The sequence below is a fragment of the Helicoverpa zea genome, chromosome 8, assembly GCF_022581195.2.
Source record: "Helicoverpa zea isolate HzStark_Cry1AcR chromosome 8, ilHelZeax1.1, whole genome shotgun sequence".
NCBI classification, from domain to species: Eukaryota; Metazoa; Arthropoda; class Insecta; order Lepidoptera; family Noctuidae; genus Helicoverpa; species Helicoverpa zea.
Genome location: NC_061459.1, coordinates 7,720,900 through 7,784,831, shown reverse-complemented (window position 1 = coordinate 7,784,831; position 63,932 = coordinate 7,720,900). Strand labels below are relative to the sequence as shown.

The window sequence follows — 63,932 nt, the reverse complement described above, 5'->3', positions numbered from 1 at the left end:
GATAAATTACATTGAATGAAATATTATAGTATTGTTGGTATAGTCGTGACATCTATGTACTCGTAATAAAGAGGAGTATTGGTTTCCGTTTGTACCCTAAATACTGCGAAACTACTCAACCTATTGGAAAAAGTATTTCAGTGTTTGAAAACTAAGTACATACACTATGCCCGAGTAAAATAGCTATATTTATCCAGGTACTTACAGGATGAAGTTCCGTGTGAAACCACGGCAAAACTGCTGGTTTGGTTAACTATTGCTGGGACAGTATTTAGTATGAGTCGCAGACAAATCTCAGCTCTAATTACAGTAGGTACGTACACCATATTTAAAGGTGATTTTTCCTGATCTTTCTGTGTGAGTAAAGTAGTAAGATAAAGTCCGTTCAATCCTTCTCCAATAAAAACATATATTTTTTTCCTTTAACTCATTCAAAAAAGTAAATTAGAATATAAAAATATTCGCATTCGCGAAAATCAATTGTTTACCGGCAATCCCAAGAATTTTAGTCACTATATTGCTGGTAAAAATACGTAATCCATATATGTTTGCCTTCTGAAGAGGAAAATTATTTTCAAAGAAGTCCTGAAAGTCGTGTACTGAAAGTGGCAGAAACTGTTTGCGATTTGGCGCCAAACTTATCTTCGTACAAAGTGTGTTTGCAAATTGTGACTTCAGAGATAGAATACAGGTATGAACTTGTAGCATTTATGATAGTTTTCTTATTTCTGTAAAAATAGAGTATTCTGTAATATTAGAGATAAGATCATGATATAAAAGAAATCGATATCTGCTTTGGGTTTTTGATTTGGATCGGTTTTAACTAGATTGTTCGCGAAAAATCGCTTAGCGTACCTGAAGTTAGTTGAATCCATTCTCATTTGTTTCTACAGATTTTTTAACTACACACATCAAAAGTGTCTAGGGATCAAGCATTTTTATGCGGATTTCTTGAGATTGAGATGTGGCTTTGTAATAAATTTATGATTTTATAAATTTATATGGATCCTTTTTGGTGCATTTCATAATTTGAATCAGGAACTGTGAATCAAATTCGAGTAAAAGATGAAAATCAGCTGTCAATATTTTCCCTATAAACACATACAACGCATTGAAGACATTATTAGTGCTACTGTTTCCCTACTACTGATTAAAACCAACGTTATTATGGAGCGGCGACGTCATTTAAGCAGGGAAGAAATGCTCAGAGCCGTGGGAATGATAGAAGCTGGTTCCCGGCAACGTACTGTGGCTTTAGCTCTGAATACAAGTCAGAGTGTTATCAGTCGACTTTGGACACGTTACCGAAGCACTGGTACCGTAGCTGAGCGCCATGGAGGACGGTATCGCTGCACCACACGGAGACAAGACCGATACATTCAAATCTTAACTCGAAGAGCTCCAACAATAACCGCCATGATGTTAGCCGTGAGGCTTCATCACTCTTCAGGGAACTTAATTAGCGACCAAACAGTCAGAAACCGCTTGCATGAAGTGAACCTTCATTCCCGAAGACCGCTACGGGTACCACCTATAGCAATGCACAATCGTAGGATTCGATATCAATGGGCTCTTGAACACAGAAATTGGGCAGAAGAACAATGGCGTTTCGTGTGCTTTTCTGATGAGTCTCGTTTTGGTATGAGACCGGATACAAGACGTATACGACACTGGAGAACCCCTGGACGCCAACAGCGATTAAAATCCTGCCAGGAAGTCCATCCTTATAGTGGTGGAACCATCATGGTATGGGCGGGTATTTGGATCGGCGGAAGAACTGAGTTGATTTGGATCAGAAGCAACCTCAACGCTCAAATTTATGCTGAGACGATTGTATCAGACGTCATCGTTCCTCTACAAGTGCAAATCGGTCCCTTATTTCAGTTAATGCATGATAATGCACGACCGCACACCGCAAGAGTTGTAAGACAGACTCTCGCGGCAGCTAACATCAATGTCCTGCCCTGGCCTGCTCAGTCGCCAGACTTGAACCCGATTGAGCATGCATGGGATATGCTACAGAGAAGAGCTCTGCCGAATATGGAGGGTATCCAGTCGCAAGAAGACCTTTTTTTGTTGTTGCAACGAACATGGGCGGCCATTCCACATCGTGATTTGGATGAACTCATTTTGAGTATGCCAAACCGATGTTCTTGTGTTGTTAGTGTTCGCGGTAGAAACACGGATTATTAATTGTTTAAGTTACCCAATAAACTTTTAAAGAAAACTGTTATTTCAGTCTTTTTTTTCGAACTTTTGTGTTAGTGTTTCAAATGTCAAAAATCCCTTTATTAGGAAAATGGCAAATTTCTTTATTAGTGCAAAGGTGACTTGGTTTATCGTTACTGTGACAAACGAAAACACTTTATTTGATGAATCCTTAAAGAAAATTTTAATTAATATCAATCAGGAGAAAAGTTATTGCAAAAATATATGTTGATCCCTAGACACTTTTGATGTGTGTAGTTTCGGTATTTCCATTGATCATTTCTCCTTTTTTATTTTTTTTTCTTTTTAGCCTTTTGACATCTACAATCCCGTTAGATAGTAGCCAAATATCACCAACGACCGGTCTTGGTTTTAAATTAGCAACGCCGACTGGAACCTAGAAGTATTAAATGTTTTTCTATTTAAGATAAAATTAAACGTTTCAGGTATAATCTACGTCAAAGGTTTTATCAACAAAATAAGGTCATTGACGTCACCAGTTCTCGTAAGTGCGACGTCATGACTGTCCGCTACTCATTAGCAGAACCGGATCAACGATGACTCATGGACCGTAACTTTCACTTAAATAAGAAAATACCAGAATGTTGCACCGACCAAAGTGCAGCTAAGTTATACAAGATTTAGAAATATTTCAAATCTTTTCAAGTACTATTATATCGGCAGGCTATATCAATTTATTTGAATTTTATCAAGATTCTGAAATTGTATACTCGATGATGCAATTTTTCACAGAATAAAGTTATCAAACACTGCTGTATGAAAGTAGCTAAATAAAGCCGTTCTTTATAAGTGAACTAGAAATAAAAGTCAATTGAGGTCAAAAGTTTTTTGTGAACTAGCTTTATTATGGTTAACATAACAAAGTCTCCGGTTGCAATGATCATTATGAGTGCAGTATCCAAAATGGGCGATGCATGCAGTGAAAGAAAACGTTGGAATTTGAGACGCCTAGGCAAAGCGACAAAAGGGGAAAGGTAGAAAAGGGCAATAAAGACGCTTAGCTGCTGAAAATATTTTTTCTTTCACGAGTTTTAATTTGTTACCATATTTTATGATGACATTGATGATATCCTTTTGAAGTCTTTGAATGTACCTCGAATATTACATTGTAAAATAAAGATTCTACTTGCTTAAGTCGTAAACGTAAACTTATGGGATGGGGAATAAAATGTCGTATCAAATTAGGAATGTAATTAAGTAAGGTAAAGGAGTGTGACAGTGTCTAGACAGCATTTTCAGTACCTATGCATATTAACAGTAATGCATTTAGCAGCTACTGCGGTATTACCCTGAATGTCCAGAGCACCTGTGCTGTCTCTATAATTCACACACCATGGGGTTTCAGCATTCTCTCGGGACCTCGTAAATTAATTAGATTGCAACACTTTAATAAATTAAAAATATTTTTCCCGTTGTTGCTAGTAGACTGGCCATTGTTTAAAGTTTTTATTTTATTTTTATTATCCTGCTGTTCACTGGTATTTGCTTTTTATCTTTACAGTTTAAAAGGTTTGTTTTTAACTGAAGTGCCATACATTTGCCGCGAAGAAAAATTGCAAATAAATAGATTTTCATGTAGGTGGTTCTTTGTTTCTGTTAAAACAATTTTACGATTTTGTTTTCCTTCAATGTCATTTCTTTAAAGCATTGTTTTGAATGTCAATATTTATTTCCAGAGCTATTAAAAGATAATGAGTAATAATGTTACGAAACAGTAGCACTTGTAATCGACAGAAAGGGTGAATCGTCTGGAAATTTACGGTTGTATACGTTATTTACATTTCAAATTATGCTAAGCAACTATGAATTAACTTGAGTATTGTCATGAAAGTGCATGAACCTAAATACCTATACCGAAAATGTTGAATCACCTTTTTCGTAAATAATACTTACATAATAACGTAATCAGTGTGAATGTGGTTTAAATAACCTCATTTAATAATAAAGTGCATACTTTTAACAGAATCAATGCTTTTTTAGTATACAGTAGTGTTAATCACTTATTGTATGTATTCACTAGTTAAACTTTAAATAATTCAAATGACAAGTTAATTTCTTTGAGTTAGTAACTTATGGTAATAAAAGAATGTAAAGGTGACATAGGTACATACCTATTGTAAATAGAAGGAAAATATTGAGCGAGTGTCGTTTAAGTTACAATTCTACAGTAAATGTGTTATTGCCACGCTCAGCGGGCATGTGGTCGATTGTTGTCACTATAAAAACAATTGCCTATCTAAATTAATAATGAATTACAAAAAGTTTCAATTACAAAATACACTCAACAATACATCGTTCACAAAAAATGGGTTCCTAATAATATTGTTGACTTGTCGTTTCTTTATTGCCCAAGAACTTGTCAGTTTTAATTTAGAATTCCATGACTACTTCATAATCAGAAACTACTACGAATTGTTAATCAGTAGTTTGTAGTGATGGTGTGCATGCCGGCTATGTGGGTCTCCTTCGCACATGGTGTTTTATCTTGGCTGCGGTGGGACGGAGCGAGCGCGCGCGAACTCGCCTACTCTATGCCTGATTTGTACATTCCGTCGGAGTAGATGGCGCGAAACGGCCGCGTCATACACCGTGTTTTAAAACCTTATACCGTTTCACGTAATACAAATAGTTTTTCAACTTTCGTCGTAACCTAACCGTGCGCCCGCTGCACAGTTCCTGTCTACCAAGAAAGTTTGCATAACAACAGTGGTTACTGAATTTCACTATGTGATAATAATGGAAATATTTAACTCCATACACAATTACAACGCGTACCTATGTTACAAATCAAAATGACTCAGTGTTTTTAAAATTTGAAGTGTTTGCAGCTATAGTGTTCCAAACTGCTAACCAGTGGAATGTGCGCCCATAGATCTGTTCAAACCAGATACGGAGCATAAAAATAGAACTTTTCTAAGATCCCATGTATTAGATCAGATAGTTTAGTATTATGGGAGACTTTGTTCGCGTGTAATTGTTATAAGTTACAGTGTGAATCGTGAGCAATATGTCATACAGCTGGAGATGTCGGTTGTGTACTGCCGTGGTGACGGTAATGTGCATGATGTCGGGTATGAACGCAGGTAGCGGCTGCTCAGGTTAGATCATTATTTTATTTGGATACCAAGTGGATCTTCTTTCTGACACAAACAGCTGTTAATGGCGTTGAATAATTAACTATCAGGGGCCCGATTCTCCTAATTTTACTTAAGCGACCTTCGATTGACGTTCGACTCGATTCGACTGAGATCCAATCCCGACTCGATTACGATTGAAGCGTATGTGGCATTCCGCTATTTTTTCTTTGAAATAAGCCTTTTTATCCTTTTCTGTCATTCAATAATGAATCATTTTGTCTGCAAATGATTTACGATTGCAAAATGATTGTACAGCAAACTACCGTATAGACCAAAATCATCAAAATAGCAGACCAATCGCACACCAATCAAATGTCAATCGAATACGATTGGTCTTTTATTAGTAGCAGAATGCCCGATATGGTTAAAACTGCTATTACGATCATATTGCGATTCGATTTCTATTCGATTTTGACATTATTAACTTAGGAGAATCGGGGCCCAGGTTATGATAAACTTGCACAATTAACAGTGGCCCTCTGGTCACGTTTACAACTTATTGAGTTAACTCATTTCATACTTATCGGACTGAAGATTGTAACGCATGATGTTCTACGAATTATAAAATACTTTTCAATACACGAACATAAAACTCTTTTGCACTGTTTCCTTATCTCAGTGGTCAGAGCCTTCTCCAACTAGTGGATTCCAAACTGATAAAATGTCTAATTGCCTGCCTTCTAATGAGATTCTTTAAATACCGCCAGTCCCGAAATTAAGAAGATATTAAGATCAAGATTCTTTTTGATTTAGAATTTATATTTTTTGTGAAGTTTCCCGTACCTATTAATTTGACATAGGTACCCATTTACATAGACATAGTTAATTATTTAATTATTATTTTTTTTGCAAAAAATAACCACAAGTTGGAGTAGGCTTCTGCGAGGCAACAACCGCTGACTAAATAGAAAGCTAATTATTGTAAGAACGATCTAACCGCATTGTGTTACTTTGTCACTTTTCCGCGAACCTAATACTGGCATATTGAAACTGTTTCGTTATGGTCACTAATTTGTAACTAAGGCTTGCTACTGATAACAATAGCTCAATTGAGGACTGCTGGATGTATATAGAAGATAGCTTTGCAGGGGTATGTATAGAAATAGTGGATAAAGTATGAAGCTTTGTGGAGGCCGCGTGGATAGCGGCGGCCGTGCTAACAATACGCGTACTTGTTAAACCAGATGTTGTTATTAATATTAAACCAGTCACTAATACCGAAACCATACACCCGAGACTATTGTGAATCGGACGCTTTTAATTACAACAAAGGCGTTCGGATTATTTCATCTTTAAATAACAGTACCTTACTTCGCTTAAAAATTCTGTGTTAATTAAGGATTGGTACACCATCCAAAAAAAAACACTTTATAATTGATACATCATAATCAATTTTAGTTTTTGCTTATTATTACTTAGTAGGTATATGCAGCAATACTGGTACAATTGATTTAATGAGGCAGATAGTTAGGAACATCAATTAAAATTGATAGTCATCATTTAAAATTATGTGATTACCTAAGCAGGAGCGGTTAAAATTAGCAACACCGGAAAGAATAATCCCAAATAACAATGGACTCGTATCTTAAATAATAACAACAAGTTTTTTTGTATCAAGATAAACCAGCGATAATATTATGTAAATTAATTCTAATGTAATCAATATTTTGATATGCAATAGGTGTCCACTAATAAGAGAATAAAAATATATTTTTTGTAGCTTCTGATTGGAACACAATGCTGTCACAAAATGGAAATTAGCAGCCCACGCAATTCTGTGATCATGATCATGATAAGCAACATATTTTGCATAGACAACCTAGGTCCTATTATATTATTGAAATCACCAAGGAGGCTAAGTGAGTGAACAAAAAGCAACGAGCACGACATCGATATTGTCCAACGCAATATTTTCATTCAATCGAATGAATCAACCTCGTAATAGTGTTTATCATTAGTGATTGAAGTTCATGTTGATATACAAAATGAAAACACACGCGGCGTGACACCTAATTTGACCTTTATACCGGGAACAGTACTTGCTATAGAATTTTCAACCTTATATCGTGTTATTACGAGCCAAGGAACTTTTGTAAATGAACATCAACTTGTAAATGGCGCTTATGCACCCAGTGATAGTGCAGACGGTTTGGCATTCTGCCAATTACCAAGGTGCATCATCTCAATTGTATCAATATTATTACAATAACATCAAAGTTATTTACGCATTTACATCCTGCGTTTGGTAAAGCAATTAGTAGCGTTACCAATACAATTAGATCTAGTTTGATTAATAAATAAACTGCACGATAACTGTTGGCTATAAGTATTATTTGAACTTCCCAACTTCCTATTTTAATTACTCGACCGTTCTATGTCCCGACCCATAATCTCGTTATCAATCTTAATCGTTGCTTCATCCTAAATAAGATCAAACTAGCCAGATAAAGATGATCCCAAAACAAAAAACACCTTTTTACTTTTTTTCCACCATACATTTTCCGGCCTGTAGGGAAAAAAAGGTCGGTTGATACTTTGAGCCCTAGGTACTGCATATGTTGAAATCCAATGCGGGCGTTATCTCCCTCATATGAATATCTGGCTCGTGGAGTAGTTCTGTTGGCGGAAAGTTATAAATAACTCAATTCATCTACATCTTGATGAGGTAAATAAAGAGATTCTATGGAATACAGTGCTGATCAGGTGGCCATAATATCAACATCCGCTGTAATTGCGCCAAATTTATATAGAATGATGATCAAATTGATAGCTTAAAGTATCAGAGTATGGAAGATCAACATATGAAGTGGCTCATCTGTAAAATTTGGAGCTATTGACCCAAAATATTGTAAAGGCCAGTGCTGGCTACTCTTACGAAATATAGCTAATACTCAAGAGATTTATTGTACACAAGTGTGTTCACAAAAACAGGTGCCGTTTTCATTCATTCCTCTAAATGAAGGGACGACAATCAGACGGATTTGGCTCAGGGCCGACAACAGGGATTACAAGTTACATGGGTGAAGACGTGATTAAGAATTTCCCAATATTTCAACATTTTCTACTTTCTACCGAGACATGTACTGTGACTTACTGTAATTGGAAGGATGATGAAAATACATTTCTTTTGTTTTGAGGTAAATATGTTATACTGAAACAATGAAGCTGAGTCAGAACGCATCACAGTGTAAATGGTCCCCAGACGTTGTTCCGTATTTGTCTGTTAGCAAATAACTGTTTCCAGTTGTTTGAGGGGGATGTCTTACTAGGGTTATCACAACAAAGAAATTAAAATTGGAACTTGACATCTGAGCAAAATCGACTTCTTTGAATGGATATTCACTTTAGAAGACGATAGTTGATCAGTGCAGTCCCTCTGTTCTCATTAATTAAAATTATCGGAATATTTTTTACACTTTCTTTGTAATAGTAAAATGTAATTGGTTTTTCTAGCAGTATTTTAAGTTTATGAACGTCACCTCTATTTATATCTTGTAAAGACGTACGTAAATCACCTGGTTCACACAAACAAAGAGGAAACGGATTTTTTCAACAGGAAAATCAATAGGCAGGAAAATCGATCAATGGATTTGCGTATAGTAATATACGCTATCCGTATATGGGGCAAGTAATCACTACATCATACCATACGGTCAAAATGTATGGTCTTCTCCCATAAGGGGCAACCTTCCTTACTTCTCGTGACTCACAGGTCATCAATGGCGTCTCGGATGAATTCACGATATTTTATGAGAAACGTGTGCAGTGACTCATTCTCTGTCTGTACCTAAAGAATTAATCATGCCATTGATATTTCATCTCAGTTATTTTTTATAATTATCGTAGTAGGCATTCCTCTAATAGTCATTCATAAATGGAAGGAGTCGGATAAGTCTCGTTTAAGTGGCAATATCCGTTCCGGTTTCTAATAAATAAACACAAGTTTAAGTATTGAGGTTAAGTATTGAAATGATTGTACTTCTCATTCATCAGCCCGATACAAAATATTAATAATTTAAGTTAAAAAGGTAATTGAGCTCTACAGATGAGGCCACTCATTTGTATCCATAAGATAGAAGAGATATTTTTTTTGAGAAAATCAAGAACTTATTTTCACACTATTTATTAAACATCAAAAGATGTACAAAAAGCAATGATAAAGCTATCACATTTTACACACAGTCTTTGATAAGATAACGTGCAAACACATGTATGTCTAAATATAAGACTGACATCATAATCAATCACACTTGAATGGGCATTTTCTATTACTCTCGACTCGGAGGAACTAACTAGTAGTTAAAGTCAAATCATTTAGGTACCTATTTCATTTAGGCCTTTACAATCACTTATGAACGTCAAAGGCGTAGAAATTGACATACTTTATTACAATTGAACTTTAAATACGTTTGTGAATATAATAAATAAATAATCATGTATTTACAACAGTGGTCCACGGACCAACGCCCTGGCAAAGACGTTCCTAAGTTTGGCTAAACCGGTCCAACTCAAGGCAATCATGATATAATCTGTCTTCAAAACTAATAAGTTATCAATTGAATAGTAAAAAATCTCCTAATAAGAAAATTGTAAACAAGCAACACGAGAAGAGTTAGAATGCTTTATTTGCCAGCCTTACCTTCAATTGCGCCGCTTGTAATTTTTGCCATCTGACCTTAAACATCCATCAAGGTCGTCTCGAACTGTTCTATATTTAGCTATATACATAGAGACACAGTCAAATGATGCATAGTAATCGTAATTACACAGCGTTGGTCTTACATAAAAATGTTGCGATAACATCGTAGTTACATTACTTCCAGTGTAATGGGAAAGGTCTGATAGCTTTATTACTTGAGTTATACAAATAAAAAACGATTCTCTGGATCTGATATTGGTCTACTGAGATCCCTCCCGCTGTCGACAAAAAACTTTAGGACCACAGATCTGATTTTTATGAATCTTGTCTAAAAACCAAAGCAGGTACACGATCTTTCCGTCAAAAGTCGCATTTAAAAAGGTTCATCCGTTTAAACGTTTGGTGCCCGATACAAACACGTAGCATATAAACTTATAAAACCTGGAACCACCACTCGTTAGGAAGACGAATCGTTTCTTATTATGGGAACCAGACATAAATGACGTTATACTAGACATAATGACGACCACTTTCTAACATATTTTTGTAATATAGGTAATTGTAACTTATTTAGATAAACTCACTTAGTGTAATTATGAAGCATTCAATATAATATCACGGGCACAGATCCTAGTTCCTTTAAAGTCCAATGGAATTTTGCCTTACCATAAAATTTGCATACTGTTCCATTGCAATTGGTCATGTGCCCAAACTGATGATGAAGATTCATGTACCTCTATTATTAAAGATGCATTAAGACACGCTTTTGAATGAACTCATAAATAATTTTTGAATCATCATTTGTGTTTAGACAATTTGAATATATTAGGTATGCCAAATTAATTAAAGTGATCATAAATTGAAATGATAATCATATTCTTTGCTTAGCGTCCAACGTAGTTTAAGGTTGTCAATAAGGAAAATTCGTAAAGAAATCGAGGAAATAACATTGTAAAACCAAGGATAGTATTTATTAAGTACTACACATTTTTTATGTTTATTTACCTCGCAAAAATCACACGTTTTATTGAAAAAAAAAACCACTTTGAACAGATGCACCTATATGTATAAAAGGACTTATTGTGTGAGATAAGTGGCAAAGAGATTATCATTCAGGTGTCGGGTCGTGGTAAATATGTAGGTACAACCTTAGGTTTGTGTAAGCCTGTAATTTGTCAATGTCCCGTTCACAAATGTGCTCAGAAAACCACGTTGTATTTGAAGTAGTTAGTTATTACTTGCAATTCTCTTGGCATTAATTTACAGTGACATTTCTAGTAGTTATTTATGTTTATTTACTATAGTTGACAATAAACACCACGTAGGCATACCTAATAAAGTACAACACATTCATTTTATAACACTAATTACCTGGGCTATTTATTAATTTGAGTATTATTATATCATTATGCCATTTATAAGAACCACTGAAGTACATAGATAGATTTATTTACCACCTCAATGTTTTAATGTTTCAAAATTTATTTTGATTTCGGAAACGCCCTTCGTTGAAGTTACCATTTAAAGGAGAGAAAATGTTTCAGCAGATAAAAGAAATTCCAGTGTTTAAAAAAAACTTAGTTATAGAGATGATATTATACCTGTTGAACTGAATCATACAAACGTGCATAATCCTCTACAATAAGCTAAAGTTTCTTACAGCGAATCTCCGATATAGGATTTCTATGACACACGCATCAATGTTACACATAATATAATCGTAGCAATTAAATCACTGCCGTTTATGTATTTGTAATACATATATCATAAAATCTGTATGGATAGTTTTATCTCCTCGTGTTATGTCTTATCGTAAATCTATATCTATTTGAGATTGCACTAATATCACGTCCATTGTCTCTATCTAAACACATAAGTACTACTAATATTTTGGATATATTTCCGAAAACAAAGGGTAAACGTTGGTTGGGGTAGTAGATCAGGATCTTTAATAAGTATGAAGTACCTATACCTAAATATGATTCGGAAAATATGGATATCTCTGAAGAAGGTGTGTTAGGATTAAAAATACATTTAGATATTCAAGTATCTTACCAAAATAATATGACGCACCCCTTAAATAACCAAACCCAAAAGGAGTCTTTCACAGCAAATAAAGTTAGACAAATCCTGAGTCAAGTTTATTTGTTGTCTGCTGAATGCATTAAATGGATGTGTGGTTGCTTAGCCATTTGTTTTATTAAATTGTAAACCTAAGTGACGCATGTTTAGTGAGCTGCAAGTGCTGAATCACCTCCTATTTGTATCCTTAGTAGGACTAGATTTAGTCTATTCTAGTTTTTTCCTTCAATGTTAGCAACGTTACACGAGAAAGTTTTGTTTTACTTTTCAAATTATGAAAAAATAAATCATAATACATTCTTTTTCTGATATAATTTTTCGATATTGTTGATAGAGTTAATATTTTTCATTTTTATTTATCGTAAGACAGACTTTGGAATCTTCCATTTCAAGAGGGATAAACATAAATTTTAATTTGCCAACATGATTTCAAACTTCACGTAGTATTTGGAGAAAATATTTTTGTTCCGATTCCTGTTATTTTACAGTTGCATTGTTTAATGAATGTATTACTTAAATTAGCTGACGGCGCAGCTAACTGCATAATTCCAGCCAAGGTTGACTCATAAAGTACTGCAAGTGTACCTTTACTCGTAAATGCACCACGCGTGTATTAACGTTTATAGATTTCAGGACTAATGGGAATCCTTGCGTCATGCCAGAACTGGCGTAGGTGTTACCATTAATAATAATAATATGGTGTAGTAGATGACATTATTAGGCCAATGTGGGAGTAGATAAGCCAGTAAACGTGTGACGGTGGAAGCCACTACTTCATGTAATTGCTAATTACAATTAGCAGTTGCTGGAAAAAATATAAATGTTTGGCTGAGATATACACGAGGGGGCTATGAACATATGCCACTAATTTAAGATTAATAGATGTGTGTGATATGTATAAATATGACCTTTAGTTTATATACAATAAAACTTAAAAAAGTGTCACCCCAAAACTCTTCTCTGTACTGGATAGGTACATATTATGTTTTCATATAGATTAGGTACCTACTTGGCGCAAATGTTCAAAGATACATAGGTATATAGTTTTGACGGTTATGACTCCAGGAAAATAAATGACCTATTTTAAAAATAATTTGTGTTGTTACGAAATAATTTCAAGGAAAGTGTACAATACTTTACTGATACTATATGAACCTAATGCAAGTAACTTTACAATGAATTCAATATTTTCAGTAACATTATATACCTCTATTTACAGCCTTAATTTAAACAAAAATTACATAAAACAACTAACATTTTTTTTTCTGTGAGAACAGATATAAATTATTAGGAGTATGATACTATAACACTAACATTAATTAATTAACTCTCTTGGAGTTCTTAACAAAACTACCTCTGGGAAGGGAAAATAAACAATTCCCCGTAGACCGAGGACAAAATTACGTTCGCTAATGGCTAATAAAATTGATTGTCGTCACTTTTATTACGCAAAATCAATGGACGAAACCTGCAGATGTCGTAAATGGGCACTTATCAAGCTTATTATATTATCAGTGAATTTATTATTGTTGGCACGCGTTTATGATAATGGGCATGACATAAAAATCTCATGCATGTTTCCATAAAGCAGTTTCATGTATGTTTCCGACTTCCGCACTTTCAACTGCTGCCCGATGGCAAGTCCTTCCCACGCCCGAGTAAATGGCATACATATATTATGTTTCTACATGTACCAAAACTCAGTTCGTCAAAGCGTGATTGACAAACATCCAAATCAATAAAATATCGTACTTACAATATTTGAGGACACGTACTAAAATATTGTTCCAAGAAACTAACTCATCCCAATTCTTGAGAGTTTCAGGATTCATAGCAGTTCATCATAAATCCATATGTCAAAAACTCTTCAAATCATGCGCATGAAATACCTACTTTACAAAAAACCGTATCCTGTCGACCCATATGTATCACACATGGGTTTTTATTATCGTTGAATTAGTAACTTTAGTATCTAGCGATACAGTGATGACCAACCACTCAACGCGTTAAAACATGGCAATTACTCATGGATCAACTGTCTATGTTAGGAATACATATATTCTTATCTATATTCATTAAGATATATTTCAGTGTAATTACAGTCGGTCCTGCGCCTGATCTCTCTCCGGTTGTGTCGGATTTCCGTCCCATTGACTGAGTGAAGGAATAGGGAGTACTTGGGCACTATATTGTGTCTGATCTCCTTATATGAGAACAGATGCCGTGACTGACAATCGCCTAGGACGCCATTATCATATTTGAGTACATAACATTAACAGTACATGTTCAAATGAAATATGGAAAAGTATGTACAGAGAGTTAATAAAATCGTAGCCAATTTTCAGCAGCTGATCATGTGAAGAAAAACGATTAGACGATAGATCTGTTAGTCGAATTAACCACGCTATGACTTATATGTAACAGAATGTCCTCCTTAAAGAACAGGATCAGGACCCGACAATGTAAGATTTAACCATTTATGTTCTCCAATGGCCCTTGAACGTCGTTGGGTTATGAATTACCAAATCGGTAACGCACTACGCGTGACCGAGCGCATAATCTCGCTCCATACTTGCGTTCAAACATTATGTTGTATTGTGTAACCCGAGAACAATATTTTAGTATGCTGGGCCGTTGTTCACGACCTGATGAATGAAACCATTAACGTATTTTAGTAGGCTTCTGGAGCCAAAGCATCATTAAAATTTGATGGTCTAGCAATAAATTAAATGATTGCGAAGACTATTGTCTAAATGATGTCATTTCGTGCTTATTGCATCCATTACTGTCCTAAAGAAAGACCAACAAACGCCAATACAAATTAATGGTCTATTCATCTTTTACCTGTCGCTGGTGAAGATTTGTGAACGAAAAAAACCAGATGCGTCAGTGGGGTATTTAATTGCGACAGTAAACAGCAATCTGCATTAATTTTTAGTATGCAATGTAGCATTGATGAATAGTGCGAACGTTATAATTTATTGCTTAGGTACATACATATTAAGATCCACCCTAAATCATAAAGAAAGCATAAACAGTTCAAGATGAGGATTATAGTTTTATTTTTAAATGGTAATATAGGTACTATAAATGCTGCAACGTATGTAGATAATTAAAATAATAGATGAAATATTTTTTCTCATGATAATCTGCTAGAGTGGCGCCATGCGATTGATAACATAATAATTTTATTGGTTTCATATTATTCAAATACAATATTACTAGCGGATACAATATGTAATTACGATTAAACTAATAGTAGCATTCTTGTAAAGTAATGTATACGGTTTATTTTAAATCGATATCAGATAATGCTAAAATTTTCAATGATCCAATCTGGAAACACTTAAAAGCATTTCTGTATTGTACTTACTCATAACTATGATAAACAGGAAGGTTGATGACTATTTCTTATAATTGTTCTAAGAATTATCTATACTGCATTAATTTATCATGATTAATAAGTTTTTATAACAGTAGATAGAGCACGTATAATACAAGATCTGTTATTGAATGAATCAAGTGGTCAGAACTGTTTCAAAGCCCCCCAAATGAGAACTACAAAATACAATTTCATAGATAAGATCGCGATCCATAAATCATAATAACAACGGGTAATGTCTTTTAGTGGGGATCGTAACTCCACGTGGGCCGATGCCGATTTGCTTTACCTAATTCTGAATCGAATCGCGTGACTAGACGACATCGATGTTCGTTATTAGTAAACAAACATGCACGGTGAACCAATTTGACAAAGCGAATCACAAGTCAAACAGCGAACCTTTGTAACAAAGTCCTCGAACCAAGCAACTTTGTTATATTGTCTAAAATGTCTTCGCGGCTCCAAACACTTAACTCATTATGAAACAAAAGGAAGTATCTTGTTTTACAATAATTTTAGCGACAGGATGCACATTCTGATATCTTAACGCAGACTTCCTGTGTAAGTTTACTGTACGGACTGTTTTACCTACTGTTTGACCGGACGACAACTGGTGCATGTTTATTATTAAATAAATATAATAAATAAACATTATTAGACCGATGCAGGCACCGCTGATTGTGGTTATTTATAAACTTACGCTGATTACCTTTGTATTGCTTTTACAGTGGGGACAGCACGTACTTACAACTTATTTAAATGTACTAAAAGTCTTCGTGAAAATCTTTAAAAGTACCTTAATTTTTTGGCAATATTTATGAGCAGAATAAAATCACATATAAGACAATAAACGTTCCCAACAAAGGTGCAAATGTTAAAAAGCTAACTTTCATTGTATTTATGAATGCAGTATTGCGTGATCTATACCACGTGCGTCACGAGTACCATATTGCATCCTGGACAACACAAAGACCCTAGTGTTAAGTCCCGAAGGAAATTATTAATAAACTTATCAAGAAATACATATACGTAATACTACATGTGGGAACTAGTAGATTCAATAAACAGAAAAGTTTTGACGATTTGCATATTTTTTTTAATAAACGATGTTTTACAGTAACACTTAATTTTTTAAGGTTTTGTAATCATTGGCTATGCCTACTGATTCGCGAATATATAATCATTTAAAACGCTTGTTATGCTAGGGATTCATTAAAGCGTATTTAATGAATAATTATTATTTCTTTAAATAGTCAACATTTCTATTTTACTAATTTTATTTAAATTTTATTTAAAAATACCAGTCTCGTGATTTCGTTTGGTGAAAGAAATAATGTTAAACTACATAAAGGCTAACTTATATCTAGAAGGAAAACGAGGTGTTTTCCTTTATCTCGCCAAAGGTGCACGCAAGCACGATAATGCAGAAAATGAATAATAATTTAGCATTATTGACACAAACAGCAGTTCTGTTATTCACTCTCAGAATGGTAACGCACGTGTTAGTTAGGAACCTTGACTAAGAATGTAGTAACACGGTCACATTCATCTTAAAGTATGACGAATTCAATCTTGGTACATGATGTCTTATAACTTATATTTTGGTTTTTAGTCGGAACTTATATGAGTATTTTACTTCAAAGCTTTCATCGACATACAAAAATCAAATTCAAGGAGAACACATAAGTTTGATTTGCCCGATTCCTGAAAGCCTGATAATTTTAATAATACTTATGATTGAGTTTCCCTTAATACTACTCACAATATGACTACGAATACAGTAGCATGTTTCCTTGCAAATCGTACTTATTTCCTGTTTTATATTGTTCAGAGTTACCTTCTACATATGTACTTTTTTTACAAAATTCAAAAGACATTGGTCCTGGTGTGTTACCTTGCGGAATTCCAATACGTTATATGAATATTTTAAATTATTGTTGCAATTTTTACAGCATATAATGAGTATATTAACGAAACTCGAGGTAAATGCGAATGCAGTTTTGTGTCCCGGGAGCAATAATTAGTGAGATGTCTGACGATGAAACATAACATGATTTTAGTATACTCTTTTCATCCTCATGGGATGGTTCTTAGTATTTTTGTAACTACCGTAAGTTCTAGAAACAATTAGTGTTATTAATTTACTTCCAGTAATAGGTACATGATATTGGCGGAAAGTTGTCATCACTTTCACTTAGCGTGATGAGATGACCATTAATATATTGATAAGTTAGCGACGGGGTCCTAATCACTTAATTGGCCGCTGTTTCCAGGGTTTAATACGATCAATTGTTATCGGCGAGGGACATGACGTTGTGTTTCATTTGCTATCCTACTGGTAGGATTAATTTTCCGAATGTTGACCACACCTGCGTCACGCCCTGGACGTGAACACTACTAATTAATAGTGTTTTCGATAGGTGTGCTGTAGGAGGAGTGCGCCGCTCCGCCGTGTCGATGCCGCGGCTCACGTTACAAACGCCATTAGTATGATGATAAGCTCGTCAAGTTGCTTCAGCTTCACTGTCGTCACTCACTTACCTGCTCCATGATATATTACCCTTCGACTGGCTCGTTCCTTGAAATTCTAAACTCACCCTTGTAGAGCCATCGATACTTGCTTATGCGTGAAAATTAATGTGTCATGTCTTGTCAACGATGATAAATTGACAATACGTTTCGCAACAAATTAGGTTAATCAATCGTTTGAATGTTTAAAAGTGTAACTGGTCAACTAATGGTAACAATTAGTTGGTGCATAATGTGAATTACATTACTGGTTTATCGAATTACATATTCACACAGTTATTTAGAAAAATCTGTTCGTATAAAATGCATTGTCGCTTTCAGATGATCTACGACCGATTGGCCCGATTATAAGTCCATGTCAAAAAGAAATAATATTGCAGAAGGGACAAAACTATACGCTAACGTGTAAAGGAAAAACACCTGTACAGATTAAACAACAAGAAGTACCCGAAGAAGTAATCGGAGACTTTCGTATAGTACAGAGAAATATGTCTGGTCTGGTCGATGAATACAAGTTCGGAACAATTCTAGATCTGTTTAACGTCGATCAGTATGCGATTGGCTATTACGCTTGTTTCGACGACACGGTCAACGGTACCGATATACTAAATAACCTTGTTGAAGAACCAAATAACACTGAACATATAACTTTTATTTATATTTACGTTAATGGTGAGATTGGTTTTATACTGAAATTCAATAATTTGGTTAACGTTTGTGTCTGTATCTCATGATTGATAAAACTTTTAGGCTCGGGTAGCTTGTTTGCGCCCATGAGAGAAGTGATTGTTCCAAGACAACAATGTAAAGTTGTAATCGAATGTAGACCAACGACACCAGACATTGAAGTTACCCTGATTTCGGTACGTATTACATAAAAGTTAAATGTCAACGATATTCTAATTACGTATATGCCAATTAAATCTATAATAGATTCAGTTTATAAATATAGGATTGTCAATTAAAAAACATCAGTTAAATTAATGATACTGAAATATACGCTAGTGCTAAACAACCGCTTTTCGCAACTGCATGAAATTAATTCACAAAAAGTAATATCCTAAAATATGTTGTCCTTGTGGCCTGATAGCAAAGTTAATTATGCTGGCTACTTAACCGACTGTTGTAGGAAATAGAGATTGTCTGTTACTGTAATAATAAAATTCACAAAAGTAAACGTTGTCACACCTCAAGCTTCAAGTAACTAATGCTTATTGCTAAGACAAAGCTGATACTAAAGCATGACAGATTTAAATGAATTTGTTTCTTAATAACATTCTTAATATCCAGATTCAGGACATTGCAGACACACTTTATCAGCAATATAGTCCCAAAATCGGGTTCGTCATCGATAGCGACATGCTCTCGGATCCTCTCGGATCGATTTTGATGTATCGCATCTGTGAATTTACTCAGGGACCTGATCGGATAGAGAAACAAGTTGTTTTCCAACGTAGGTGAATAGCAGATGTGTGCGTTTTAACATTTTTATTATACAATTTATACCACATTCACGAGAAAGGGTGTGTCGTTTGCCGGGCTCATTGCGAAATATTACTCCAAGTTATTACAATAACAGTCGTAGTTCATAACTTTTTCTGAATGTGGCTTGTTGTGTTTTTCAATGGAATAAAATTTTAAAACATGTTATTTTAATAAAAAATACATTATAAATTGAAAAACATAACTTTTATATCCTATACACATACTAACCATTATTTATTTGGAAATACTACAATAGTCGCAGAAAAACAGGACACCAGAACAAATAAAGTATTCTCCAAAGATTGGGTTTTTAATGAGAACGTGTAGTAGGTCTGCTTACAAATGCGAAGGACGACGCGGAAACGAAAGCAAAACTGAAACGAAAAATATACGTAGTAAGTAGTGCTACTCCTTGATGTCACCTAACAAGGTAGCGTGGTGTGATGGTTTCATTCACTGAGTATACTGATACTCACGTTCTACTAGATGAGATACTTGATGTTTTGTGTACGGCTTCAAGCTTACTACACTTTCTTTTCCTACTTCTTTGGTGTGTTGCTCTGCGTAACTCCTGTATGCATGTACACGTTTGATAAAATCTACTAACACTGTATTAATCTAATTTAATGTAGGTCTTGATGTTATGTTGCACTTATAATCTAATGTTTTCACGGTGGGTTGATTGAAATATCATTTTTCTTTTTTTTTTCATTGGGTTGTTGTGAATCATTATTTGCCTGCTATGAAAGTTATGGTTCGTCACAGTCACAGCACTAAAGAATTTTGGATCGTACTAAATATTTAAAGTTAATTAATGCTGCTTAATTTTTTAGTGATTAAATACTATTTAGAATGATATTAATGAATTAATTAAAATTATAATATGAATTAACTTATTAATTGATTCGTTTGATTGATTTTGTTTTGTGACTAGGTATAGTCTTTTTTAGTTCTTTTTAAAATGTAGCAATATTTATTTATGGTTTACCAATTTTATTTGCATTGTTTGTTGTTATCGTTTAGGTGTAGTCTGTAGAAGTTTTTGTCAAAAATCGAAATGTAGTTTAAATCTTATGTAATTTAAATCAAGAGACATCTAATTTGAGAGAATTATTTATAATTCCTTAAGATGCTATTATATATCTTAGAGATAGTTACACTATGGAGTAATCATGATCACATCAGCCATGAATATGTTGTATTTTTTTCAGACGTTAGGGTACCACCAGAGCCAAGGATAGAACCTCTGAAAAAGTTTTTTTTAAAAGGAGAATCATTTAGCATCAATTGTACTGTTGATTATAAGCCTGATTCTGTCGTATATTTACATTGGAAGTATCCTCCGAATGTTGCGAAGGTAAGGCTTGAAATTGAATCAAATAATAATTTTGATACTGTAAAACTTTGTTACAATAATAGTGATATCTTGTAATCGAAATATAGACATTCTCACTTCAAAAATATTGACGCTAAAACAACCAAAATAATTATTTCAAAGTACTAAAGGCCGTGAAACACAACATCGTAATATTGTTTTAATTGGCTGTCTAGGTCTAATGGTACGCTTAGCCAAGAACGATAAAAAGGTCCATTCAAGGAGTATTTAATAACCCCAGCAGCGTTTGCACACAACACTGCTGGAGTGGTGTAATGTTCCAAATTTAAAAAAAGCTCGCCTTCAATGCATTTGTTTTCTATTGTGTATAAAATTCCACATTCCCTGGTTCTTTTTTTGAAAGTAAAGATAAAATCTATCTCTTTTTTTAAATAATTTATGCCTTTGTCTATGATTATTCAAGTTTCGAATTGGTTTTAAATTTCATTTTTTATTCTAGGAATCCATAATAGAGTCTTCGAATGAATTTCTAGTGGCTGGAAAAATCTTGTACAAACATATAACAGTTGTAAATGCAACGGACGTGCACAATGGAAAATATACGTGCGTCGCCAGTAATAATTGTGGGGAAAAAGAAAATTCTTCCAATATGATATACTTAGGTAATTTAAATTTCCTATTATAAGGACGAAAACATGTTGTTTATATTTTATGTTGTCCCCATACAATAACAATTAAACTAAAAGTCATCCCATAACGTCTCTAGATTTAATTTTCATATACCTTTGATGAGTTGCAACATGAGTTCTAAATATACCAATTGATTTTATATAAATTTTAGCTGAACCTTTGCTTGATCTGATCCCGGATTCTGACGACAATCGATCTGAGCACAAACAGAGGACGATAAAGCAGATGATTAGGTTGAAAGATTACCCACGTGCTTCCTATCACGCGTAAGTATTGTTGATGTTTGATTATCTTTATCTAAAATACCAATAGGTACTAAAATATTTACGAAAACGTTTAGATTTATTAGATGCTTACAATACAATGATGTGTATCAATCACCTTAAGAATAAATTGAGCTGTTAGAACTAATATCCGGATGAACAAATAACGATACATTTCGATACAACGTGAAAATGGTATAGGTCACTACAATTAAATATAAGATTTTTTTTAATTTCAGCTTACGGAATGGAAAGCCTTTACCTAAAAACCCGTCTAAATACAATGTGACCAGACACGAGCGTACTGGAGATATTATCCTGACCATATTCAATTCGACTGTTACGGACTCCGCAAACTATACCATTGTTGCCTCCAACTCATACCTGACAAAAAGTCACACGTATGATATTCGAGTCATAGGTAAGTTGTAGTATTTTATATAGTTTTCTCACGATGTACTCGATACTTCTAATGGAATAAGCTCAATGATACTCGTAGCATATGAGAAGGAAAATTGACTGCACGTGTGTCTGCGCAAACGCTTGTGCACTATAATGTGTGTGCACAGCTGGCTGATCTCCTTATAGGAGAACAGCCACCGTGGCAGAAATCGGCCTTGGGCATATTTTTATTATGATTAATTAACTAGGTACTGATAATTGGCTAAAGAAGTGAATAAAAATTATTTAGGGCGAATAAAAATACGTTTCGACTGTCTTATGTCTAAAAACCATGATGCATTATGTAATTTGTTTATTGAATACTATCTTTGTTCCACAGCCCCACCAACTGTCGACTTCGGCCCCGATGCTGATAAGAAATACATGAAGGGTACAACGGCTTCCCTAAAATGTGTCGTAACAGGGTACCCATTGCCTGATGTCACGTGGATATTCTCAAACGGGGTTAATCAGACCATGGTAAATTGTTATGCAAGCTTCCAGCCATTAATAAATAAGTATAGGTTTTTTTATTAACAACATGTATGAAATGCACATTTCAGAAAAGCAGCTCTATAGAAACAGAATCAGTTTATAAGGAAACAGCAATATTAAACGTCCCGGTCCACGCGTCTGTGAACATTACATGTCAAGCGACGAACAAGCAAACAGCTACCCAAACAAGAAGGCTCCTGGTCTACGAGATGCCAAACGGCTTCGGCATTGAGGATACATCAAAAACATGGTTCTACCAAAACCAGGATGTAACTATAACATGCATTGCGTCTAAATATGACTTTCGCAGCGTAACTTGGATAGGATCTGATGAAGAAGACTTGAACGGAACTGGTTAGTAAAGAGAAGAAAATCTATCTAGTATTTTTTTTTTTAATAATGACTTATAAATATGTGTTTTTATTAACAGCCGCAGTGGAATACACAACGAATACATTCTCATACATTGCCAAATTGAGGTTTCCTCAAATCTCTATCAACCAGAGTGGACCGTATATTTGTCGCGGCCAGAGGCTAAACGGTGTCTTCGAGACTGAACTGATTAATATCACTGTTGCTTGTAAGTTACCTCTATCCATTAACCTGTTATACATAATATGGATCATAGAAGGCAGTAATTTCCTATGTTAATATTTTCTACCTGTCTATTTATCCACAGCGCTTCAGCCGCCAATAATAAACAATCCTGCAGCTGACGAGAATGTGGAGGTGGTACTTTTCCAACAAGTTGATTTGAATTGTCAAGCCGAAGGTGTGCCTCCACCCAAATTGGAGTGGTATAAGGTAAAATTGAAGTTTTAAACAGGCGTTTATAGGTCACATGTGATTAGAGTCGTTATAATAGTTATTTGTTATACAAGAGTGCAAAGTTGCTTTTTAACCGCGAGCTCAATTTTGATGACCGAGCAAGCGAAGGATTCTAAAATTGAAACACGAGCGTAGCGAGTGTTTCAATAATTAGAATCCTGAGCGATAGCGAGGGAATCAAAAGAGCTCAAGGTGAAAAATCTTTGCACTCGAGTGCAACACGTAACTTTTCATCCCACCTCATCGAGGAAATTACTAAATGCAAAAAACAAAATGGCGCGCACATATGAGTATCAAATTAAAAAGCAGTACCTATTAAAGTTCATTTATTTGAAAACTCAGTTTAAAAATGAAACGACGTTAAAAATCTTTGTAAAAACAATAATAAAAATTACTTAATTAATTGAATAATTATTTTAAGCAGTATTTTATTTGTTTAATATGTATTTGTTTGAAAAGTCTTATCAAGATTGTCACAAATGGAGTATTGCACACGATGTTCTAAATTCAAATCACTTTGCCGCTCTAGAGGATAAAAACGGCTTTTGCGCTCAGATATCAAAGGATAAAACTACTCTTTCCGAGATGGTGGGATGAAAATTATATTTTTTTACAGGATGACGTTTTAATGAGCAACGATACGAATGCAAAAATTATTAGGAACGATATTAGTCGTACTGTGGTTAACTCAACAATTTCGATAGATCGAATCATTGATGCAAACAAGGGTGTCTACCAATGTGTAGCCACCAGCACCGGTGATGGTTATCCAATCGCGAGCAGAACTTATACTATTACACTGAAAGGTATGTATATGTAATTTTGTATCTAGTATATTATAATTTAAAAAAGATATTGACTGTATTAATGACGAAATTTTTATCGCTATTTCAGAAATCTGTGTTAATTGTCTTTAAGTTGCTTTGTGTTGATTTTGCAATTATACCATTTGTATCTTTCAACAGAACCATCATACGCAGTGTACCTAAGCGGGATTTTAGCAGTGATCTTGATTCTAATCCTCGCGGTCATGTATTTAACGTGGAAAGTACGAAAAGAGAAGCGATTCAGAAAAGAACTGGCAGCGGCAGGACTTCTATATTTTAAAGAAGGAGTTACTAAATCTCTTAATCCAGAATTAGGGATTGATGAACAAGCTGAATTATTGCCGTATAACGAAAAGTTTGAATTTCCAATAGAAAAACTAAAACTAGGTAAGATAATCCTAATAATACACGAGCTCAAAATATTTTGTTTCTGATTTTTAGTTCAAACTTAAAGTAAAATTATTATCATGTCTAAATAGAATTATATGAGAAGGTTTTTTATGGAAATTCCAAATCTTAAACATAGCTTGCAATTTATTTGAAGGCATTCAGCTCGGTGCGGGTGCATTCGGCGTGGTTTACAAGGCAGAGGCACGAGGCATCGTTAACGCTGAAGAAACAACCGAAGTGGCCGTGAAAATGGTGAAGAAAACAGCAGACAATATGTATATCAAAGCGTTGGCCTCAGAACTAAAAATAATGGTGCACTTGGGGAAACACATAAACATTGTGAACTTGCTCGGAGCGTGCACGAAAAATGTTGGGAAACGTAAGACGATGTTTTCGCTATTTATTTTGAAAATGTTTCTTTCAAGTGTGCAAGTTTAAAATAGGCGTAAGTAGCACTTGTACCTATATTTTGTCTATGTTTGTTTTGCCAATTTTCTTGTTAATTTTGGCACTGGTAGTACACAAATTGTAAAATTAACAAATTATAGTAACATTATTTTGCTATCGTCATCGTAATTTACTTTACGCAATTTAATGAGATACCTAGTTAGTAGCTCAGAGTAGTTAGCATTAACACGAAAAATAATATTATCTGTACGCTGTTTTTTCGTAAAGTTCTGTTAAACGACTTTTGCTGATTTACAGTTCTGTATTCAAGGTTTTGTTCAATTAATTTACAAAGTGCTGTTGTTATAAACGGTCAATGTGAGTTTACAATCAATTATGTGTTAATTTTACTAATTGAAGGTTGTTTATGTTTCCAGGGGAGTTGGCTGTAATTGTTGAATATTGCAAGTTTGGTAATATACACAATTATATGCTGAGGCATCGGGAGGTTTTCATAGATCAACTGACTGATAATAAGGAAAAGAATCTAGGGAGAGTTAACAGAGGATTCTCTTGCAGTAGTGGTAGTACTGGGTAAGAACTATAAAATAACTTACTTAAATGTTTACAAAATATTTGGTTAGCCCTTATAAGACTTCTATTGTCAATGACACAAGTAAAAAACCCTGTATTTAACTTTGCGTGTTGTATCTTTGATGTTTTTGATATGAAATCAACATAATTACATATGTATATTATTCAAATTCTAGGGCACAGTCAGATTATTTCGGCTCGAGTACACAAGACACCGACCACACATTCGTGAACACTGCTAATACCAATAGATCTACTAGAAATGGTAAGTTATTCCCCTTTATATATCGATACTTGTCAATCATGCGGTGACGATATAACTTTTATTTTTACGATTTAAAGCCACGAATAGGTAAACAATTAGTAAAACCATCTTCCTATTTATACCTGTTAGTTATATTTGCATTTATTGACGTAAACTACCGTACGTAATTCAAAGTACTAACATTTTTTTTAATTAGAAGTGAACACCTATGTAATTATCAATTTCTAAGTGGATATCATCTGCTTCAAAACAATTTTCTTATTTATATTTTTTATTATTTACAATTACTTACGTAAACTGACGTAGGTACCTGAACGTGTTAACATATATTTTTTTAGTTAGAAGAAGCGAAAAGCTACGAAGTCATCAATTTCCAACTTGTTATTTTCCTCGTCATAACTATTTCTTTTTCAATCAAAAGAAATATGTTTGTTTTGCATCATATTTTTTGAGCAACCTGTAGAATATTAGAAGTATCCTACTTATATTATAAATGTGAAAGTTAGTGAGAATGTATGGATGTATGTTTGTTATTCAATCACGCAAAAACAGCTGGATCGATTTGATTGAAATTTGGTATGTAGATAGGTGATACCCTGGATTGACACATAGGCTACTTTTTATCAACACACCACGCGGGCGAAGCCGCTGGCGGAAGCTAGTATACCTATATAAAGTATTCTGGTAGTTGTTCACATTTTTATCCTTATTTTACCAGACAATCCTACACACCAAGTGGAATTACTCGAAGGTATGTTTTGTGGCTCAGCAAGTAATTTTGTACATAAGCATTGACCTACCTCCTGTAAAATACCTATGCACATTAGTTTTATCTCTGTTGTCCGCATTTGCCTGACGTTTAACAACTTTAATTGTTTGAAATACTTCTGTAATTATATATTAATAAATATAGGTGACTAAGGACGTTAACACGGCATTTAACGAACTAATATACGAGTTTTAATTACTTTTGACTTAAAAAACTGTTTATTTCGGCTCATAATCGATTGTAGCTATTTATGTGGTTGGACTTTGAACCGAGACTAAAAGCTACTTAATAATGTTTTCCGTTCACTCTATTATATTATGTTTGCCTTGCGTTATATGTAAGTTGGTGTCTATTAAACAAATATTGTTATCGGTACTTATAAGGATAATGTACACGCTATTAGTTGCATGTGGGTTGATTTATTTATGTTTTAGTTTCAATCATCATACTAAGATATTGAAGGTTTAACAGCCAATTTCTTCATCAAAAGTAAAAATCAAAGTAATGTCTAATGTAAAAGTAACGGTCAAATTCGCTTTTTCTATTAGTTTTGCTGTCACTTTCGCCTTGAAAAAACTAATTTGACCGTTACTTTAGACATTACTTTGACTTTTATATTTGATGAAGAAACTGGCCGTAAGTCACCTTTGTTATTTTCGTTGCATTTCCTCACAATGTGCAAGGATACGAAAGGATCAAAAGATTTAAGGATGAGTCTCGTTTTTGAAAACTGGCCGTTGGTTGTGTGTGTTCCGTTCTTAGTTCTGATTATTAAATGCTGTATAACGTTATTATGCTTTATATTGACGAAGATTTAGTAATTACTTGTTGCGTTTGTACTAAAGTTCTTAACATAAACGAAACAGACCCAAATTAAATTCTTCCCTAATACTGGCAAAAGTTCTAATTACGTCAGTTATATTCAGATGCGACAGTCATTTACGTTATTGCATTATTGAATGGCTTAGGAGGATAATGGTGCATGACCAATTAATCATAATTCTATTATCAGGTAGAATTCTACCCGTGACGTAGCTAAATAATTTATAATTACATATCCTGGAATAGGTTAGTTAAACGCATCTATTTCATTGATTGTCCTGGTTGCTTTTCTAAGCTCATGGTTAAAATGCGAGCCTACGTCACTTGGGCGCGACCTCTTCCATAGATTTATAAATAGGCTTTGAGGCATGTACGTCAAGAGGTTGTTGATCAAAACTTTTTTCTGAGTAGGTACCTATATCTACAGTGTGTTAGTCTGATTGAGGGAGATATTCAAACATATATTTTTTGCAAAAGTCTTGTCATCGCATTTATTTTACATCAAAGTGGTGTGTGCAAGGGTCAATGAATTGTAGGTAAAGATTTGTACTTCATTTTCCTTAAATACTTTTCTCTGCTGTTTACAAATTCACTTCTTGCGCGCGTCACAAAATAAGGAATTTCATCGAATACTGAATAAAGTCAGTATATTCCTTGTTTATCCTGACGTACTGGGCAATACAAAGCTTATAATTAACTGACGACAAGTTTAATTAATCCAGGAATATTTTATAAGTTATGTCTGGAAATTATATTAGCATGTTCTCTTGCGGACAATTACAACATTAGGGGAGATGTTCCTAAAACGGGTAAGCTAAGGGAGATGTTAAATAAAATAACCAAGAACATTACATGCGACTTGTATTTGTACTCATAGGATTGTTTATATAATAAACTTCGGAAAACATAAGATAGTCTTAGTAATCTTCTTCAAAATTCAGAAAAAAATAAAAAAAAATAAACCCCTTCGAAATACCCGCTTTGCCCTCGGAGGGGTCTTAAAACGGGTAGCGCCTTTGGGCAAAGCAGGTAATGAATGAATATGTGATAAATGAATTAAAAAACATATCTTAGCCTCCTATTATCCAGGAAATCTTTATCGTTAATTAGTCTCCTTAATTTTGTTAAACAGTTTTCTTATTTTGATCAGTCTAGATCACTTTTTGACTTTATTAAATGTTACATTTGAAATTATAATTCCACCAGCAGATAATTTTGTTAAAAATCAGAGAAAACATATTTTAATTTCTTTTTCACGTTGTTCCTGTACTTCTTCAGCTATCTGTGGCTTCCTTTGTCTTCGATTAGCTTTCTTTGGGATCAATTGAGGAAGTGGCCCCTTATTTCATGTCGGGTAGTCACCCGTTATGCCCCTACCAGTTTTGCCCAAAAGCACGTTTGAAATTTCAACTACCTTAACCTTAAAATAGTAAACAAGGAGACTACTATTCACAATTAATAAGCATATAACATGTAAAATGATAATACAAAACTACGAAAACCGTATCTTGCACCATATTTGAGTAGTCACTAGCATAATCCGATTTTTTTTAGTAAACTCTGCAAAAAACTTTTTTTACGTCTTACCTCGAAAACGCTCGCTCTAGGCGCGCGAGCCAACTGACCGTGATCGGCAGGGGGGTGCACCGCTCTACACTCACAGGTTCACACTAAGACCTATAATATACGAATGGCAAAGCCTACCCATTTTAGGAGGGGTACCCGTTTTAGGAACATCTCCCCTAAGTTACATGCACACTTATAAAATAATATGACATAGCACATATAATATAATAGTAAGATCCTTATATAATACACCTATGTTTAAAAAATAAATACTCTGATTCTGAGCCATAATGAGAATATCTACTTTTTAAGTAACGAATAAGTCGGTGGCCCTTTTGTTGGCCAGTAGGTAGACTAAAAATACGAAAATCGTTGGAACGCATCTATTCATTTACCTTTTCGACTGAGCTTTTGACTCACATATATTAATCAACTTTTTCATTAATTATTCCAGCATCAGAGAGCTACGTGCAACCGGAATGGCGATCGAACTACGAAAGCGACTATTGCTTTGACGGTCGTAATCCACGACCGCTGACCTCTCGTGACCTGCTCGTGTGGGCCTTCCAAATCGCGAGGGGCATGGAGTACCTTGCTAGTAGAAAGGTTAGTACCTGTATTTAAGAGATAATGAAATGAGTATACAATCAACCTGTGGAGAATAGTATTACTGAACCTACTACTTTGTCTACTGGCTGTACTTGCAAATTAGTCTGTGAAATTAGATCAGTTTCTCGCAGTTTATCTGCCCAAACCAGGACCAAAATATAGCCTATGTCACCAGGCCTATCCTCGGCATACAGCTTCAAAACAATGAAATAATTTTTCAAATTGTTTCAGTAGTTTCCGTCACAGATTACTAAATAGTTCGTTGCCTTTACAGTACACACAACCGAACAAGAAATATTTACCCTTATTAGTATGGATTAAATCAATCAAACGGTTCCTACATTGCGTATAACTTACCGGTCTAAATCATTAATCTTACGTTCCAGGTTCGACACGGAGATTTGGCAGCAAGAAACGTGTTGTTAGCCGAAGACAATATCGTGAAGATTTGTGACTTCGGTCTCGCTACAAGCGTTTACAAAAGCGATGAATATCAACAGAAGGAAAACGTGAGTAACACATACGTATTTCTCGATAATTACCTTTTATCCTTCACTATATTTAAATAGGTTTATTATTTATATTGAGGTTACCATAAATAAATGTAAGTTTTACATATTCCTTAACGGAGTGTTTCTGTATGGCTATCTGCTTATTTACGGAAAAAATAAATTGGTACTTTGAACTTAAGCATCAACCCATTGTATGTACTTACATACATTGCGACGAGATTTCATAATAATGACGTCTGTGTAGTAATTTTGTTTTTTTTTTTCCTTTTAATACTCCTTTTAGAAATACCTAACCATTTTATTGCCTACTTACCTGTTAATACTCTCTGCAGGACTCTTTGCAGATTTGTAACTACGATTTTGACTTGATTTATTTTGACGATCTTTAATTTAATTTCCAGTGTCCTCTGCCCTTCAAATGGCTGGCAATAGAGTGTATGGAGTCTCGCATATTTTCAACACAGTCAGACGTCTGGTCTTTCGGCATCGTCTTATGGGAACTCTTCTCTCTGGCTAAGACACCTTATCCGAACATGGGACCTGCCGATCTGCTGTCCTGGCTATCCTCAGGGTATGTATTACCACCACAAATCGCTTACTTAAGTTGCAGACTTGAGGAAAACCTGTGTTTTCAAACCACAGATTTCATTGTAAGAGAATTGGATTTATTCGAATCATTGCAGGGTATTAACGACACCAAAATCTAATTTATTGTATATAGGTAATCATCATTTCCGTAAATTGATGACCACATTTTAGAGTCCCAGATAAGAAGAGCTGGAATTCTCAGTCAAACTTTTGGGTTGAAGTAACTAAACGTTATTATATTTATATTTTCTACATTGACGACTTTCTTAATATTACAGAAATCGCCTGGCTAGGCCAACGTACGCAGACCAGCGGCTACATGACGTGATGCTCAGGTGTTGGGATCAGAAGCCAACCAACAGGCCCAGCTTCAGTGAACTGCAAGAGATTCTTGGCGGCTTTTTAGAAGATAATGTGCGAAACGTAAGTATACTGCTGTGCATGGCAGAATCACAAGAAAAAGGGTATATTACTATTTTAGTAGGTACAGGAAAAAGTATGAACACCGTTCTTATTTTTTAAATTAAAATCTCTTTTGAACCAAAAAGTAGGAGGTTCTCAATTTGAATATTTGTTTTTTTTGTACTTGTGCGTTCTAAGGGTGACGTAGCGGCTACCCGATGAAGCAAATGGCCAGTTATCCAACTAACATCCTTTGTAGTTCTTACTTGTTTGCGCAGATGGCGTTGTTTGTCTGAAGCAGAGCTATAAGCGCACTGAAATGTACCAGGCTAGGGAGTTTTGGTTTTACTTGCTTACAGCCAGTTTCTTCATCAAAAGTAAAAGTCAAAGTAATGTCTAAAGTAAAAGTAACGGTCAAATTAATTTTTTATATTAATTTTGCTGTCACTTTAGCCTTGAAAAAACGAATTTGACCGTTACTTTTACTTTAAACATTACTTTGACTTTTACTTTTGATGAAGAAACTGGCCGTTAATGTTTTTGTCTAATATTATATATCTGTTTTGGTGGAAATTTTATGTGTTCAATGGTGATTGTAGGATTCGGAAGGAGTTAATTGTTCGTAATTAATGCACTTGAAACATAGCTTCCAGAATCAATGATACTTTTGCGTTTACAAAGAATTTTAAAGTCAGATAAAAACTGTCAACAGAACTTTGTGAGAGAATAATCCAGTTTAGTAGTTGATCTCCAAAGGACGTGACGATGAAATTCCAAGTCATTTGATATAGTCTTTGAACTGCGCAAGGTTCTCCTATCTTTAACATTTCATTAGATTTTCATTAGATACGCAACATTTTATGAGATACTTTATTGATTAGATTTTTTCATCTTTTACAGCACTATGTAGACCTAAACACGGCATATACAAATATGAACCCGAACCCTGGAGGCGAGGACTACCTCGCGATGGTGATGGCTCCAGACTATAACAACCTCACCACTCCCAGCCCGCGTCACGAGTACGCGAACGACAGGAACTTCTTCCCTAACACGCCTACACAAATAGGTAAGACTTTTTGTCACTTTAACATCTTGACAATATTGAAACGTTCTTCTAACCTACAGACAGACATGTGTTGCTGGGGAGTTTGTTGCGCCACTTCTTCCCAGCAGAAACACATAGGAAGTGGTGAAGGGTGAGCGTTTTAGGGGCTGTCTTTTGTAAATTCCTGACGTTCAAAAAGTGCTGTAAAATTTAAGTTTATATGATAAAATTTAAATTTTTGGAATAGGGTAGTTCATATATAAATAATAGTTATTTGTTATACAAGAGTGCAAAGTTGCTTTTTAACCGCGGGCTCAATTTTGATGACCGAGCAAGCGAAGGATTCTAAAATTGAAACACGAGCTTAGCGAGTGTTTCAATAATTAGAATCCTGAGCGATAGCGAGGGAATCAAAAGAGCACAAGGTGAAAAATCTTTGCACTCGAGTGCAACACGTAACTTTTCATCCCACCTCATCGAGGAAATTACTAAATGCAAAAAACAAAATGGCGCGCACATACGAGTATCAAATTATAAAGAAGTTCCTATTAAAGTTCATTTATTTGAAAGCTCAGTTTAAAAATGAAACGAGGTTGAAAATCTATGTAAAAACAATAATAAAAATTACTTAATTAATTGAATAATTAATTTAAGCAGTATTCTATTTGTTTAATATGTATTTGTTTAAAAAGTCTTATCAAGATTGTCACAAATGGAGTATTACACACGATGTTCTAAATTCAAATCACTTTGCCGCTCTAGAGGATAAAAACGGCTTTTGCGCTCAGATATCAAAGGGTAAAACTACTCTTTCCGAGATGGTGGGATGAAAAATATTATTACTGTGTATGTAGGTATTCTGGTCCATATTCAAATACCTGTATCGGTTCTACTACTTCACCGTAAAAGCGTGAACGGCTTATACAACTATTAGTATCATTTATAAGTCAGGATTAAGTAGTTTCAACATAAAATTACATGTATAGATGGACACGCTCCCTTATATTTCTGACTGATAACTAGAACTTTCTGATTTCGAACAACAGACTCGATCTTGAAATGGTATGACAATTGTCTTCGGCAACAACAATACGCGGGATTGAGAATTGGAAACAGAATTGCGCAATGATTCCCACTGTGCGAATTTCTATGTTCATACATATCTATCGATTTAAGCATCTATGAATGATCAATCACAGTACAGTACAAAGTCTATTGAATTAGTATTAATAGGCAAGAAGACTGCATTTCATGATCTTATGGAACATGACATAGGTTTATGAACATTGAATGATTATAATATCTAAAAATTATATTTAACTTTTCAAGCTGCTGAGGTTGTAAATAAAGGTAGAGTATTACCTAGGATCATCCTTTGGACGTCCAATAAAATACATATTATTAGGTCCATAAAAACCAGCAACAAAGAGTTTTTCCACTTTTTGTTTCCAAACACTTATTTTATTTCCTTTCATCAGACGGATCGGATAACCCTATATTCTGACTACACAAAAACACTCGAACGGTAAATCAAAGCATGAATTTGTCGTGACTAACATTGAATTGTGTTGGTCCTTTCATTGCACTCGTACACTCTACACCGACAACTAACAAACAAACAATTAAAACTCGTGTGGCATACCTTACTTGCTGACTTGTGGTCAAGTCACACTGCACACCGTATTGAAAATAGAAGCAGTTTTAGCTACGAGAAAAAAAATGCTTCTAACCGTGTTTGCTGGTGTGACTTAACCCTAACCTACTATTAGTTAGAAGATATTTCTGTGTGTGACATGGTGTTCTTTCCTCGCTTTATACAATACTTGCGATTTGTTAACTTTGATTCACAATTTCAGACGAGCAAGGCTATCTACAGATGAGTCCAGCTTCACGGCAAAACAGCTACAATCCTCGAGCTCAGGACCCCAAATTTGACTTCGACGCTCGTAAATTCAATCCGAGGGTATCCGAAGCAAGCAGCTGTGGTTCTGAGTTAACTCCGATGCTTACCTTGAATAACTTACCTGCTAGAAGCGGCTCAGAATCCGACCACGAAGGTAACTCTTCGCCTTATCTCAATATGTGTCCTAGGATAGATGAAGAAACTGATGACGTATTTGAAACAAACCAAAAGAACGCGCTGAACACGGCGGTCACAAACCCCACGTACATCTCGTTAGATATCGGCGACGAAAAGAAGCCGAAAGATATTATTAACTCTTATATTAACATACCGAACGGTCTAGTCAAATAATTTCATTTTGTGTTACAGAATAAGCTAATCTCATTATTTACATAGTGTCTACTGTTCTTATAATCTGCGTGAATGTAAAATTTTATATCTGTTAATTTTGATCTCTTTACTTACTCCTGATGAAAGATGTATTTCTGTTTTAATTTTCTTTTATGTGATTTTTTTTCTTTTCTTTCTTTCCGTAATTGATTATTTCATCTAGTGAGCTTATTTGTTGTATCTTCATTCATGTTAATAGGTTTGTATCCTAGGTGTATTGTGTGTACAGAAATGTTGACTTTTGTGTAGACTGATTGGCTCAGGTGGTTTACAAGCTTGCAGTAAGCGCGATGTTGCTACTTGATTGAATATTTTAAACTTTACGAGTTGTAAAGTTTTTTCTGATTGTCAGTTTTGGACAAATTAAAACAACAAATAATAGCTGGTGTCGGTGACCCGGTTACACCGCGCGTGTGTAGTGAACGAGGAGACGTATGATGTGATATTTTGTTATAGGACATTGTAATTGGACTCTACGTATTGTATGGATGTAGTCAGTATTTATGTTCTGCGAAACCCACCAGTTACATATAATTGTGAATATGTTTTATATATTCTTATTTGTACAGAAAACATTCCTATTTTGTATTTTTTTTCGAATAGAAACAGTCTTATGATTTATTTTGCATTATACTTGTTATTGTTTTATTATTCTATGTGAGTTGTAGGATATATTGATTGGGAACTTCCACCAAATGCTATATTTATGAATTAATATATGAATGTTTAATGATTGTGGCGTCGATTGACTACTCTAGTTCACGTCGTTTAGATTGCTTTGATTTATTAAGTACATATTAAAGCAAGTAATTCTATGTAGGTAGCCTTAATGTAAGATTTTAATGCAATTAATATTTACTTTGCATAATGTGTATATTTTCAAGTACCTAATGTTAGAAATAATATGTATTCTTCAAATATTAGATGTTTTTGTTACTCAAAATGTATTGCGTCAAATTACATTCAAAGTTTACTGTTAAATGTACAAGACTTATTTGGTATGAAATTAATTTTCTTAAGACCATACCTGTAAAGATTATATTTTTGTCTACTTTGAATACTTTGCTGTAATCCTTGTGTATGAGAACGTGAATATCTTTTGAAGGCTAAGTAGAAAACTGTTGTTTTTGATCAAAATATATTTTTGTTGTACAAATTATGTAGATGCCATATATAAAAACTCAGTAAAATAATAATGAAAAATATATCAATGTGATATTAATATAATTTTATTATGGTCGTTTTATTTCTCTCACCTTCTTATTTCCAAATAATATTTATTTATAAGTGCGCTATTGATATAGAGATGCCTAGTGGCAAAAACGCGCTATCCCTTAAAGATTTAATGAACATTTCGAGATCTCCTGAGTAACAATTCCTGATATCTGACAATTTATATATTTCCTAACTTTTTGTGTTAAATACTATAAAAGGTAACAAGTGTTATCGAGAGTCTGACCTCCAAATTTTCTGACTTTTGACCATCCATAAAGAATGCCAAAAGTTTTCAAACGACAGTGAGGACCCACCATTGTAACGTGCAACAATCATGGTATAGACATGATGATTATTATGGTCAACCATCTACGAACCGACCGCAAAGCATTGCTTAACCTTAAGACCTAAGAAGCTGTAACTTAGCGAAGAGCTCCAGAACTTATTCAGACATAATATTAGCACAAATATAATACTGAGAAGCGAAATGAAACTTGGAATATATTCACCTTAATTGTGAGCACACAATGCTACGTGTCATATTATACGGACGCATAGTCTCATACTGTATGCAATATGGGGAGATGGATTTCGTGACAGATTTCAAGATGCAGGCATGATATGAGTTTACAATGAAAACGTACAAGTAGCTGTAGGTATTCAACATACACAGTTACAAAAAAGTAGAAGTACTTGTCGCTCTTGAAGTTTGGATGTATTACCGTTAATTTGATACTAAATTGTGATTATGTGTTTTAAGGTTCAGGTTAAGAGCTTCCCTAAGACTAGGGTCCCTATCTAAAATTCTCATAAATACAGGCGATAACAATGTGGTCTAAATTGTTTCAGCCATTTTCTTGTGATCATTTGATAAGTCGGAAATTCCTGTTAAAAGTATATTCGATTTCGATTTTGGATTTTACAAAAGTCAAGGTATTGTATGTAGTGTGTCAATCAACTATTATAACAAAATGCTACATTTTTCTTCTCTCAAAATTTTTTGCTTATTGTGCCGGAAATTAAAGAAAGATATGGCGTGTATTGAATGTGTTGCCTGTTAACTTCCTGCTATTAGAAATCAATACAGGGAAAACTCTGCTCTTAATTATAGCTCGTAACTACTACATAGAAACAAACGAAATTTCTATAACGAGAACTAAAATAATATCGATTTAATAACTTCATGAAAATAGACAGAGGAAGAGAATATAAACACCAGCTATATGTAAATATTTTGTATTCTAACTTGTTAAATTCGAGAAGGAAGCCCAAAATGTTATCCACCAAATTGATATACTTATGAAATACGATTGAGAACAAGCATTATTCCGATATCGAGTCGTGTAATGGCCCATATTTTTTAGAAACATTTTCGCTTACCTATATTAAAAAAGAGAACATGATTTTCGCCATCGGAGGTATCAATTTCACACTTACTTATTGCCAATTCATCGCATCGCGTACATTTTACAAATTACTCACACCAGGTGCCTCGGTCTCGTTGTATATGAGCGTTTTGGCAACTGCGGGCTCGAATAACAAAACGGTCTCACATTGACCTCACACAAACCCTATGTAATCTAATTTGGTACGTAATATTATGGGTAAGAAGCTAAAAAACAAAAGAACATCGATCTCATCTTTCAAGTCAAGCTCGCTTTGAAACCCCTCGCTAGACGTCAATGCTATATATAGACTTAATCCTTTTCCATTAAGGCTTGTCTCGCTTATTTAACCCTACACTACTCCACCGACATGTATCTAAACTACTTACCTATTGTACTTCTTCGTTACATAGGCATTGACATGTTTTCGCGGGCGCGCATACCTACGTAATACCCAAAGTAACAAATGAGATGTAAATGTGTGTAAAGCATTAAAGGCCATGTATGTATTGTTTATGTTTAAGCTAGTACGCCACGTCGAATCTAATTAGCACACGGGCATAATAATAGTTCACAGACGCACACGACGAAAGCATTTCGTAGCATCTCCAATGTCTAAACGTTTCAACATCCAAATTGAAGTTGCGAGAAAGTTCTGAATACGGTGAACGGAGAACCGTGTCTCGAGACGCAAACTAAAGTAGTTCTGATTACGTTCACCTATTCAGATATGAGACAATAGCTTGACATCACCACTCGTTCTCTTCTTAATAAGGAAGATGCACACACAGGCTACGGTTCTGAGACATCAAGAGTATTCAGCTATCCATCGCCACAACCAAAAAATCGTCCATTGCTGGACAAAAGCCGCCCCAAGCTGAAGGGATGTGCCCATACTATTCGTACTGGGCATGCATGTTATTGAGACAGCAATAAGTAGTAACTCCAAAGGATAAGATGGTATATTCAAGTGTTTTTCGAGGTATTTTAGTGTGGTTTTGTGTATGACAAAGCTTTAAAAGTTTGAAAAACGTTCTCAACAGAGAGTGACTTCTTAATTAATAAACTCTACCCCTTGTAAGTTTAAAGTACGTATTGAATGAACAAACAACTACTGACCCTTCTATAAGTATTCCTTCAACTTAAAGTGCTCCCAGCTACAATCGATGCAATTTCATTTTAAACATTCTATGTGAAATTAGTTTAGCATCGGCAAAGCTCTAACTATGCTGAAAGTTAATCTGTTTTTACAAGCAAATACTTTAAGATAGGTAGTATTATTTTTTCGTTCTTTTCCAATGTAAAGGTCCTTTGTTTTCATCATCACGTCAAGCTATTTGTCCACTGTTGGTAGATAAATCTTGGAAATAAATATTCATTACATTAAGAAGAAGAGGGTCCTGCCGTTTCTCCTAAATACTGTCGGTTATACTAAAACACTTTTCTGAAAAATCTAAAAAGCTTGTATTCTCTGTTCTTCCTAGTGAGTACTTGTATCAAACTGATTACATATTCCTTCGTCAGTGGATGGGCTCATTTCCAAGCTGCGATACATCACACGTAACGTACACTTGTATTTTCACCAGAATTTGCATATTTTATAATTGGTGTTACGTCCTTTTTAATTTAGTTGTAAATTAGTGTCGTTTCACGAAAATGTGTTGTGAGTCCGCGAATAAAATGTTATGTTTCTTTCTGGTATTAAATTTTGCTAGTATGTAACAAGTTTAAAATGTTGTGCTATAAATTACAGTAGCTTGTTTATTGTTGGAGCCAATGAAATGTTAATTTCTTTTGTTCATTCTATGTGGTTCTATGACAAATTGTTTAATTTGATAGAGGGAAGTATAATCCAATAAAACAGATTTAATTTAAAACGTATTATAATTGTGATAAAAACTTTTGTTTCTGGGCAAGTATTGATTCCAAGACATTTACCACGGCTTTCTTTCCCTGTAACAGAAAAAAAGAAAATACAACATAGTTAGTTTCCAAGTACCTAACTAGTAGGATGGTGGGACCTAGTTGCGCAATGTTCAGTTTTAGGACAAAATGTTTTCGTATAGTAGGTATAGAGAATTTTAGAGAAGCATAAGATGACACTCCAGCTACTTAATTTTTTTTTTGTTTTACCTACTTATCGAAGTTGAAAATAAAACTTTATGGATTCAAAACTTACATATTCACAAGCTTCCATGAAGCTCTTCGGAACTGCAGTTAGCATCGAGTTAAAATTTTGAAACATCTGAAAAACACATCAATAACTTAAGCAAGAGCCCAAAATCATAACAATTGTTTATTTTATCCTAAATGTCAGCTATACATATAATAGGAACCTACATAGCTGCACAAATTAGAGGTTGTTTTGTAGTTCTACTATAAGATAACATAAATATCTAATACACGATCTAAAGATTGGTTCACGCCACGTGTACAAAAGCAGCCATATGTAGTGTAGTTCGCCCTACTAATATGCTAAACGAAAGTAACTTTGTCTGTCTGTCTGTCACGCTTTCACGTCTAAACCACTGAACTGAACTTTAATAAAATTTGGTACAGAGATAAAGTTGACATTGAGAAAGAACATAGGATAGTTTTTATCGAGGACTTTTGAGGAATTCTCTTGGGAACTCGATATAACCGAACTCTATGCAGGCGAAGCCGCGGGCGGAAGCTAGTTTTACAAATAAATAAACACGAGTTATCTTGAATTTTCAATATTAAAGATAAATGAGTAAGAATTTAACCTAGCCTTAATTATTTGCTAAGTGCGTAATAATATGTGTATGAACTGGCAATTAATTCCTGCTCGCTGTGAAGCTAAATTAATTTTCTATTCATCACAAGACAGCCTTTTATAAATACTACATGCGTATACAAGCTTATTCTACACACTCAGCTACACTCACTGTAGGGATTCACAAAGTATCTTTACTATCTGTTAATACGTAAAACCAATTGTTTTTGGAAGTTTTATTATCGTCTTCTATATCTCACTAATTTCACCTAATTCGTATAACAGATTTATTCAAATGAATAAAGACGCACTGGCTTTTTCTAAACTTAGTCATTTGACGTACGCAGTAGTTCTTTTTAATATTTTCTGACTAATATGAAGTGAATAGTACCTAATTAATTTCCGCCCCAAAGACGACTCACTGACCAGAAAATCTTCTCGACAAGAATGCTCAGGGATTCAAAAGCCTAACTTAAGGCATGCATAGTTAGATTAGAACATAACTTACTGATTGCGTAGTTGTAGTAGAAGACGTCGATATGGATGAAGAGGAAGACGATGATGCAGTGGCCGCAGTAGTTGCTGCAGGGGCAACCGTCGCATTATTTTGACACAAACCCACCCCCACTAAAAAAACTATTACTAGGAACACAATCTGTACTGACGCCATATTATTACACAACTGTACACTCAAATCTTCACACATATCCTTATATACTTACATTTCTGACGTCCGAAGATACACTTAAGTATATAATTGAAAATTTTTCATGCCATCGCTGTAAGGCCACTCCGCATTTTGCTCTAATGAATATTCAGTATGTGTTTTGTTGGTGATTCAAAACTAGTCTAGAGTAAAATACTGAATTTTGTTAGCGTGGCTTGGAAATTAAGTAAAACTTATTGATTTTTTCAATATTGTTACCTACGTTAAATACTATTTAAGTACCTATATTTATTTGTTATCTAAGACTATCAATTCATGTCTATCATATTTTTTTCGTCAAGTATATTCTTTATTTTTTTTGCAGTAGTAGGAATTGATTTCACTAAAAATATAACTTTTGTCAATGTATTTTTGAAGCGAGTGAGGTGCTAACATAACACTACAGTAAATAAAACAGGTTGGTTTGCCAAAAATCTTTTTTAATAAAACTTTTTATGAGCGAAAAATGCTCTGACGACACTGTCCATAGTTTTCGCTCCCTGCAAAAAAAAGATTAAAAAGTATTAGAACAGATTTAGAATCAAATCAAGGTTTTTTCATTTATCTGATAAAAATATAAATATTTATTGAAAAGATCAAAATAATATTTATTCTGCCCAAACAATATTCGTTCTACTGGCAGTTTTTCGATTCTGAATGGCAAAAACAAACGTTAAAGTTTTTGTACACATAGAATGTAAGGTTTTCTAGTTCTAACTTTTGTATAAATCTAGTAAATATTATCTGGAGAAGCATAGGTATATTGAATTAAAAATATTTTAGTAAGGTACATAGGTAAGTAGTTCTTTATAAAATAGACATTTGCAGACTTATTGAAATACTCACATATTTTAATGCCTGTACGATGCCCAAGGGGATTGAAACCACCATTGCGTTGAAGTTTTGGAATGCCTGGAATATATAAACAAAAATAATTTTATTCTCATTGGCGGGGGATTATTGTTCCAGCATTTAGTAGCAGCGTACCTAAAACTGCCTCTGAAGGCCACAGTACTGTGCGGTTCTGTGGAGAGTTACTGTGAGCATTGTCTTACCGTGCGTTCTCTCTTTCTAGCAATTAAGCTAAGTTTGTTGTACAAATAGTACGGTTCTTTGTACTTTATAGCCTCAAAGAGTAGGAAAGCCAAGGGCAACTTGCGGCGTGACTTCATCCTAAGGATGGAGTGTTGATTAATAAAGGGAGTGACGTGAGTTCTTGGTGGTGTTTACACTCATCACAAATGAAGGAGACACCAGTGAAATATGAATTAGTGTTTCATAAAAAAAAAGTAGGTATTTGATATAATAACAGATCTATTCTGGGTATGCTGCCTGGGTTATGAAGTAGGGCGTTAAAAAAGGGATACATTGGAATCTTTGAACTGTATATAATCACTTACTGATAATGTAGCTGAAGACACTGGCGATAGAGAAGTGGTTACTGTTGCTGATGCAGATGCGGTAGTAGGATTTGGCGCTGCAGTGGCGTTGGTAGCATTCTCTTGACAATAACCAACACCAAATAAAAACAGCACCACAAGAAACACTTTAATGCACATTATCGCCATACTTGCTCACAACTGTCCTAAAAAGTTTCCTCACGAACCTTATATATGTACGATTACTTGACAACCGCGACTTATTTCAGTAAACACAGATAATCTCAGTTGCATAGCGTGAAATTTTTCAAGGCATCACTTTGTATGTAAACTTTAAAGTTTGCTGTAATGAATATTCAGTAAGTGCTGTGTAAGTGGTTCAAGACACGAGTCTAGGGCTTATTATTGGGTCAAGTTTGATCCTATTGTGTATTTTGTACTTGTTAAATCAACTTAAAGTGTTGAAAACAGAATGTTTGGAGTTTCGTCGATTATTACTGAATCTTAATACTTTGTAAGTAGCTAAACATGTAGGTAGTATACCTGATCAGCGAGAAGAGACTATTTTTGCACATTTACGATGAAGTTGAATATTATAAAATCTTTTCAGCCAGTATTTACACAATACGACCGAAAATTCAGTAAAAAATATTTCTACGGAATTGTAGATTCACAAGTAACGTAACGTCAATTAAAAAAACAACAGAACGGGCGTGCAATATTATTATACAAATGAAATGGCAGATGCGCGCATACAGAATGCAGGAAGAGTCAACACAAAAGAACATTGTGTGCCACCTCGTCGTTACGAGGACGCTACCTTGTCCCTCAGGCTACACCTACATCATTCAAAATATTTGCTCCACGTTCAGGAGCATTTTAAACAAATGACGACATACTGCACTTTACTATTTCAAATTATGATTGGCATGCTTAATGCGGTTGTAAGAGATTTGCGCTAACTTGTGCACCCGCTGCTTTGAAACGCGATACTATATTTCATATCATGAAAACCTGGAGGACTAAGTTTTGATAGGTACTTATTACACTTAAGTATTAGCTTTGTTGGAAAAGTTAGCAATTACATGATGCCTTCTTTTGTCCAAATAATTTGGGATTAGCGTGGCTTTTACTTTTTTTCCATCTTTCGATGTTATGTAGTCTTAATGAACCTCTATCTTAACCATGTCATGTCATGTCCTTACACAATTCGTTCATTTATGTATGTACATGAATCTTTATCTAAATATAACATTATGAAATTTAAATAAAAACATGTCTGCGTTCATATTACCAAGCTCCGAGCTCTTCCGAGACAGAAGATTGATCGCACCGCTTGCTCACTGAATGTTTTAATTTATTCTCGTGTCTCCAAATAGAAGGTGATTTACCAACACAAAAATATCTAATAAAAACGAAGGTTTAAGCTTCTTTAACCATACATATATGCAAGAGTATGTATATTTCATAATAGGTACCTATTTATCTCTTCTTCTATCCCCGAATTGAAACTCATTTTATAATGCAATGTAAACAGAATTGCTAACGTTATTAACACTACGCAACTACGGCGGCAACAAGATTAATAGCCCTTTAAAAGCGAATTGCCGTCAAATAATTACCTGAAAACGGTTTTGCCGAGTCGCCCCACGAAGTATTAAGATCGGTCCGATTAGCTCTCAGAAAAACATCGTGAATCTACATAGTGAGTTGATTAATTTCTATACTTTGTATTGGTTGTTCGTTGTGAGTATAGCGTTTCTTTCATATCAAGTACCATTTAAAATATAACAGTTCATTTATTTTTAAAGGAAATCATTTTTGTAACTTTCAATTCTGAATTCAGATTTTTGATGGAAATTCTTTTATAACTGACATTATTTATTTAAGCGGAAAGTCAACGAATTTTATAACATCTCGTTCCAGATAAAATGAGTGACTTTAAAGGGTTTGTGTAAAATTTAATCGATAAACGGAAACGGTTCAGCTCTCGAACTGAGTACGTACTCAAGTAGCCATTGACCTTTTTTAGCCTGAATTGACGGCACTTCACTACATACAAATACATACATTATGTGGGTATGTCCATTGAAATCTCTACCTACGCCATTCTACACCGTTAAAGCTTTCTTTGGTCGAACTTGAGAGATTACGGCTGAAAATGTATTTTTCTGGAGTTTTCGAAAAGCTTCATTTTGCTGAACCATGACGTTATAGCTATAAATCTTCAGGAGTGAGAATAATAAGAAGCTATTAGCGAAAAACATCTCTGTTTTGATCTTTGTTGTACGTATACAGGTGATCAGTGTGGTTACACGTATTTATCAAAAACAGATACGACACATATTGTCAAGACGTTATCGACAGCAAAATTTTAAAAGCAGCGAGTATTTTCATTGCGAATTACGTGGAAAGCCAAATTAACATCAGAATACAACACTCCAACCGAAGGTTGACATAAGAAAACTCCATTTCATTGAATAATAAAGCGTAACGAATGTCGCAGGTACGGAGTGGTTCTGACACGTTGGACAAAGGCAATCACTAGGACGTGGATACACAGAGAATAAAGAATGCCCAAACTAGTGCTGTGTAACTAACGTAGTTTGAAGGTGGCTCAGGCAGTTCGTGGAGACGCGAACTAAAGCGACTTAGTCATTGTCTCGATCTTAATCCCTTGCTTCACTAGTGTTGTGGCATAGGTGTGGGGTGTATTCGATTTATTTCTACTTTGAAATACAAAAAACTGTTTTTTTTTTCTTCATGAGGGGCAGGGTATCTTTTGAGTATCCTTGGTACAGAAAAAAATTGAGAAATTGGAGTTATTATTCACAATTTCGGAAAACTTGTTTTAGATGACATCTGGGTCCTTTGACACGGCTGACTGTTTTATAGTTTCTTCATAGTCCAATTATTTCAACCATAAGAGTTAATAAAAGCAGAACAAAATATTTTGCCAAAGGGTTTATAGAAGCTTTTCACATGTGTGTCGAGCAAACATTCTCCAGTATGCATTCCGTCGGTAATTTGGCCAGGCTCTTTGATGCAAGCAAGTAAGCACACCGATATTTGTTAATAAAGCTAAGTAATGCAAGCGTGCAGGAAATTAAAGTTTAGCTAGAACCATATTTTATATGATAAATAAATTCTATATATTATAAGCTTTGACTTCGAGCAACGTATGTTTTAGCAAATATTTATGAGAGTATTCTCTATATTTGCCTAATGTAACTGTAGGTATCTATTTAGTTTAAGTTTAAAATTATATAATTTAATTTTGATAACTACATAGCATTGTAACGGCTAACAGTAGCGCAAGATTCGATCGACCACTCTGTCATAGGGCATTACTACGAAGAGAATTTCATTATGAGAGTTTAAATCAGCTTGTTTTGCGTCTTTTTTGACTAACAATCAATTCTAAATCCACAGGAGCTACGATAGAAAAATGTCATGAAAAACTTCCCAAAATCCAGAACAGCACCAATAAACAACATGAAAACCTCACTTTTTATCAAGAGATAGTACTTTATAATTTTACCTCACAGCACTCTCTCGGATGGCAGCAAAATAGAATTATCAACCGTTTCGGCGAAAAACTGCAGCGAAATGGCTTTTAACGTTTTTTTCGTTCCGTCGAGTCAAAAGTTAAACCGCGATATTGAATTTTATTGTAGGTACCCCTTCAGCGCTCACTGAAAACCTGATAAGTGGTTGGTTATACTTCCAACATTAAGACGATAAGAGTCCATTAATAGAAAGGTTACCGGTACGAACTCTTAAAGAAAAAAGCGAGTCGAACTGCTTTTTCAGTTTTATTTTATGAAACGTGCTTAAGATTAAAATACCAGTCATTACTCAGTGAACTATTCAGAAAATAGTGCTGGAGTTCCTCTGAAATGTTTTAGAGCTTTAGAGCATACTAGTATTATGTATTGTTTGTAGCGTTGTAGCTTAATCACAAGTCAGGGGCTAGCTCACTTGACTTAAATATGCTTAGCAAGATCCACGCAATTTAAATACGGAAATGTGGTGGGTGTATCCCGACGCGCCTTGCTCAACTCGCATCCGGATTCACAACCGGAGCGCGAGCTAAGCTTACTCATATTTACACGGGAATTACCTTATTACTAAATCGACGCTTATGATAAAAGAAAGCAACACCTGAGATACATGAAACTTACTTGAGACACCATACAATCAAATGAGTTTTGAACATGATGGGTTACTGTTGTCAGTTAAATTCCACAATTTGTTTTTCTTCACAGAATAACTACCTATCGAGAAGCACTTCTTTGTTAATGGAACAACAATCGGAACTCGAAATCGATAGTCGTACTTTTTATAGATGTTCTATTGACGGAACGGTATAAATTGAATCGAATACAGGCGAGTACAACAAGCGCTAGTCATGCTTACCCTGTAACCCGCGCCTATTTAAGGCGGGACGTAAACTCGTAACACAGTTTGAGCAGCCCAGGATGCTCCAGGAAATTCTCCTTGCCTTATCCTTTCACGTAGAAAATTAAATGTCTCGCGGTAATATCCGCGGCCCTGCCTCTGGTTTTGGCAGTTGATCTACTTGGGCGTCGTACCTGCTTGCGGCCGACTTAATGCTATATAAATAAATTGTTCTTATCCAATTCTAGAAGCGGTATTCCACAAATCAATAGCATTTTTCTTGTACGTCCTTTCTTTAGAATACGAAAGAGTTTCGGGTTGGATTTTAAAGTGAGCTGAAAATTCGCTCGGCGGGGAGTGCTATCGTGTGAGAATACAGTTGCCTTAGTGCAGAATAGTGATTATATTTGATAGATAAGTTCTACGGAAAAAGCTATTAGCCGCTAGTGGCTCACACAAAGGCTTTCTATAGGCAATAATGTTGTGAAATATTGAGAATGTATTGCCGGCTTTTTCCTCAGAGTTTATTTTTTAATAGGCTTGAAATAAGTTCGATAGCGTAAATGGTCAGTACAAAAAATTACCTAGAAGTAAAAATATGGGAAATACATGAAGCATTATATATAGTGTAATAAAATATAAAAAAATAAAGTTGGCCCGGCAATGAAGGCCGCAAAGTCAACAATCTATGCATGATATTTGGGTGATGCATGATCATTGGGAGTTTTGGGAATTCCCCCTACTTTGACAAAGATTACAAAACCCTTATTAAAAACAAAGCATATTTTATTACATTATACTGCAAATTGAACTTGTATCCCGTTTGTCGAAACATTTACACGTGTTTTATGAAATAGCAATTAGGTACATACTCATACATGAGTTACAATAAAAGTAGGTAAACATTTTTACTCTTTGTTCGTTTAAACAATGACAGCCTGTTCCGTTCCAACCTAATTTATATCAAAGGGCGTTTACTTAGAACTATACTATTTAATGCGTCTGATGCTGACAATAAGTCGACCTCAGACACGTATAATGAAATAAAACATCTTCTAAATAAGAAACCTTTTCGTTTTCTTTGTACAAGGTAGTAAGAAGCTTTCAACAATGTGTTGTGATTGCTTGTGAGCTAATTCTGCGTAGTCTTTTGTCTTTACACGAGTAACAGGTGGCGCTGCTTGTATGTATGTGTAATATTTTTTACAGGAACATGATCAGTTTATAGTTTCCATTATCGATGTAACGTTCAAACCTACAATTATTTACTTACCATAAAACGAGTCTTACTCAACTATTTGAAAATTCAATAGTTTATTTCAGCAACTAAAAAGCCTGAAGCTTCAAAACAGGAAAGGAAAACAGATAAAGGAAACAAATAAGTACAAAAAGGGTTAAATCGGGAATACTTGAGCAAAGTTAAAAATAGTAAACAAACGAAGCTTATCATTCTAGACGACGACTGCGTTTACTGCTCAGTCGCTGAACTCGTAAATTCTGTTTAAAATGAGTCTAATTTAATTACTCGAGGTCTGATGGTTTAATTTGTGATCTCTTTAGATCCCAATTCGCCCAAGCGTACTGTGGAAATTACTGCAATCACCAATTCAAATCATAGTGCGCGTGGCCACTCAAAATAATTATATCGTTCGTTCTGGGTGGCCTGTGGGCAATCAACACACCTAAAGTAAAATAGTTCGCTGTCCACGTTTGTTGCTAGGCAATTATTGTTGCCTTTCGACGTTATATTATGTTAAATCGAACCCACAGCAACCTACTTATGTCTCATGAGTATATGTCCTATAGTTTATGTCCTAAAATACTAACTCAGTTCCGTATTTTCACACAATTAAAAACATATGTATTTGCATTGGATAAGTCCTTTCAGTAATTTATAAAGTCACAAATATCGGGTATTCCGTTTTCATATAAGATAATGTCTTAAACATTTATTTCCAAAAGCTATTTAGTCAGAAAAAATGAATGTAGGAAAATGTAATCTAATTTAGGTTTGTCGCTGTCTCCTTTGTGTAGGTATACCACCCATAATGTAAAGAAGACGGAAAAAGAAAAATGTCTCACACACGATATTACATAATATTTTCCCATTATTAATATTGATGTGACGTATTTATCTAATGATCAGCATGAGCCGCTACTCATTTGAAGTCATATCAAAGTCTCTGAGATCAAACAACTTATCGTCGAGCCAATTCCTTACAAACATCTTTTCTTTTAAACCAAATGTTATCTGTAGCTTTTAAATTGTTCAGTAACGTACCTTTAAATAAATTTTGAACCGCTGAGGTTTGGGCGGCGGTTAAACTTCATTAGGAGTATTGTTCAAAGACTGTAATTTCACTTCAGAGTTCGCGGTAAGTGTTATATTGTTACGACGTTGGCATGTGATTATTACGAAATCATTATTGATTAACGGGGGTTGTTGTTTGACGTTGCTTAGAAATGAAGTTCGCCGTCTCTCCAGGAGTATTGCAGGAACTAGAAGCAAATGGATTAGGAAAATCTATTAGCTGTGTTCTAATACCAGTATGACGTCTTAGCTAGTGCGCTTGCAGGGATAGAGATTGGAATACCTTTCTAGGCAGCTCATGCGACTATCTTAGGAAATGTCAGCTGTTTTGCGTTGAGAGAGATTACTATGTACCTACAGTGGACATTTACTGTACCTATTGCGACATTTCTTGGTATGGGTAAACCTCTCAAGTCAGGGTAGACAAGCTACGAAAGTTTTATATAAATCTACAATACCCGAATATCTGATTTTTAAATCTCTTGTTGAAATTTAATAAAATGTATATTGCATTTCACTGTAAAACCGAACCGTTTTTGCAATATTGAAAAAATCCTTTTCGGGGTATAAAGTAAAATATTCAATATAGGTACATGTAGCTCTGGAAAACTCGTCGCCTCAAAACTTGTTTTCATTGTTTTTCATTTAAATATGCGAAACATGGAAAAAGAAATCAGCTGTGTTATAATATCTAAGTCCTTAGTCTTTTTTTACTAGTTGTCGAACTGGTAGTGTTCTGTAGTGCAGTAAGTAATATTCTTCCCTCTTGTCCTCGCGATATTGTTCCGAATGTTTTTAATAATAGGAGTGCTTACCATCTTCGTCAAACTTGTACATTTCTCTTTTAATTCCTCATTGTCAAACGTCTGAAAAGATTTTGTCGTATCTTGCGGGATTTTTTGTTTCGGAGACTGGCTCAACTTCCATTTAATTAAAAAGTCCTGATTCGAAATATGCAGGATATGTAAGTAGGTATATTTTTTAATGTTTTATACAAGTAAAGTACGTGCCAAAAGAATATTGGTTACTGTAATTTATTAGTAAATCAACTTCAATAACAGATTTTTATTCCTCAACCTACTAATAAAAACCTTTTATTAGTGGCAGTGACTAGGTATTATTTTTGATGCGAATTAAAATTAAAAACTAAAAGTAATAAAACTGAATATCTATTTTTATTGAATAGACAAACGATCTACATCCTGCCCTCACTGTACAATGTGTTCCCTATATCATGGTTTTATTAGATTCACAAATCACACGCACAAACACACTCCGAACAAATATCTGTAGCTCATAAAATATTTGTGTAAAGCGAGAATCAAACACTACACATACACGACCACTCTACAGAAAAGTTATTTTTTTCCGTTTCATTATTAAAGAACCTGCTGTAACGTATGTACTAATAAATTACAGGTATCTTGTTTATGTTAAACGTTACCTCATCCGCTTTCCACGTAATAAAGTTAGCGATCGCCGCTATGCCACGTCACTGTACCTAGCTATGAGGTTATAATGGACAACGGGCTCATCCTGTTTGTTTTTCTTGCTCACCTCGTTCGGTATATGATGCAATGCGGATGCTGCATTTGCATAAAAGCGTCCATTATCCACAGCTTCAAACAAATAAAAAATCAATATCCACCAGTGCACGCGTTTGTATACACCACAGTAAATATAACGCGTTTTCAATTCATGATATCAAAAATGTTACTTGATTTTACGAAAAGCGAATATAATCGTTATTAATGTGTTTGTTCATATGGTCTAAAATGCGTTATAAATATAAAATGTGTCACGCTGCAAATATACACAGCGCAGCTCTGAAATACATTGCACCGTCTGTTGATGGCTGCACAGATTGTTTGGTGTTTGAGTTAATGCTCCAAACAGGTTATAAACATTTGCATCTTTTCAATTTACAATTCGATTGGCGCGATTACAGGTGTAGGTGTAGCCGAACGAGCACGTAACAAGTCAAATTCAATTTGGAAATGTGTTTCAGCTGGAATACTCGTTGGTTTTACTGCGTTTTCGACTGAGCGAGGTGAACGATAAAATAGAGTGCCGCTCCTCTCTACTTTATCGTGATTAATTGTTTTCCTTTAAGGGTTAATTTGTTTTAATTGTCTGTGGGTGTGACTTCTGTGCAGGCTAGTACTGTGTGTCTTGTATTCATCAAACGGGTCAACCGACAGGACACAAATCAAACGAGGTCGCTGTGGCTGTCGCGTCAGCACTTGCGAATAATGCCTTGAGCGGTGACAGGTGATAATTTATGTATGTACCGTTATATGCAAGGCCAAAGAGCGTCTTGCATGCTTTTGTTCATAAAAACGCCAAGTAATTTCATTAAGACCATAACATTACTAAACAAATACGAATGAAATTCAGAATATTTACCAAAACAATTATACTTGCTTGTGACTAATGCTATTCGACTGTAGTTCACATAAGCAGAGCAAAGTTAATAAAGCGAGTAAAGCAAAATGGTTCGTTGACTGTAATAAACAATGCCTAGTAAACCTCAAATTGGAGCTGCAAATGAAGAGCATATCGGTTCGAAAATGACTCATTTCAGGTGATTAAATTTTCCATGACAAATCACTGGAGCACACGCGTCGAGCGTCCGTATGTAATGTTCGTACATTTATATAAAATTAGTGAGTTGTAAGAGCGGGTGGGGCGGCAGCACCTGCTTCCGGCCACCGCCGGGGCACTAACTCAGCGATCCCGGATCCAACCGACGCTACATTTAATTCTTTGTTATGAGCCATGAAATAGGCGGGACGGGACCGAGGAATTGTCAGAATGAATTGGGTTCTTTGGTTTTATTCACGATTCAAGGGATGTGTCGCGAGATGAAGCTGTTTAGGTTTATTGGTCACGATTTTTCTGAGAGTGGCTGAATCAATTTCAGAAATGGTGGGCAAGGTTATGTCAGTTTTCCTTTGAATAGAATAAAATATGGTTTTATGTATAGAAGAAGAGACGAATGAAACCATTAAACAAATAAAGGTAACCAACAATGTACAGAACATTACAATAATTACAAATTGTGATTAGGTACTTCTTCTAAAATTGAATTCGAAATAGTACAACAAACACTAGATATACCAGGAATCCAAAATAATTAAAGTGCTCAAGTCATAGAAGCAAAACAACCATTACTTATTAATTTTCTCAGAATCAGTCAGACTTTATTATGATCTCTTTGAAGGAATTCTGGAAAGGCTGAATTTAAAAAGAAGGTACTTACATAGTTTAATAGGGTTTAACTAAGCGATAAAAATTAAAGCAGTTCGTAAAGTAGTGAACGACGAAAACCTTTGAAATAATTAGGCCTGAAAGTAGTTTGCTAACCACATCTTTGCTTCTAAAGTTGGTATTGAAGGTGCCTACCAATTCTTTTTTGCTATTTGAAAATAAAACGTCTATGAATCAAAGCCTTTCCTACTTCAGAACTAGCTTTCAAACTCATGGTAAACTACATACAGCACGAATATATGACAGCTTTCCCAGCACAATAAAACATGCGTAATGCAACAAACGCTGAACAGCACAGAAACCAGGGCAGTAGTTAGCAGTCTCATAATGTTCCATACACATGCACGGCAGTGTAATCCTGCTTAAAACCTCCTTGATCCAGGTGTCGGCCTACTCGCTCATTTCATAGCCGATCCCCACACTACTGCGGTCCAACCCGCTGCTGCTGACTATTAACTTAATTTCAATTCAACCTTTTTTCTTTCGTTAACGCTCATATTGTTTTAGTAAATGTTTTACAGTTCTTTCAATGCGGATATTGATTATTTAATTTATTGACTTTGTATAACGTGATTATTGACTTTGAAAGGGTTGTTATTTGTTTTATGTTGTTATTGAGTTTGGAAAGAATAATGTTAATAGACAGGAGGAAACGCTTGCTTAAACAGTTGAAAAATAAATTGTAAAGTTCTTTGTTTATGCTTTCACAGAATACCAGCCGAGCTTATCCAGCATAGATTTCGTAAAGAGGATAAATTATAATTTTGAATTTTATCCTGATGCTTAAAGTAATTCGGTCAGATAAAACTGCGGAAAAATTCAGCTTTTTAATAAAGAAGGTTTAGACAGCCATGGGCGCAGATCCAATTAGAAGGGGCTGTTAACTGTAGTCTTTATTTGACGTTTGTGTAGGTACAGCCGTTGCTCGCTGTAAACGAATGCAAAAACGTCAAATAACCAACAGCCATAAAAATACACTACAATAAGCCTCCTGTTTCCAAACAATATTTCACATTTCTTCGTATCGAGAAATAGTTGTAGGTAAGTAGTTGTATCCTCATAAAATAAATATAAAGTTTCGATGACAAAGGAAGTTAATGATAGAAACAATAAAAATGAAGAGCACGGATCAGATTGTGGGCAATAAGAATTAAGAGTTGGGTGCGGGACTGTGGGTCCGCAACCGCTGAGGCAGTGCCGAGCGCGCCTGACTCCAGGTGCCTCACAAGACTTTTACACTGCACTACTTTATTTACAAGTTTGTTACGAAAGAAGTCGCTTTGTTATAAAGTTATGACGTTCATGCCATTTTTATGTAAGAGAAGTGTAGTACTTGAATGTCCGGTTATTGTTTTTCAGGATAGATTGAATATGTCATGTTTGATGACAACAAGTATAAAAAAGAAATACATTTGAGAACATGTAAATATTATACGATTATCGGTAAAACAATTACTAATCTTAGGAATATTCTGTTTCCCTAAAAGTATATATTTTCATCATAATTACAGCATGACAGGAACCCACAATTACTGAATTTTGCAGAGTCCAGAACATCTTATACGAAGTACAATGCACACAGTTCTAAAAAACCTAAAACATATGACCAGTACCTACGTAAGTTCGTAATAGTAACTGATTAGTTCTCGCGAATACCGAAACGAGCATTTTCCCCCAGTTGACTCATACAGGCTGCATCGGATTGCAAGTATAAAAACAAAAAACGAGCAGACATCCCCTCCCATGGGACGCAATGGAATGGTCACTGCAACAATACTCGTACAGGTTTTTGAACTAATTTAATATTGTTATTTTTTGTTCGAGCTCAAGCGAACAAAGGGAAATTTTTACTTAATTGGGTCATGTGTATTTACATTCGTGTTGTTTTTCTATTTCTGTGTACACAATAGTTTTCGTAATTTTACGATATCTTACAACATTTCCAATACACTTACTATCTATAGTTTTAAAATGCGTGTTTTACTTTGGTTTCAGATATCAAAAATATCAAGCTTCTACAAGAATATCGCAGTTCAATGAGGACGTAGCACGATGAACATTTAATTATCCTTAACCTCATTAACTCTGAACATGACCTCTTCCGGATACAAAAATAATTTACTTTTAAGTAAACAACTTTATCATATTACTAAGATATATAGAGAATATTTTCACTAGCAAAAATATTTACGATGGTCAAAACTTGTTTAATTACTTATTATTTTAATTTTATTATTTATTGATAAACCAAACAGTCAAATAGTCCTAATTAATGGAAGGACGAGTGTCATTGACCTTAGCATCGTCACCTGTCTTAATCACGCTGTTAGAAGAGACATGGTGGTGACGTTTCCTCTTACCATCATACTTTTCTAGAAAAGAAAAGTCTGAAAATCGTAAAGTATAAAAGCGACTTTCTTGCGAAGGTAACCGACGCCCGGTGTTCAATCACAAACCTTATTGTATTTTATTTTGTCTCGTCTTGGATTTACTTCAAAGGACAAAACATGTTACTCTGAACTATTTATTACGACTCCTTTAAGTAAGTATTTACTTTTGTTTTGGCCTTATATGTTCAGTTAGTTTAGTGGGAACAGAAGCACTTTATTAATTAAATTTTTTTTTATCGAAAAATGCGACATACCTACTTCTTATTACGATAGTTTAATATTTCTTATTTCGAGATATTATATTTGATACAGTTTATAATAATCCCACCCAAAACAAAAATGTGAAAGACTGCCAAGTTCGATAATATGGGAATGCTTCGCCTATAAAAGAAGTGAGATCTGAATAAGTACCAAGTTCCATACACATACCTCAGTTAAAAATAGTTACTTTTTAATGATGTTACTTGGCAAGTTTTCACACACCTTCTTATAAACCTACTAAACGCAATGAATCAAGTATTTAATTTTCTATTAAAACTTGCCAAGTAACATCATTAAAAAGTAACTATTTTTAACTGAGGTATGTGTATGGAACTTGGTACTTATTCAGATCTCACTTCTTTTATAGGCGAAGCATTCCCATATTATCGAACTTGGCAGTCTTTCACATTTTTGTTTTGGGTGGGATTTCATTTATTTTTGTAAGGTTGTTTATTTTATTTTTTTCTTATGATGAAGTTAGTTAAAGGAATGTCTCATTTATACTATCTTTTAGATTTTTTAATATGCACTATGTTTCTTACAAAGAAATGAACTAGATTAACTAAATGGACTAGATTTACCAACTGTCTGACATGACATGTTATCATATATTATGTTCGTGGATCACAGTTACACATTCGTTATTTTCGAAAGTGATTCACACTTGGCCGTTTTCAGATTTTTATTTTACTTCTAACTAAACTAAATACAAACCATTCGAAGATATATTATATAAATATAGATAAATTTAGTTCGTTTTAGTTCCTTAGGGGTATAAAGGACGATGGGCGTTTTGGTACCCTGTCCAACAGTGTTGAATCTAGTACCATTGCGTAGGTCTTGGCAAGGCAAAAAATGTTTACTATGACGACTAGTCCGAAATCCTTGTCCATTTCCCGTGACATCGACTAATAGAATGTGTAATGTTCATAAATCATCAACGTAGATGAAGTTCTTAAATCCAACTGTTTTGAATAAAAACTGGTAAAGTAAGAAAAAAACAGGAATTTGGCCTTTTTAGAATGTTTGCCTGCCTGAATGTTTGATTGATTTAAAAAAAGACTGTGCAAACCTTTGCAGTTCACGCAGAACCAGCTTATGTATTTGATGAAAGTCTTTCAGTATTTAGAATCAATTGAGGTTAAAAAGTCAGGAGACGATGTTTACATAGTCCATATTACGACTCAATCTTGCTCCTCAAGAGGTGCTGAGATAATGGTGAATTTCTTCTTAAAAAAAGATGAATAGAAATGTTTTGAACTTTTGTCAAATCAGATGACGATTGTGTTTCCGTAGTATGACTCCATAGACTATTACAACCTTTAGATTATAATAGAGTGCATCGATCAATGTAAGATGTCTGTTAACTGAGTTTAAAATTATTACACTGACGACATAAATGCCTCTTAATGAATTTGCATATATGGATGACATATTTGTTTCTATGTCGATTCAATTTTTATCGTTCCTGGATCGGACAGCTAATTGAGGCAAGCTCCATAGTTTTTATTATTCTTCACGTAAATACCTTTCTAATGATATATAATACGCTGCTGTTGGAGCGGGTACCAAATCCCATACAAAGTGCCCATTGTCCTTTACACCGGGTATAAAACACCTTCATTATTTTGAAACCGACTCACACTTGGCCATTTTCCGATTTTTCCCTTTACCTTGACATAAAGACCTACCTCCATGCCAAATTTCAAGTCAATACGACCATTGGAAGTGGTCTAGGTTTTTGATGAGTGAGTCAGTGAATCAGTCAGTCAGTGAGTGTATAGTAAAAATAGCGATTTTCTGACGTCAATATCTCAAGACCTACAATAGGTATATTAATGAAATTTTGTATTTTAGATAAGTGAGGGGGTCTCAATAGATACTAGAAATTTGATATGCGTAAATAAAATAGATTTTGAGTTACAGGGGGGTCGAATTTGGCCCGAAATGGTTCGTGTAATATAACCCACGGCCGGTGTGTGGCTTTTTTTTGCTCGAACTTGGCGGACACACTGCCGTGTGTCTAGATTAATAGCAGTCCCTCAAAGTACATTGACAAATATTCAAAATGTAACATGAATAGACTGTAGGTACCCACTCACTGTCCTGTATATTTACTATATGAGGAAGATACATGCATTTTCAATACGCTTATATTCTATGATCATTCAAAAGCGATGATTACGTATATTATATTCAACATATTTATGTATATTCGTCCTATTTTGAACACAGTATCTGTCATCTATTCATTTTCAATCAGTTTCAAAGGTGTACAGTAAAATCCGTATATACGCCCTCATCATCATCATCATCATCATCAGCCTATCGCAGTCCACTGCTGGACATAGGCCTCTCCAAGTGCACGCCACTGAGATCGATTTTCGGCTTCTCGCATCCAGCTCATATATATGCCCTCATCGGTACAAAATGGGAATCAATCGAAAAAAAGGGGAAAAAACCTTTATCGGAACCTACAACAATGGCTTCGTTTGCCCACAAAAAAGTTTTAATTTTAATAAACTTTAAAAATATCAAATGTTTTTTTTTAATTGGTTATGAAAAAAAGCAGGTTTCGCAGTTGCACATCCCTATTAAATATTATAGACTTATTATTCCAACAAATGGAGAATATTTTTAAGTAAAATTACCTATAACATATAATAGGGTTCTTTCCATTTTTCGAAAATCTAGTTAAATAGCTTCTAAATAATTTAAAGAACACCCCTCCTGTAATTTTTCGTCTTAAATCTCTTTATTTTTTATGTTTTCGATTTCTTTCTATTTTTCTTAAAACATTGCCCAGAAAACGCTCGATCACGTGACTATGACGTCATACTATACTATGCGTTCCTCCACACTTTAACGCACATCTAACGAGAAGAAACTAAGAAGAAAGAACTTATTGATTTTGAAATTTTAATAATGTATTCTTATAATATAGATACAAAAACAATTATTTTAAACATTTACCACAAAAGAAAATACCTCAAATGTTTTAAGTTGTGTACGCGGTAAAATAAAACTGTGCAAAGGAACGTAAAGTTTGTTTGTTATTGAGGTTATATTTGTGTCATCTTAGTTATTAGCAAAGAATTGAGCGACCATAAGACTATCAACTCTCTTAAATCCTTTCTCCATAAATCTTTTCTAACTTTCTATCGCTCAAATACAAATAAAAACTGAATTAAACAACACATCAATTCTCCGGTTTTACCTGTCATAGACTGTCACTGTCAAATGTAAAGTGAGTAAAGTGACGACATCGGACTCTATTCGCCGTTTTCAAGGGCGTGACGTAATAGACGATAAATTTAAATTTCATAAATTATTTAAAAATTATGTGGTCAGTTATAAATAATATAATATAGCTTATCGTGTTCCTAATTTTGTGAACTTTCGGTGCATATACCTATTTTTAATTGACTGAATACTAGGAAACAACCCTATTTCGTGTTGTATGAAAATGTTATGTGTAGGTATATGGTATTCAGGTATCTGGAACGGTAATGTTGACTGAATACCCTAGCCCTGATGTTGTTGAACTTTTCGCCAACGCCAACCAATTATGACTATGGAAAAGGAAACTACAATGATTTCTAAAATAAAACAACTGAAAGGGTAGCTGACCACATGTCTAAAATTTCAGTGCCTACTTAAACATAAAAGTTGAAATGGACACATTATTTTACATAGGAGTTTCATTACAGAAGTCATAATCGGTAGCCGGCTACTGATGGATTTGCTTAATAAAACTCATGAACTTTTACTAAAGTCACATTGATAAAATCAACCAAAAGCTTTGGAAAAGGATAAATATGCAACCAGGCAGCATGATCCTCCCTGACAGCTATTGGATGATTTTAGATGCTTATTTTTTTATTTATTTACATTTGTGCATTGCCGTAAATATTACTGCTATCTATGTATAAAAAATAAAAGAGCTTAACATTTTTACGTCTGTTTGACTTATGGTAAAAGTAATTAAACGTGAGTCTACGCAAGAACAATGATTGAGCGAAACAATTTTGAAAATGTAAAAAACTTGTCAAACAATTCTCATAATGTGGGTTCGGTGAGTGTTTCCTTTGAGGCGTAAGACAAAGTTTTGGGTCAGGTACGGCAGCAGCGACACTATCACATTTATCACATTAACGAGTCACTTTGTTCTCAACTAGCTTCCAATTTAATTAGTCTTCCACTTTCTAAAACTATGGAAATCGGAAAAGAATTACGCATAAATACCTTTAATTTACCATCACATCTTCACTTTGAAGTTTTTCAAGCAAACATTTTTCCTAAGCGTGTCTCATATTCTCCAACTAATATACTTGTTTTCTCGGAAATCTCTCGCGGATTAAAAGTTGGAGTAGAAACGATATGCTACCTGATATCTCAAATAAAGATCATTCGCCTGTATCATAAATAAAGTTTTGATGATCTGCTAAATTGCACCGGTACGAGTCTAACGTGTAGTGATCGTTCCGGGCTGTCGGACGCTAAAAGCCACACCCTAGCTATTAAGATAAATTTATTGTCCTTTGCCGCTCGGTTGGCGGTAGTGGCGGTGTAGCTGTTACTTGGCTCCCAATGGCTATACAAACGCTACTAGCGATGGTACAGACGTATTATAGTAATGTTTATTGGCGGCGGAGTACGTCCAATGGCTCCGTTAATCAAAGGCGTCGTGGCGGCGCAGGCGATGCTGCGGTGGACGGCAGCTCGCCGCGGGCGCCACGCGTCATCAAACCTACATAAATCCTAGCACAATTACCGAGACTCTAGCCGAACTGTGAATGTTTGCTCCCAATATCGTTAACGTAAATGTTATCGAACTCGATATGTAATTACAAGATGATGACATAAAGATATCTCGGTGGATACATTGCATATGGACAATCTCACACAACTACACCCTAAAGATCAATATTATAGTCATTTTCTAATGTGAATCTATAAATTGGTGCACGGTTTTCGTATTGGTTCACCTCGCACGATATTAAAATAAAGCTGGATTGTTTGCTGCATCCAAATGGCTCCATAACTTTTGGAATCTGATACAGACAATAGACATAGTTCATGACCAGCTTAAAACGTTCGTATGCATATTCACCGGCTTTTATTCTGAAAAACACGAGATAAAGCTATAGATTAAATTTGTATAACAATACAAATACTGTTTGTGTATTCGCGACGAGAGTGGTCATGGCAAAAATATCGGGTTCCAACGCCTTTGTCAAGTTATGTTTAACATCAAACCTGCTATTATACGGGTGACATCCTATTGTGATGGGTTTTGATATGTTACCAAATGCCCAAAAAACATATTTTATGTTTCCAGACAAAACATCGCCGCACTTCACAACAACATCAGCAATCCACATTACGTATTCCAGACAAAATTAATTAAGTAGATACCTAAATCTTAATTACTGTGAAGGACACAACGAAAGGGTTAACAAACAAACTTGTGTAGTTTCTCATGAAATATAAATGGAGTTTTAACACGTAAATGAGGAGAGTGCTAAACAGTTCAACTCTCGAAGGTTAAGCCGGTTCTGTAACCGTTTTCGATATACGATATTTTACGTAAAAGGGGTCGGGTATGCTAAGTGGTCGACAGGGCAGGACAGGACCGCGACACGCGACATGCGACATGTTTGCGGCTGTCGTGCGGTCGCACGCGCCCTGTTCCCGCACACTACACCATACAACACACGCAAACATCTATGCACCACGTACTCGCTACGTATTTCAACAGTACGCTCAGTGCCAAATTGTTATTGTCCGCCTTTATAATTGACCGCGAACATGAACGGATGCTGGACGACTGTTACTTTTATTGCATATCTCGTGACAAATTACGTATCTCCGAGCTGCTTAATTGACCGTAACAAATCTCTAGTATGTAAATACAATATTTTTCACTCAGAAACTGGAACTGCGCATTATCATCCAAAGTTGAACAACTTTAAGTGCTCGTAATTTACGTCCAACTAAATTTTATTTCTATACTTTTATTTTCAGTTTTTGGGATGGAAAATTACGTTAAGGAAGGGGAAACATTACGAACCACTTTAGAGGCTCGTAATTCGTAATAAGTGTCAAAAATAAAAAAAGTTTATGACAGGTTTATTCCATCGCCATCGCCCACATACAGTGTATAGGGCACGTTCCAGCTAGATTCTATTTCCACTTTCTTTTACACATGGCTTTTTATGTATATGACCTAATCAATTTCATAACTGGGGTTTTTATTTGTAAATATGTAGACATGTATTAGGCTAAACTTACGTATGTTAAAGAAACCACGAGACTATTCATAAAATAGCTATTAAGTATAATGAGCACCCACAGGAAATTAGGCTTTTCTCAAAACGGATGGCGTGGGGGAACATCTTCCCGTTTGGCAGACAACGAGCCATGATCCCCGCATCGCATTAACTTGTCTCTAAAACATATTGAGCAGATTCTATGCTGTTTCGATCAATCGCCCGTCTATCGGTTTTAACTGACATAAAATAACGATAAAATATTTAAAGGTATTAATAAAATATAATATTTGAACGAGCGCACGCAATCATGCCAATGACTCGTTTACGTTCGGTTTTTACAACTCGTGAACGATGATAAGTAACCGTTGGTTTTTATTGAGTTTTCCGATTTCTCTAGTTACTGGATCTATCTACATTAGATAATACCTACGGATTTCGTACGCTAGTAAAAAACCAAACAATATATTTTTTGGCCATTGTTTATTTTCTAAAGCTTACACCCCGCTCTCTTACATAGGAATAGGGGCACTGAACTTACAATAGGATCAAACAAAACCGCTTTTGTCATAGATATAATAGTCGTATCCGTATTAGACACTAACAGACGAATATCAAATCGGGCCGAGTCCATGGTTTCGTAATAGCGCTTTTAATTCGCTTTACTGCAAACCCGTTTGCCAAAACTGACCGTTTCATCTAATGCTGCAACAATTTAGCAAATTATAAATCAAATATCAGGTGAATTGTTGGTAATATTTGTTATGAGCCGACATGCGGTGGGCAGGGCGGCGTCGGCGCCGTCGGACGGCTGCGGCCGACAGCGCGCCGGCCGCTCCATTAGCCACTACACACGTGTTGCTATTTGTGCGGAAACCTCGTTATCGCACCCGATGCGCCACTCACACAATTCTTTCACTATGAAAAGAAAGAAAACCTATCAATTTTCGCGCGTGTTCACACGCCTGATGAATACACCCATTGTACGGGTATTTGTGTGATACGTTTTGACAGCATCAATGCAGAAGGATATGAACATGGATTTTGAAATTTCTTTCATAATATTGTGTTGTTTTGAACTTTGAACAATTGAAACAAGATGCCAAGTCCACTTTAAAATAAATATTTTACTTTAAAACTTTGCTACAAATCAAGTACTTTGTCGACTATTGTCTAAGTTGCCCTTCCACAAACCCAGTATGAAGAACTAAGTTAGTATCTTGTCCGTTGGCTAGGCTAACTTTAGCGCAAACACTAGTTAAGCTGATTTGATCACAGTTTCATACCAGGTTACAAATAGTGTATGCTATTGGATTCTGTAGTTTGTATCCAAAGCAAACAAAGTGTTGGGTATTTGCCGCTATTTGTAGCAGATGCAAGTAATTAATCATCGGTCGTGTCATGCGGACTACGTAGCCAGCGCCTCGTAGGTGACACCATTTTCCTCGTAGCAGTCGTTCGGAATATTGAAGCAGCCTCTACTATTTTAGGCTTTGGTGTTACAGTATAAGGTATGTACCTACTCGTATAATCAGTGTATACAATCTCAATGGAGAAGAACGACAATTTTAAAATTTTAAAGGAAGGATATAACGTATGTGTTAAATATAAATAGTTTATATTCACTAATGTTTCACCCACGGTTAGTAATTTCGGAGCTGTTAGGGTACAAACATACCAAAACAAATAACTTTATAATATTAGCATTCATATATGTATGTTAATTAAATAGCATTATCATACATGGATACGTTATTCGAAGTTTATGTTATGAGAATGTTTTATAGCTTGGAGGTATCTAATTTTCTGCAGCCTTTATATTCAGCTAACCTTTGATATTCATAAATGTTTGCTCAGGAACTGAGATGCACTCTAAAATATCGGCTTACCTTTCTACTGAAACGATGAAGTAAATGATTGCTCGATTTAATATAAGCTAGTAGCGGGTAAACTAACCCAGTTTAAAATTATTATCTATGCATGATTAGGTATGGATAGAGATCGGTTATAACTGCCTCAACAGAAATGAAAATGGCGTAACAAACATTACAGTACATTCTAATCAATTCTGCCTCAAAACATAATTTACATATTATGCTTGAAGTATTAATTAGTATTTTTATACGTAGTGACATTATTTCACAAATCCAGAAGATCTATTTCATATTTTTAAATTCAAAAGAAAATAGCGAACTGTAATAATTTAAAAACCTTCGTAAATATGCAAGCTTTAGCAGGAGGTGACAACAAACAGATTACGTGCGATACCCGTCGGCGTGCTCTCGTTCTAGGCATTTTAACATAGAAAAGGGTTAAGCGAATATTACGCTCTAAGGAAAAACGCCACCGTATCGATAATCTCCAGGGAAGGAGGAATTCAAACGGCAGTGGCTCAGCATAAAATACCCACATTCCTGGTTAGACTGGAAGCCGACATTCTCGTGGCTGGAAATGAATGTTTTGTTAGCAAACATGGCTCCTGTGCACACATAATTATACTCAAGGTGATCCTTGACATTCATCGCTCAATTATACGGAGAATGTACACAATCTATTACGACTGCTCCAGCTTTTTGGCCGCGGGGCCATTGCACCCGTTCCCCTCTTTGACTTATAATTTGCGTGGGATCAGGGGCACCTGATAAACTTTGTTTTTCTTTCATTGCCAGATTGCCAGTTTCTTTATTTATTTCCGAAACTTGGAACAATCTACGCCGTGTAAATGTTTTGTTGGTTGATTGTTAAGAAAATTGTATCTAATCGAGCAACTGTCGTAAAATCTACTGCAGCAAAGTTTTAAGTGTTTATTATTATACTATACATGCCATAGTCCGTCCTTTGGACAGTTATAACTTTCTAAACACGGTAATATGAACAACACGACAGAAAAATGAACACTAGTTGTTTGCCATCACTGCTATCATTAACATCTTCGGGAGCTAGACAAATAGACATGTAACTTACGTAGTGCAGTAGTGCAAAACCTTTGTTTTGACC

The 63,932-nt window shown here is 34.9% G+C and overlaps 2 protein-coding genes and 1 long non-coding RNA gene across 9 annotated transcripts; 1 reads left to right on the top strand and 2 right to left on the bottom strand.

The window, feature by feature from the left end:
- Nucleotides 1-4,742: 4,742 nt before the first annotated feature.
- LOC124632210 (vascular endothelial growth factor receptor 1) lies at nucleotides 4,743-35,840 on the top strand. 7 transcript variants are annotated; one of them, XM_047166948.1, is made up of 25 exons: nucleotides 4,743-5,327; nucleotides 18,320-18,670; nucleotides 18,749-18,861; nucleotides 19,289-19,451; nucleotides 20,695-20,840; nucleotides 21,319-21,481; nucleotides 21,661-21,775; nucleotides 22,012-22,193; nucleotides 22,554-22,693; nucleotides 22,777-23,062; nucleotides 23,139-23,288; nucleotides 23,388-23,512; nucleotides 24,153-24,342; nucleotides 24,502-24,750; nucleotides 24,908-25,132; nucleotides 25,578-25,734; nucleotides 25,911-25,999; nucleotides 26,718-26,750; nucleotides 29,611-29,762; nucleotides 30,152-30,274; nucleotides 30,679-30,848; nucleotides 31,144-31,288; nucleotides 32,168-32,336; nucleotides 33,794-33,840; nucleotides 34,172-34,306. In XM_047166948.1, exons 1-24 carry the CDS (start codon nucleotides 5,237-5,239, stop codon nucleotides 33,817-33,819), a joined length of 3,753 nt encoding a protein of 1,250 aa, XP_047022904.1. In that variant the 5' UTR covers nucleotides 4,743-5,236; the 3' UTR covers nucleotides 33,820-33,840; nucleotides 34,172-34,306. The 7 variants fall into 7 exon arrangements, with proteins under 7 accessions (XP_047022904.1, XP_047022905.1, XP_047022901.1 ...); XM_047166949.1 differs by lacking the exon at nucleotides 26,718-26,750 and having other exon boundaries at nucleotides 4,744-5,327; nucleotides 34,172-35,840; XM_047166945.1 differs by lacking the exons at nucleotides 19,289-19,451; nucleotides 33,794-33,840 and adding an exon at nucleotides 19,740-19,878 and having other exon boundaries at nucleotides 4,745-5,327; nucleotides 34,172-35,840.
- Nucleotides 35,841-39,073: 3,233 nt separating this feature from the next.
- Nucleotides 39,074-40,893, bottom strand: LOC124632654. Its single transcript, XM_047167560.1, has 3 exons — nucleotides 40,454-40,893; nucleotides 39,388-39,453; nucleotides 39,074-39,161 (listed from the first exon to the last, which is right to left on the bottom strand). The coding sequence occupies exons 1-3, from the start codon at nucleotides 40,649-40,651 to the stop codon at nucleotides 39,090-39,092; spliced, it is 336 nt and encodes a 111-aa protein (XP_047023516.1). The 5' UTR covers nucleotides 40,652-40,893; the 3' UTR covers nucleotides 39,074-39,089.
- Nucleotides 40,894-41,074: 181 nt separating this feature from the next.
- LOC124632467 lies at nucleotides 41,075-45,287 on the bottom strand. Its single transcript, XR_006984630.1, has 3 exons — nucleotides 42,052-45,287; nucleotides 41,498-41,563; nucleotides 41,075-41,151 (listed from the first exon to the last, which is right to left on the bottom strand). It is a non-coding gene; the product is annotated as an uncharacterized LOC124632467 (long non-coding RNA).
- Nucleotides 45,288-63,932: the final 18,645 nt, after the last annotated feature.

Bases quoted from the DNA above. Each gene is read 5' to 3' on its own strand.
- LOC124632210 (XM_047166943.1), top strand. From the start codon at position 5,237: ATGTCATACAGCTGGAGATGTCGGTTGTGTACTGCCGTGGTGACGGTA. The intron at 19,452-20,694 runs GTAGGTGAATAG...TATTTTTTTCAG, and splicing joins GAAACAAGTTGTTTTCCAAC to ACGTTAGGGTACCACCAGAG. The intron at 30,849-31,143 runs GTATGTATTACC...TTAATATTACAG, and splicing joins CTGTCCTGGCTATCCTCAGG to AAATCGCCTGGCTAGGCCAA.
- LOC124632654 (XM_047167560.1), bottom strand. From the start codon at position 40,651: ATGTGTGAAGATTTGAGTGTACAGTTGTGTAATAATATGGCGTCAGTA. The intron at 39,454-40,453 runs GTAAGTTATGTT...TGTGTTTTTCAG, and splicing joins CTACTACAACTACGCAATCA to ATGTTTCAAAATTTTAACTC. The intron at 39,162-39,387 runs GTAAGTTTTGAA...TTTCTGTTACAG, and splicing joins TCATGGAAGCTTGTGAATAT to GGAAAGAAAGCCGTGGTAAA.